Source organism: Arachis ipaensis, chromosome B5 (assembly GCF_059453495.1).
Source record: "Arachis ipaensis isolate K30076 ecotype BB chromosome B5, ASM5945349v1, whole genome shotgun sequence".
In the NCBI taxonomy this organism is placed as follows: Eukaryota; Viridiplantae; Streptophyta; class Magnoliopsida; order Fabales; family Fabaceae; genus Arachis; species Arachis ipaensis.
This window is the reverse complement of record NC_142440.1, coordinates 22,702,348-22,774,436: the sequence shown is the minus strand read 5'-3', so window position 1 is coordinate 22,774,436 and position 72,089 is coordinate 22,702,348. Positions and strand designations below refer to the sequence as shown.

The 72,089-nt window shown below is 32.9% G+C and overlaps 1 protein-coding gene across 1 annotated transcript; it reads left to right on the top strand.

Moving 5' to 3' along the window:
* The first annotated feature begins 38,337 nt into the window (after window positions 1–38,337).
* Window positions 38,338–52,283, top strand: LOC107640359 (protein DETOXIFICATION 29-like). The gene is made up of 7 exons (XM_021123370.2): window positions 38,338–38,692; window positions 47,670–48,211; window positions 49,081–49,167; window positions 49,349–49,405; window positions 49,517–49,874; window positions 51,676–51,762; window positions 52,066–52,283. The coding sequence occupies exons 1-7, from the start codon at window positions 38,375–38,377 to the stop codon at window positions 52,153–52,155; spliced, it is 1,539 nt and encodes a 512-aa protein (XP_020979029.2). The 5' UTR covers window positions 38,338–38,374; the 3' UTR covers window positions 52,156–52,283.
* Window positions 52,284–72,089: the final 19,806 nt, after the last annotated feature.

Here is a 72,089-nt window from a genome sequence, read left to right as displayed (position 1 = left end):
TTTCTCTTGCACCAACAATGAGGCAGAATATGAAGCGCTAATACTCGGTCTAAAGATGGCTCAAGAAATTGGTATCAAGAAACTCCATGTCAAAGGAGACTCCAACCTAATAATACAACAAATCCTAGGAGGGTACGACACGAAGAAAATAAGTTTGGCCTTATGTAGAGAACAAGTGTGGCGCATGATGAAGGTATTTGATAAGATCTCATTTGAGCATGTACCCCGAACAGAAAACAAGCATGTGGATGCTTTAGCAACATTGGGGAGTAGAGTCACTATTCAAAATGGACAACATGCTTTGGAACATTGGGTATCTGAAAGTTCTGCCAGAGAAGAAAGGGTGTCCGTGGAAGGAAAAACCAATGATTGGTGAACGCCTATACATGAACAGCTCAGAACGCTCAACATCACCAAAGAAACAAGAGGATTTTGCCTCTTCAATGGGAAAATGTTCAGAAAAAGCAGTGATGGACTCCTCATGAAATGTGTAGGAGAAGAGGAAGGGAAAGAAAAAGTAGAACAACTGCATGGAGCCACTTGCAGAGAAGAGGGTCCCGGTTTGTACCGAAGGCTCCAGAGGTGGGGTATTTATTGGCTAAAAATGAAGTTTCATTGTGATGAATTACAAGCTTCTTGCAAGGCTTGTCAAGAAACAAAAGAAAGTACGCAGATATGTAATGTTCACAATTGGTAACAACCTATCATAGAGTACCTCGATGCTGGAGTTTTGCCTTCAAAAAAATAGAAGCTGAAAGATTGAAGAAGAGATCAGAACGCTACTTCTTACAGAAAGGTGAGTTGTTCAAGAAGAGTTTTATTGGGGAGATGCTAAAATGTGTTTGAGATGAAGAAAAAGACAGAGTCTTAGAAGAAGTCCATCAAGGAGTATGTGGAAGACACCAAGGAGGAAGGGCCTTGTGGTATGAGCTAATCAAGATTGGCTATTAGTGGCCAAAAATGAAGAAAGATGCAATCAACTAGGCCAGGAGGTGTCCGCGATGCCAAAAGCATGCAAACTTGATACATGCGCCAAGTGTGCAGAAGAACAGCCTCAAAATACCATACACATTCCATACATGGGCAGTAGATGTTGTGGGACCGATCAACCCTCCATCAATGGGGAAGAAATGAATTCTAGTTGCAACAGAAAGCTTCACCAAGTGGGTGGAGGTTGTGGCTATCAGAGAAGTAAATGCTGAAGCAGTAGTGAGATTTATCAAAGAAAATATAATATGTAGGTTCAGACTACCAAGCGTTCTAGTGTCCGACAATGGAACTCACTTTGTTAACCAAAGAGTGTGGGGGTATTCTTGAACAGTATCAAATCAAACATCACAAGTCTTCCCCCTACTACCCGCAAGGCAATGGCCAGGCAGAGGCTATTAACAAGAGCCTTTTGAAAATACTCACAAAGATGGTGACCGATGCCCATAAAGATTGGAGTGAATACCTACCACTTGCTCTTTGGGCTTACAGGACAACCAGACATGGAACAATTGGAGTAACACCCTTCTCATTGGTTTACGGGGTTGAAGCTGTACTGCCAGCAGAGATTGAAGTACCCACCGCCAGGATATTGTTAGACGAAGCAAGGGATCGTGAAGCTGGGTTGCAAGAATTGGAAGAAAAAAGAGAAGTTGTGGGAAGCAAGATGGAAGAATACCACCGGAGACTAGCATTAGCTTATGACAAGCATGTTCGGCCCAGGGTGTTCCTAGAGGGTGATCTGGTATTAAAATCAGTAGACGCAGTAATGAGGAAGATGTCTTTGCCAAAATGGACTCCCAAATGGGAGGGTCCTTACATTGTTTCTGAAGTACACCCCAACGGACACTGTATCCTACTAGACCCAGATCATGGAACAACCACTGGCCCCATCAATTTCAAGTATGTCAAGAAGTACTATGCCTAATTTCAGCTTTAGTAGTTTGAATTTCAATTCCAAAAGGCTTCTTTATCAAAAGCCAATGTTTATGTTATATTATTCTACAAGCATCCTGCAATGCATGAAAAAATTGCATTAGCAATTATATACTCAAAAGTTGTGAATGATACATCTTAAGAAATCTGCAGTATAAAATATTTCAAAAAAGTGAAGTGCCCCACCCTCCAAGCTCCTAAAAAAGAGAGAGAAAGCATAAATAGGGTAAGAAAGTTCTAGATACCTTCCTTTTTTGGCCTGAAAAAAAAAAGACAAAAAAAAATAGCAGTAGATAATCCTACTCATCTTAAAATCATACCCTCCCCCTGCAAAAAAAAAGTGTATATCCAAAATAAAATGATCACACAAGCAGGTAAAGCCCCTGGAGGAGTATGCATATTATAAAAAAAGGAGGGAAAACATAACACCCAAAAAAAGGTGTACAATGAAAGTCATAAAAGCAGCAGGACAAAAGAAAAATATATTTTGTCAAAACGTTACATATTTTTACAAAATAAAGTGCTGAAAAACTATCACAGCCACAAAATATCACTGTAAGAAATCACAGAAGAAGCAGCCTCCTTATGCTTGGCCAATTGCTCTTGCTCCAGGCTAACGCTAGCTAACCTAGCCTTCATGGTGTTCAATTCAGATGTAAGCTTGTTAACCTTTTCTTGAAGAGCAGAAACATCAGAAGATAGAACATGATACTCTTTAGACAACAATTCTTCTCTAGCAAGATCAGAGACCGCAGGTGGAGGTTCCAATTTAGTAGAAAGGTTCTCAAGCCAACGACCACTAAATTTAAATAACTTAAGGTTATTTAGATGATTTTCTACCATATCCCGATGAGCACCCCACAAGTCTGTAAGGGAGTGTGAAGTAAAGAAATCCCATGTGTCTAGAAAAACTTGATACCCAAGCTTCTTGAAAAGGCAGTTTAGGTCATTTGGAAGCAGAAAGGAAGGAGCCCGGGATGCAATCTCCGATAACAAGTTCTTCGCATCGCCATCGAAATGCTCAAACTCATCACAGACAGAAATTGAAAAGCAAAACAAACAAGTAAGAAAACACCTTTTTTTTTCCATCAAGAACTTATAAAATGCTGGCACACCTGACAAATGAAAAGAAATACAATGGAACACACCAAAAGAAGCACTAGCTGAGGGTTCCTTTGTGACATGAGAAATACAATTGCTCGAAGCTTAGAAAGTGGACTCAGATGCAACATGAGAAGCTGATAAATAGGAAAAGATACAAGCATATACACAAACAACATGAACAGAATCATGTATGCAAATAAAAAAAACAAAGAAGAAGAAGTGGAGTAAAACAGTTGTACCTACACCAGGAAATACTGTTCGGATGGGAGTAACAACACGTCTAGTAGGATCCCCTTGGCAGGTAACATCTAGCTCAATGTCAACATTGCTCTTAGAACTTGCTATTGCTCGTGGGCCACCTCGAACAACATCTTGGGTAGTACCCTCGTCAAGGACGTTGCCAACAACAAATGAATCCCCACTGACCCTTTCTTGAGAGCTCTCATCGCCTACATTTACCGGATCAGAAGGTGCATTTGGAATTGTTTTCATTTTACCTAAAAGACGATGAGACCTACGCTTCACATCACTTTTAGATAAGCTAATCACAGCCTTACCGGGAAACTGTGATGACTTAACAAAGCAAGCAGCGGCAGAAGAATATTTAGCTTTTGCTGTCCAAGAAGGAGAAATTCCTGAGCCAGTGGAAATTGGTGAAGGCGTAGCATCAATGGAAGGCCCAGGTGGTTTTTCAAGAGACCTATTTGCAACCTTAACAATTGAACTCTCCACTTTACTGCGCTTGACCACTTCAGCAGTAACAACTGAATCATTAGATTTTCTCTTTGAAGAAAGGGGATGTTTGTAACACCTGACGTCCAAGTCTACAAAACACCAACACAGAAGATACAACAGTCAAACACACAAAGCCAAAAAAAGAGAGGGGGAGAGCGAGACGAAAAAGAAGTGAAAAAAAACAAAAATCAGCAAAGAGCAAATATTACTTGCAATGGTCAAAGGAGAAAGGTTGCCAGTCATGAAATATGGATCCTTGATCAAAATTGGAACAAATGATCTGACATCTGGAACGGAGGTACCTTCATATTGCCTAATATGCTTCTTCATATGTATGAGGTAATCCACATACTCCATTGTAACTCCCTCATCCCTATCAAGAGGAACAACCAAGCAAGGATTGTACTCCGGGAGTTCTTTTTGAAACAGAACCTTTTTCATTAAATTTTCCAGTGAAAAAAAAATATGCTCCACATTTTTTGGATCTTGGTCCCTGATAAACCACTATTTTATGGTTTATCTTGTGCTCAATTGAGTAGATTTTATCAATCTTTCATACACTTGTTCATACAAAATGCATGTTTTATATTCTCCTTCCTGATTTTGTGCTATGATTGAAAACATGCTTCTTTGGCCTTATATTTGCTAATATTAATCTTCTCTTATTACCAATCGATGCTTTGATATGTACGTTAAGTGATTTCAGAGATTACAGGGCAGGAATGACTCAGAGGAGAGAAAGGAAGCATACAAAAGTGGAAGGAATACAAGAAATTGAAGGAACTGCAAAGCTGTCAGCCTGACCCTCTCGCACTAAAACAGTCATAACTTGAGTTGCAGAGGTACAAATGATGCGGTTTCAGTTGCGTTGGAAAGCTAATGTCCGGGGCTTCGAAATGATATATAATTTGCTATAGTGGCTGTACAGATAGGCGACGCAAACGCATACTCCACGCGGATGCATCGCAGTGACGAAAATCAGCGTGTTTGAATTCGCAACCAGCGAATTCTGGGCTGTTTCTAGCCCAGTTCTCGGCCCAAAAACACAAATTAGAGGCTATAAAGTGAGGGAATGCATCCATTCATCAGAGAACAATTCAAGGAAGCTTTAATAATATAACATTCATAATTCATAATTTTAGGTTTTAGATGTAGTTTTTAGAGAGAGAGGTTCTCTCCTCTCTCTTAGGACTTAGGATTAGGATTTCTCTTAAAGGTTAGGTTTATTTCTTCTTCAATCACAGGTTCAATATTCCCTTAGTTTATTTTCTCTTCTACTATTATTTACTCTATTACTTTAATTGATATTTATCTTTTCGCCTCGATTTATGAATTTTTCAATGTTAGGATTTTTCTTAATTAATATAAATTGAGGTATTTTCAAATTTAATTTTACTTTATTTTATTTATGAATGCTTTTAATTTAATTTAAGATATTTTTCCCTTTTGGCTTTGGTTAAGTAATTAGCAACACCTGAGTTATCAAACTCAGCTGTTGATTGAAATTAGAATTCTCTGCTGGTTAATTTGTACTCCAATAACTCTAGTCTTTCTATAGGAGTTGACTAGGACTTGGGGATCAAAATAATTAGTTCACTTGACTTTTCTTTGTTTAGCAAGGGTTACTTAAAGTGGGAGCTGAATCCAATTCTCATCACACCTGATAAGGATAACTAGGATAGGACTTCAATTTCTCATACCTTGCGAAGAGATTTTATTAATTATTAATTTATTTTTCTTGTTATTTAAATTACTTGTTCCCTATTTCAAAAACCCAAAAATATACTATTTTACATAACCAATAATAAATCATACCTCCCTGCAATTCCTTGAGAAGACGACCCGAAGTTTGAATACTTCGGTTATAAATTTTATTGGGTTTGCTTAAGTGACAACCAAAACTTTTGTACGAAAGGATTCTCTGTTGGTTTAGAAACTATACTTACAACGCGATTATATTTTTATAAAATTTCTTTACCGATAGAAAATCTGATCGTTTAGTCCCACCCTAGTTGGCAACTTACCCTATCAGAACGGTAGATCACCGGACAGCTCAAAGCTCCACAATGGAAGTCCCTATACATAACAATCAAACCAGGAATGGGGGTAGGAGAAGTACACAGAAGCCAAAAGTCATAGGCCCCTTCCTTGCCAGTGAAAATATCATTGCGATCATGTTCAAGACAAGCAGAATATATACGATGAATAACCGATGCATTAGGCTGGTAAGAGGTTACGTACGGGCCTAAAACAAAAATTGTCCTCCAAATCAATAACATCCTCCAAAGATTTGGAAGGATGAGCTGAACCCCAAATCCAAGCACGAGGACTTGCCTTCTTATCTGGAAGAATTGTAGGGGGCTTACGGATGGGAGCAAACTGAGAGAACCGCTCAAAAAGAAAGAGTTGAAGAAATATTTCGTCAATGAAAGCCAATACTGGAAAGCGACCATGAGCAATCTTGAGTTGCTGGGAAAATTGATTAAGCCGCGTATATAAACTACCGAGATACAGAGAAGCCAATGGCAGACGTTCTCCTCCAGCAATCAAGCAAGCTAAAAGAAACACCCCATGGCTCATACACTCATTCGCCGGTCCCAAAAACACATATTACTTAACCAATAAGCGACAAAATCAGCTTCCCTAGGATCTGAAGGAACAGCAGGAGCAGGGACAAACTTACCATTGAGGAAATCACCAAAGAAATAACGAGACCAGTTAGAATAAGAATACTTAACAGTAATCTTCTTCCTGGAATCTTGCTTGTCGCCAACTACCTCTTTTCCTTTCGAGGACCCACAAGTCTTTGGATGCTCATCCTTGGAGGAAGATTTCTTAACACGCCTACTCTTGGACAACTCTTTTGCATACTAAACAGCATCACTTAAACTCGTTTGAAGATGTCTCGCAAGCTTAAGCATATCAGAATTCGGGCGAAGAAGAGTGAGATCCACACTGCCAAACACCGGCAGTTGAAGAAGAACCACAACATCTTCCAAAGTGGGTGAAAACTCACCCCAAGAAGTCAGAAAAGTATGAGTCTAAGAACACCACCTCTGCCAAAGTAAACTCATATCATATCCATTTCGTTGAACACCCAAGCCTGCCAAGAAGAAATCAATTAGTTATTCTTCAATATATCACAACAAAGTAAAGAAATGATAAGAATCAATTATGATGATGAATGGTAGAGAATAACCAACCTGCAGATGTGTGGATAGCCTCAGCAACACCAGCAAATTTTAATCTCCTCACAAAATTACCATCCTCCTCAAACAATACTGTGAATACCCACTTTTGCCAAACCTTATTCACGTGAGTAGCTGCCTCATATTTAAAAGACGTCCAAGGAAATTCTTGGCGCTTCAACTGAGAACGAAGTAAAGCAGGACCCACTTGATATGAAGGCTTCTCAACAAATTCACCCAAGACTCTACAATCTGAAGAATCAAAGCCGGGTTTCATAGTTTTATCCGTATCTAATAACGAGCCAGAGGAAGGAGGGTCCAAAAAAGGTTTCTTAATCAGAGGAGGATCCACAAAAGTAGCCCTATTATCTGATGGTTTAACCCAAGGTTGGGGGATAGATTCAGAAAACCCGATAGCATATTCTTGAGGGAACATCGTCCATATCATCCACAAAAAAGTTAGTACCCAAACTGTTACTAGAGTCCTCTGGGTCACTATCCAATATCTCAGCAAGTTTCACACGAGGCATGACAACAAAAAAGAACAATTCCTAAAGAAAAGGGGGAAAGAAGGAGAACAGCAACAACAAAATAGAGTGAATATCAAGATCACATGAATACTAACGACAAAAATACTCAAAAAATAAAGGAGAATATCGCAGGACACTCAAGAAATTCTAAAAAGTCAAAGAGCATCGCATGTCAAGAAAACAACCAATGAGTTCTCAAATGAAACAAAAAAGTAAAGGTATGAAAATTATTCATCATATTCTTTACTTGATAAGGCCATTAACTCCTCATATCTTCACAATATCGTATTTCATTTGGTAACGTATATGAAAACATTGCAAGACATTATATGTTTATAGCTTTGAAAGAATATGAATATTGAATACTAGTAAATTGCTCTAATTGAAAAAGTTTATAAACAAATTACTTATGAGTTATGACTATACTATACAAAAAAAGGAGAACGGAATAAATATTTTTAACTCATAAGTAATTTGTTATTTTTTAAAAAAATTATTTTTAAATATCTATTTTATAGTTACAAATGAACATTGCTCATAATTTTTAATTCAATTTCTTTTATTTTGTGATGCCATTGGAAACATATACAAATGAGAACATGTACAAATGAGGATATAACATCTAAAGTTGTAAAGTGAAAGACCTTTATTGGAGAATCCCTGTAGCTAATTCCAAAATTAGCAATCCAATACACATGGGGGCTGAGAGGGGTTACATGAGAGCGAAGGCAAAGAACATAATAATAAGGATTCAGAGTAACAAGAGTACAGAATGATCATCAGATTAGAGTAACAAAAGTTCAGAATAATACAAAAAATGTCAAATATACAATAGCAGATATTCAAGTGTCAGAATCTCATACAAGAAAATAGGAGTACACATTATATGACAAAAGAAAAAAGAGCAACGCTGAAGACAAAAGCAAGAAAAGAAGAAAAAGAGTCTTACCAAGTAAGAAGACAGAGTAAAAAAAATAGAGCGAAGTTGAAAGTAAAAATGTCCTTTGCCCTAAGAAAAACTCCCAATTGTTGAAAAAGATAGAGGGTTTGGACGGTGGTGGTGATAATAGTGATGATACTGGAAATACTGCTGTGTAGAAAATGCCCTAGCAGAGATGATGAGGAACACGCTCTCCCCTATTCTTCTAGGTGTTCTCTCTCCTTGTGTCTCTCTCCAAATTCAAGTACTCAAATTTAAAACGCGTCCAATTAAAAGGGTAAGAGTTTCTCCCCTTCTTATTTCCTTAATATATATATATATACACATGCATACACTACTTTTAAAAAATAAATACATACGTACATACAAATAAGTTATGAATATATTTATTTACTAATCTTATTTATTTATTTATTTATTTTATTAATATTCAAAACATTTGCACAATAAAATTCTTTTATTCATTTTTTATGAGTACATAATCATATTCAAATTATACATGCATATTTACATTTGAATATCGTAATATTTACAAATACATATATTATTATAACAAAAAAAATAAATAAAAGAGGGAAGATTTGATTCTTTAGAGTTATGATATGTTTTAAAAAATATATATATTATTTTGATATTTTGTTAACAAAAAATTTTAAAATTATTATAGCTCTGTTGAGTACAAAAAAAGTTCAATGCAGCTTGAGGGAATACTTTATACCCTCAAAAACTGCATGGGGGCTTATGATTGTGTACTAAAAATATAAACCTTTTTTGTATATAAATAATTTTTATAATAACCTAAAAACATGGTAAAAAAGAGTCAAGTTCCTCCTAAAGGTATTGGGTAAAAGGATGGAACCTAAAAGAGCACCTTGAGGAGTTGAATTTCTCTTCCGTGGGAACTATATTGGTGGAAGTGGATTGGTTGGATTTGGAGTGTAAAGGTGTCATCTAGTTAAAAGAAAACCAAACTATATGTCCCTTCACTAATGTCACATGTCATGAGCTTTAGTTTAACTTATGGAAATCAACTTCTTACATTTTTCAGTTGAAAAGACTTGAGGTGACAGGAATACCTAAAGATATTTGGGATAAAAGGAGTAAACCAAATATCACACTAAAACCATTGGACAATAGATTTCCTTTTCAAAATGGTTTTACACTATAAAAGGACCTTAAGCCACCTCTTTAAAGCACCTTGACCTTCTTTTTCACTTCTGAAGCTGAGAAGATAGAAAATCTATCTTTTTCTCTCCCCAAATTTCCTCTCATTGTTCATCATTCCATTCATCACCCTCACGAGTAAAAACTGGCATTTGGCTGTTCCACCAGAACACTCAACAACCATTAACTAACCCATGTCCACTTTAAACAAAGCTCATTCATCCTCTTGTGACATTAGTGGAGGTCTCAACACTTGTTCTCCACCTCTATTCCTCATTATTAGTTCCTGCTTATTATTTTTAAGAACAGGACAGGACAAGACACTGAGAACAGGACAGGATAAGACACTGATAGACAGAGACACAAAATTTTGTGTTCTTGTATTCTGTTTGGTGATAAACTAGAACAAATTATGAAAATTCAATTTATTCTCATTTTTTTTCATTCAAAAATTTTGAGATGAAAAAAATAACAATAAAAAATATAATTATGAAAAATTAACAATAATAATGAAAGAAAAAATAAAAAATAAGTTGTGTCCCTTGTTAGTGTCTCCGTGTCCTTCCTATCAGGATGGACACAAAATACATTAATTCAATGTCTCTGGACACATTGTCTCTGTCCATGTCTCCTCTGCCAAACACGATTTTGTGTCTCAGTGTCCCTGTCTCAATCTCCTGTCTCTGTAAACAAACGCAGCCTAATAGAAGTGTTTTCCTCACAAGTATACTTACCCTGAATCTCTCATCTTAACCATTATTTTTCACTTAATCTATTTTTCACGAAACTCACCCGAATCAATATGTAAGTCTTCCAAAATAAGAGTAAAGTATCGTTTTTGTCCCTAATGTTTGGAATAAATCTTATTTGTATCCTTAACGTTTAAATCGTCCTATTTGTATCTCTAACGTTTATAAAAATGATTCAATGTTATCCTGTCGTCAATTATACTAACAATTCAGATTGTATTTTTCAATTATTCTCACTTGAATGTATTCATTCTCAATTTGGTCTCACTTGGATGTGTTCGATTTTAATATTGTACCCACTATTTGTGTTTAGATTCAACTATATCCATAGAAAAGTGAATTATATAAATATTGCAGGTATTAGTTTCAACTTTTGATGAATTATTTTTTGAAGTGGATCATTGGTTCTGTCCCAGACATTTGTATTTTAACTTTAAAAAGAGATTTTCAAAACTCAAACTAAAGCTCATGATGTGTAATAATTGGTGGCAAGATAACATTGAATCACTTTTATAAACGTTAAAGATACAAATAGGACGATTTAAACGTTAGGAACACAAATAGGACTTACCCAAAATGTTGGGGATAAAAATGATACTTTACTCTCGAAAATAATTACCAAATAGTTATAATAGGAAATTGAACTACTGTTTTGGATAATAGTTTAATGGGTAAATTACATAGATAAATTGATTAAGAATAAAAATTACGCAGACATTTTAACTTGAATTTCGTTACATACATGTCTTGTTTGATTTTTTATGTAAATCCAATCAATTAAATTTAATTTACATTTTTTAATGTAAATCAAATCAATTGGATTCGATTTAGTATATATATGTTGTACCAGTAGTAAGTCAAATTAACTTGATTTATTTTACTACTAATACAGCATATATATGTATATGTAAATCGAATCAACTTGATTTGATTTATTATTATACAGCACATACATACTATTTGATTTGATTTACTACTAATACAGATTATTGACATTTCTTACATTTAAGTTAATCTTTATTAACTTTAAAATATAAATGTCAATAAAGAAATACCCTTATTTGAATTCAAATAAAATATCAAAAAAATTAAAACGAATAAGAATATAAATTCAAATTTTGTATTTTAGTTTAAATTCCAGAAAATCTATATTTTTACAAATTTATAAATTCAATTCGGAATAATAAACGATTTCTAAAAATTCATTAAAATAATCTTTTGACTCATTAACATCTGAAGAATTATTACCAAAACTTTTGATGTTGAAAATATTAATATAAAGTATAACCCTCCAAGATAGCATAACGGAGATAAAATTTAGATTTTTTTAGAATAAAAACTAACAGATAGTTATATAATCTAAAAAAATCAACTATATTTATATATATAATTTGTGAGATAATTAGAATATTATACTAGTTAAATTAGTTTAATAATCTCTCACGATAGTGTCTCATATTGTATAAATATTTATAAAACAATAATTTAATTAGTATAATATTTTATTTTTTTACAAATTACATATTTATATAATGTAACTAATTGAAATAATTAAAATATTATATTAATTAAATTATCATTTAATTTATGAAATTAAGTGTAGAACTTACATTTTGATGATATTATGTTCTGAAAAATTCAAGTTTGAGTTAGAAGTAACGCCATCAAAGTATTTGTTCTATACTTAATTCACAAATTAAATGATAATTTAATTATCTCATAAATTACATATTGTATAAATATAGTTAGTCTTTTTATATTGTATAACTATCTGTTATTTTTTATTTTGAAAAAAATTCAAGTTTTATCTTCTATGCCACCTTAGAGGGCTATACTTTATATAACTTTTTCAACCTTAAAAGTTTCGGTAATGATTCTTTAGATGTTAATGAGTCAAAGGACGATTTTTAACGAATTTTTAAAAATTGTTTAATTTATTGTTCCGTTTTGAATTTATAAACACTACAAGAAATTATCGCAATAGCGACCATTTCTTGTAGTTGCTAAAACCTTGGTTGCTAATTAAAAAATAGCAACCAACTTCGGCCGCTAATCGTTAGTGGACCGATTTTAGTGACCGATTTTTGAACAAGGCCTCCAAACCATCACTAAAGAGTATCAGTCACTAACATAATCGGTCGCTAAATAGTGACCAAATTTTCCGTCGCTAAATCGGTCACTGAGTAAATCGGTCGCTAAATAGTGACCAATTTTTCAGTCGCTAAATCGGTCGCCGATGAAATCGGTCGCTAATTCTTGAACTAAAATTCTAAATCGGTCGCTGTTCTTGATCTTATAATTATAGATTTTTATTAATTTCACATTTACTACTATTAAAACTTAATTTTCATAAATAATTATATTTCCACAAAATATAAAAAAATCAAACATAGATCAATTTTTCAAACAAATACTAAAAACATTCACAATGTCTACATAGAAATATAAAATTTAAAATATAAAAAATTTCTAAATACATCAAATTTATGATCCACAATCTAGACTAAAACATAGTAAAAATAATTCATGAACAATATAACTCTTCTCTATTCAATATCTACTTAGACCAATCATCTGCATCTATCTCAGCTTATACACTCCGGTATAACTCAAGCCTCTTTCAAAGGCACCACGTCTTTCCATGATCGCAGAATCCTCATTCAGCAATAATGGCAACCACTTTTGTTGTGAAACAATATATCAAGATCAAATGAATAAACCTGGATGCATTCAATTCAAACAACACATCAAAGAACATGAACAACAAAACCAAAGAATAAAGTTGATATGGTAAATGAATCGACTATGATAAAATATTCAGAATCACTTTTCTAATAATAAGTATCCTTCAGGAAGGAAGTGTCTACTTTCATACTTGATAGATAATAACCGTACAAATATAAAATAATTTCAAATGCTTTTTCAATTTTTGAGAATTCTTTTAAAAATTTTTCAACTTACATCATGCATTAGTACCCTTATCCATAAGATCAATCTTTGTCAAAATTTCATTGTCCTATCCCAAAAAAAAAATCAATAGAATAAGAATTAGATAAGCAACATAAAATTTATACAATAAGAAACACATTAAAGCCTACAAAATAAAATAAAGTACCAGTAGGATCCACTTCGCGAAATATTTTAATTGCATCAGATGTTCCAAGATCTTGATTAGCTGGACAAATAGACAAAATTATATAATTCGGCTGCAAATTAACAACAAATTCAGCACACAATATTTTCACACATGAAAAATCTTAACTAGCATGAATGAGCTCTATAAGTATAAGGGCAACAACTGGGCAGCCAAATGCAATAGCTTCCCATTCCATCATTAGGTAAAGAACCTGCAGCAAAAGTATGAAAGTTTGCAAATATGAATAAATCAAAATATTCCAATAATACACATGAAATGTTTGCAACTACATGAGAATTGAATATTAGAATCTAAGCCGGTTCTAGGCAATAGCAATATATTAATAACAACTTAGTTTCCCAAGATCTTCAAATTTATTATTAGTTTACTATAAACACTTAAAATGTCACAAAACTTGGCAGAGTGTGGGAAAAATGAATATAATACTTGAAAAGTGCTAAGCAAAATTTACTTCTAACTTGCAAGAAAATATTAAACAATCCTTGCATCCCTCTTTTAAATTTAATACGTCAAAGAACAAATTAGCTACCAAGTCCTCTTGATGGAGTGATCATTCTGAAAATTAGGGTATTTCTGCGATCACATATGAATTCAGTTCCCTAAAATTTCTCCATTAGATTGGATAACAGCATAGTATTCTGCACACCAATCCCACATAATTTACATAAAGTATGAGAGAGCATGGAATAATAACTCCTTAAACTATTCAGCATAAACCAAATACATAAAATTCCGATGCTAAGGGAAAAATTCAAACTTCCAAATTGTTTGTAATATAAAATATTCTGTTTAAAGATAATAGAAGCCCGATAATGACATAAGAATGTCATAATCTTAACATATCAAATAAATCCATGACAACCAAACAACATTGTAATACTATATTGCAAATTCCGCATGCTAAGTGAAGCTACATAAACAATACAACTCTAGTCTAAATGCTGAACTACTAGAATAATTTTAGTGCAATGTAAAAGGAAATACCTTTTTAAAATTAAATGGAACACCCCATTTCAGTAAAACAAGAGACAGTACAACAACGATAATGCACCATAGAAAGACTTTCGTCCACCACCAGAAAGCATTAATTCCTAGTTGTAACACACTATTGCACAAAGCCTTACGCCATAGTCATAAATCAGAGGTGGTGAGGTATTACGACGCCTAAAAGTAAAATACATACATATATTTGAAAGATAGTAATATAGCTAGGAGCCTATGAAAACAAGAATAACAAAACGACAAGCGCACCTCACTCGAAACGTCAAAGATATACAACGTCGATAAACAGAAACAAAAGACACACACACACACACACACACACACACACACACACACAACACACACACACACACACACACACACATGATTCAAAAGGAGATACATAGCAAATACCAGTCTTGATCTGCGAAGATAAGACCGACTAGAAAGTATATTATAGATCCAGAAGTTAAACAATATATAATCCTATTTCTCCAAAGATCAACCTCTAAGAGGGATATACATATACATATAAAAAAGTGGAGAAATAAACAACACGAAGCACAGAATAGAAAATGTAAAGGAGTCTTCGTTTTTCATAGAGAGTCCGGCTTTCCATTCTAAATCTTTTTCTCGTCATTTCCATAGTTTTAATTCCCCCACACGCAGTACCTGACAAACTTAAGCTGGTACAGCTAATACTAACGCCGATATGCATTTTCCGCAATAATTATATACCATTTATCTGGGTTTTACATCCTACCCACCTTAATAGAAATTTTTTCCTCAAAATTTCAACCACGAAAAGAAAACAGGTGAGAGGGCTCTTCTTTACCTCCACATATCGTTCCTCAACCTTTTGCTAACCTTTAAAACAACTTTTTATCCAACAACTCCCCCATCCACGAAGCGTCTTGCTCCTAACGACATTAACCAAATTGAGGTTCACTTTAAAAGTCCAAGGTATCATCTTAAATCTTCATCCATACTCAAACTTGATTAGGTTATCAAGGCGACTCATCCATCAAAACTCCATCATACCGGTACTGTAAGAACCGCAATTAATCAACCGGTTAATTAAAAAATTAATATTGCCCAAATTATATTCCAAAAAGTTAGAGAGAGAATTTATGGATTTAAAGGTGATTTTTGGACTCAGTGGGTTTTTCTGAGTCAGAAAATGTGCCTTCTGCGAAAAACCGTGAAAAATCGCGAACCGGCAGTTGAACCGGTTGAACCGGTTCAAGTCTGCCCAGTACCGCACGCGAAAAAGTGAAAGCCGTCAAAAACCTTAGAAAAATATTAGAAATGGAAAACCGGGCATTAATTTTAAAGGTTTGGCCCGAAGTTGGGCCAAACGGGCTAAAAATGCTAACGGGTTGGACCGGGCCCAAGTTGAGCCCAAGCCTAACATATAAATAGAGCCATTAATGAACCCATCTCATCACAACACACTAACAATTAGATGGGTTCACCTTTAGGAAATTAGCCAACGTCATCGGTCCTCCATTAGATTCATCAGTTTCATTTCCATTTTCATTCCCGGCATTCTGCCCCAAAATCTCAACAGTAGCTTGTATAGCAGCAGCCATATTCTCTAGAGCACTATTCACACTTATAAAATCATAATCCCCAAATGTTCATCTTTGTCATATAATCTTCTTCGTCTCCAGTCCTCCTCGCTGCTATTGTTCATAGTATCCTCTGGTGAAGCTCTGAAAAATCATTCTTTTGGGTGAGGCATGATGGGCGGCGATGATAGAAGTCAAGAAAGCTCAAGCAAGAAAAACTCCAGTGGGAGAAATTAGAGTAATAGGAAAATTTGAACTAGAGGTAAGAACGTTGTATTATGCAATTGCGGGTTAACAGTGATTAAGTACTCAACGACGTCAAAGAATCCAAGAAGACCTTTTTATGGGTGTCCTAACTATGAGGTAAAATTCTCTTATTGATGGAATTGTTAAGTTGATACGGGTTTGAAGGGATGATTTGGTGATTGTGAATTCAATATTTCTTTTTGCATTATTATAGTTTGGAGTTTACTGTAATTTCTTTTGGTGGGCTGATGGATATGAAGAACAAGGTGTAGTTCAGGTTGCACAAGAAGTTTTCAATGAGCTCAATTGGAGAATGAAATCTTTAGAGAGTAGTATTAGCACATTGAAGATGCTGTTGTTGTTGTGTGTTGTGATAATTATTGGGTTTGGTTTTGGTGTTTGGTTGTTTTGGTTGTTAGTTAAGAAATAGCTAAAGTATAAGTGTGTTCATGATCATTATATAATGATTTATGATTATAAATGAAGTTAAGTTTTTCTCAACTTTGTATCTCATTAATCTGGATGAAGGATAACCTAGTGACAAAATAAAGCTAACAAATATACACCTTTAAATAGAACAACCTATAATATATCATTATAATTATAATAACCATGATAATTATGTTGTCTTAACAAAAGCACAGAAGAGCATCAATTACGCAACAACATAATGCAAAATGTAAAATATAAACTAGGCCAAAAGTTTATAACTAGGTCCATATCACCATGAACAAATACTAACAAAATACAAGTTCAGACTTAATCCATCAAAGTAAATCAAAAGCAACAACATCATGAACAAACACTAACAAAATAAAGTAACAAATAAAGTCTTCATAACATGACATCATCAGGCTTTCTTTCTTGGGGTCTTAAATCCAGGTGTTGGAACAAACTTCAACAAAGCTTCCATCTTTTTTTATGTTCCTGCACTTGCTCCTTCCATTGTCTCCCTTGAAACCACATTAGCAGTACCAACATTTGGCTTTGGAGAACTGGCAGCATCAACAGATGACCTGACAATTGAAAGTTTGTTTTGCCTAGTTATCTTCCGCTTGGACAACTATCAAAACAACTAGAATCAACCACAATGCTAATATTTACAACATTAATAGTAATAGCTAATCATAATACTCAATTAAATTGTTTAAATTATGGCTTCTAAATAATTTTAGACAACATAAATTACCTTAGTAGCACCTTGAGCAACAATATCTTGAACAACAGTATCTTGAGCAACAGCAACACCTTCTATAGTAGTACCTTGAGCAGTAGCACCTTGGGTTTGGGGAACATCTCCAACTTGAGTAGCAACATGTCCACCTTGTGGGGCACAAGCTTCATCACTAACTTGTTCATTAATTTGATTAGTTTGTGGGGCTTCTTCACCAACTTCAGCATCATCTTGTTCTGCAGCTGCTTCTGCCTCCTCTACCTTTAGCTTTTTTGTAACTTCGCACTCCCTTGTAGTGTAACCATCATCGCCACATGTTCCACAAGTGAACTTACCATATTGCTTCTTTAATTTTGTGGACTTTTTCTCGACTGCCTTCAACAGGGGCCTCATGTGCATTCTTCTTTCATGTATAGAGCTTTGTTCTCCCACGGGGTTTCGGTCTTGCCGAGGATAAGCAGTGAAAGTACTCAGACTTGTCCCACATCTTAACTCCTCTGATTGGGTTGATATGAAACTCATATGTCTTATTGTAAGACCCCATTGTCAACCATCCATGAACATAGTTCTCAGGCCGACCATTCATATATGCAATATCCGCGATGGAATGATGACAAGGTAATCTTAAAAGCAAGATAACTAAGTGAATATGTTGTTGTATTTAGAAAACAAATAAATTCAAAAAACTACATGTATTATCTAATAGCTGCCATGACTTACAACTGCATGTGTGATTTTCCAAATCAACTACCACATTGTGTGGCTCACTGTGAACTTCAAACATGACTTATGCAGCATTATCAGACCACATAGGCGTTTGGTATCTATTGAAATTTCTCTCCTTTGCATGCCTGCTCTGTTGTATAGGAGGTGAATGCCTAACATGACTGGCTAGCTTGAGTTTATTTCTAGCCATGCTTGTCATGGCAATCCTTCTAACTTCTTCTAGTAGTGCAAAAATTTGCTTTGATCTGTATATATTGGTGGCTGAGTTGAAGACTTCACACATGTTGCATACATTATTGTTCTTTGGGTTATTTTTGTAATATACTCTGGTTCAAGATTCTCTAGGGATCTTGTCCATATACTCTCATGCCTTCACATTGATAGTCTTGAGGGTTTGCATATTTTTGTTAAACTCTTGGAACTATCTATGCTCTAACACATGCCCACAATAATGATTTGAGGTGTTTATCCTTCTATCGCTTTTGAAAGTTATGCCAACAGGTGCCCAGGCATAACTTCCTGCAGTGCCAGTGTGAGTTCCTGCAATGGTAACAATCAGAATTCACAACTGCTTAATGCTCAAAATAGACACTGACTATACACTCATTAAATCTAAAGAGTCCCTAACACAACCATAATTAAATCTAAACAGTCCAATATATCATATATCCTGCTTCTATATAGTATGTTATACGTACCTTCTATATGTCACTCATGAAACACTAGTTATGTTCCTTAAAGTATCCGATATCTTCATTTAAAAGTTTCAAGAACCACTTTCAAGATGTTGTATTCTCAACAGCAACAATAGCCCATGCTATGGGGTAGATGTGATTGCTTGCATCTTGTCCGACGGCACACATCAACCGTCCTCCATAGAAAGTCTTTAGAAAATCTGCATCTAGACCAATCAAGGGTCTACATTCATGCACTAACCCGCTCTTGCAACCATGAAGACACACATAAAAATTTTAAAAGATAGGGACTCTCTCAGGCTGTGCATTGATACCTAGTTTCACAGTAGATCCCGGATTTGACCTCAATAATTTCTCTGCATATTCCCTAAGCTTGGCATACTAGGCTGCTTCGTCACCTATTACAATCTTCCTAGCATCTCCTAAAGATCTTGTAATGTTGGTCCTAGATAATTGAACTCCAATTTTTCTCTTGAAATAATCAAATACCTCACAATGCCTAAAAGTAGGTTACTTTCTTACCTTTTTTTATTAGGATTTCAGTAACCCACTTCTTAGTTGCACACCTATTTCTTATCTTTCTCTCACAATTATAGTCATCATTAAATGTCTTAATCTTCCAACAAGCATGCCTCTTGTGATAAGAACAATAGACCAACCAAATACACTCTTCATTTTTACAAACAACTCTAGCTCTAGTAGTGTCATTCTTTGAATACATTACTCCCCTTTCCTCTTGTAGAGTATAGTTTGTAACAGCCTTCTTGAAAGCTTCCTAGTTGTAAATTTCATCCCTAATTCTAACCTGACATGGATGAACTTGACAGCATCATTGAAAATTGGATTCATAACTGAGTCTGCCTCGTCATGATCATCAGAATTTGGTGGAGTCCTCAGCTCATCTAACTTCCAAGAGTCACCCGAAAATGAACCTGCTTATCAAATTACATTAAACTAAATAAATAACTCCAAACAAATATGCTTTAGCAAAACATAGATTATACTAAACTAAACTAAATAAAATACAATAAATAAGTCTAAACAAATATACTTTAGCAAAATAGAGATTGCAAAACATAGATTACACTAAACTAAACTAAATCAAATATAATAAATAAGTCCAAACAAATATGCTTTAGCAAACCATAGATTACACTAAACTAAACTAAATCAAATATAATAAATAAGTCCAAACAAATATGCTTTAGCAAACCATAGATTACACTAAACTAAATAAAATATATTAAATAAGTCCAAACAAATATGATTTAGTAGAACATAGATTAAATTAAACTAAATAAATTACCAAGACTCTGCTTGTCGAATTCATATCCTCCATCCTTCTCAAAGTTTGATTCATTAGTTGTGGGGATTAAGTCTTCTTCATGTACAACTTTTTTTTCTTGTCTAAAATGCTGGCAACTTACTTGTTTCTTTTTTTTAGAAGTCTATACCTCAAATTCAGTGCTGAATTCTGAAAATTCAGGTGGCAGATGTGGCTTGTAAAGACTATGTTCTGCAGATTCATATGAATCAGATGATTCACCATCAACCCCAATGATTGGCCTTTGAGGTGCCTTCTTGCCATGAGATCTTATCACAGGTTTTCTATGTAACTTTGTTGAAGTGTGAAACTTGAAGTCATGAATTTTTTTGTTGGTTTGGTGGTGGAATTTCTCTGAAAAATTTGTGTAGTTTTTATGTTGGTTTTTTTCTGAGTTGGGAGAGTGGGTGTCATCGGGTTTGGTTGAGACAATGGCTTGATGGTGATGGAATTTTCTTTGGGAGTAATGAGAATTGGCTGTGATAAGGGCATGCTGATATTAGGCTTTGGTGGTGGCTTTGGTGTGGGATGTAGTGTGGGTTGTGGTGTGGACTTTGATATGGGATGTGGTGTGGGTCCAGATGACTTGGTATTCAGTTGCACAATTGGCTCACTAGGTAGTGTTGGAGTCTCTTGCTCAGTAGGATCACACAATTAGCTAAGAATTATGTTGGTTTTCTTAACACAATTGTGTTGATCTAAGCCATCCTTATCACCTCCTCCATCAATACATTCATCATCATTAGACAGTTTCATATAATCTATAAACTCGAGGACAGAGGGACAATGTTCAAAATAGATATGGATGACATTACCATTTTGGTGGCAGAGGCTAACCATGTCTCTTAGGCTACATTTATTTTTGTAGACAGAACAGGACATGACACTGAGACAAAGACACTGAGATAGAGACACTAAAAATTGCTTTTTATGTATTGTGTTTGGATACAATCGACAAGACACTAAAATAAAGTCTAATATTATGTTTGGATAAATATGAACAAGACTAAAATATGATGTAAAATTACTATCTCTGTCTCGCACTCCTTGGCTGCCGCCCTAACCCTTTCCCAGGAACGGTGGAGGAATGAATCTTGTTCCACCTGCACGACGTTGCCTATTTCCCGCGCCGCTGCCAACTCGTCTTCTGTTTCTGCTAACCCAATCTCTCTTCTTTCTCCTCTTGGCTGTTGTTCTGAACCCTCTCTTTGTAAGTTCTATCCTGCTTGATTTTCATTAGATTTGCACAAGATGTTTTCAAACCCTTGATCTGATGAAAGAAAGACAAGTAAATCGAATTAGAATGAAAATTATTTGATAAAGTTGGCTATATACTGTTGCTAGAAGTCTATTTTTCCCTTAACCTTGAACGAGACTACTAACAGAGGGTTCTTGCTGTCTCTTTTTATATGTTTATTTCCAACAAGTCTAGAGTGTAACTTTGTCAAGTTTATATCAATCTTAAGGTTATCTATTTGGCTTCAATTTTAGTTTTGTACCTAGTATCTTTTCCTGGTTACCAATACTTTTGTGTGAAGCAATTGTGATACAACCTGAAATCTTAATTTCATCAATTGAACTGAACATCAATTGAAAAATACTATTCTTTAATCCTTATGGTGAAAATCCTTTAACATTGTGTTTTAACCTTGCATTTATGAATTCTAGCATATATCTTACTGTGCTTGTTTGGTGTAATAAGTATGCACCTGAAATCAAATACTAATTATTTATTGCTTGTAGGTGCTCACTGCCTAAACTTCAATTTTTGAACCTTGAAGCTGCTCCAATGATGGATTTGCGCATCACCCCAACTGAGGAAGATTGCTTGGTTGAGATGCTTTTCCTGTAAGGTGTGCCACGCGACACAATATTGGAAAACAAAATGAAAAGTTCGGTAAATGATTTAACAATGAGTTTAATTCAACAATTGAATTGCTTAAATGTGAATTTATAAATACTAAGAAAGATTTTAATTAACATAAGCTACTTATGTTAGGTTTTACTCAAATGCTGAAAACATATTTAATTATTTATTTTGCTTTTAAGCAGAAGTTAAGGCAAATATATTCTATGCAAAACCTTAATATTCAATAAACATAATAAGCCTTAGAGTCTCTTTACTTTCAAAAGATCATTTTCTCATTGTTTTCTGTTTTCAACAAACTTGTTTTAATTGTTTCCTTTAGAAAATCTGGAAAACCAAAAATGGATTGAAACCGTGTGATATTTTTGTAATTAAATTTGAAAAAGGAGAAATAAAAATAGAGAATAATTTCTTAAATCAAACAAGCCATTTTTATATTTTAATTGGACATGCATCTTTGCACTGCTACATTCCATTAGTCACTCATCCCATTTTAATTTTCTGGATACTTCACTGTATTCTTCACAGTTTGAGGGTTCTGAAGTTGTGAAAGAGAAAAATAACCACTTTTCATATGTCAATGGATGAAATTGGTGCACAGTGTGGGATCTGAGTCATATATTTAATTTGGGATATAATCTCTTTGTTTTTGTGAATTGACCAACAATTTATTTTATTTGCTATTAAGAGTCTTCTACAGATAAACTGATCTGTCTTCCAAGAAAATGAAAAGATAATTCATGTAACTTTTCTTTTTTAATTCATGCTTTTATTGCTATGAATTTGCAGCACTTACGATAAATCATATTACATGAGGAGGTGCTGATGCTGAATCATTTTTAGAAGTTGATGTTAAATTGAATCTCATACTTGAAGTTGTTCTTAATTTCTTATCATCATCATAGATTTAAATTTTTGATATACTATTGTATCCATTCCATATTCATTTCAGTTTCCTCTGTTCTTGTGGATAAGCTTTGATTTTTGTTCAAAAATCATGAACTTCCTTGCTTTGATGCAAACTATGAGTAATTTATGTAATAGCCTAATTTATTTGATATTTACCATTGTGGAGTCTGTCTGGTTTTAACTTGTTCAGCTTGTGTAGTTGTATGTTTGTATGTTATAATGTCAACATTCTGCAATTAAAATTATTACAATAGTAACTATATTTTGATACCTATTCTTGTGCTCATTTGTGTTTTGCAGATTTATACAAAACTATTCACCATGATGCCTGTATCAGCAGATGCTTCAAGATTATGATTCTTGGATTCAAAAGCAATTGAAAAATACTACTTAAAATCTAGATTCTAGCCAAAAAATTATTTGTACTTTGTTTTAGCATGGTAACAGAAGGTTCATTTTATTCAGGCTTGTAAAGAATGACAACCACATGCAATCAAATACATGGAATCTTCTCACAAGAAATATTAAATAGTTGGAGGAGTATATATAGAAATATTAAATTGTTGGAGGAATATATATATATATAATAAAGTAACTTAACTTTTTTAGAGAAGAGATAACAAGAAAATATTCATGTTTTAGGAAATTAGTACCGAATTGGTGCAATTAGTAACAAATTTAACTAGTAAAAATCAAGACAAAAAATGCAGGATCAAGGTATGTTAATTGATCGATGGTTAACTATGATGTTAAGAGAGAATTGAGGAAAAGAATCATGTTTTCCAAGGATCAAACTGAATACATGATTAAAAACTTGATCAAAATAAAATTAAGTTGATATCATAAAATTTAGATATCAATAAAAGTAGAAAAACCAATACCAGTAGTTAGTCAATACCAAACCATACACTACAAAGATAGATGAAGCCAAAACTAACCACCAACCAAAGCTGATCATTAAAGGGGTGTTACAGGCAACTATCTACTTGCTAGAGAACTATGCAGTAGTCGCCAATGGTTGCCTGGAGAGAACATGAACAACTTGTGCTTAAACCAAATTCTGCATCAAGTATGCACTAATTTATGTCAAAATTTTGCACTAACATAGAATTAGATTTATGCTCTAACTAAACCAATTTCTAATCCCAAATTTTGCCTTAACATAAAATTAGATTTCTACACTAACAAACCAATCTCTACATCAAAATTCTGCACTATAAAGTCAATGCAAAATTGAAACAAAATCCCAAATTCTGCACTAACATGAACTCAAATTCTGCATCAGAAATATGCACTAATAAAAACTCAATGCAAAATTCAAATTAGAACCACATAACTAAATGTATCACATGTCACATCCTAACACACAAATTACACATAAAACATAATACTAATTTCAGTAATTTATTTCTTGAAAAGAGATTAACTCTAACTCTATCTATCCAATATAGCTCTGGCAAATCCAACTTTCTGATTACGTCCCAATGACCAAAAGGTTTTCTCCAGCTGAGGATTTGTGGAGAACTTGAGTGCAATAGAAATAATTTCGTCATCTGTGAAGCCAAGCTCGCTAAGCATGTCACTAACCTTTTTTTCTTCATGAGTGTTTATCATAGCCTGAGCAAATGCATCCAAATGCTTTTTCTGTTGATCAAACACATATTTTAAGGTCTCAGTTAGCTCTTTCATCATGTTGGTGTCCTTCATCGCCTTAGATGAGTGTGGCTTCTTTCCTTGTTTCCTCTCAGAAGATGAAGCCACATAATTAGATTGTTAGGGAAGAGATTCACTGAAATCATGATTTTAGTTAAACATAAAAAATTCTTCGTCATCCATTTCTTCATCTCCATCTTTTTGTACTTCTTCTTCAGTGTCATTGCCACTTACAGCATCCACTCCACTTGTTCTTTCTTTACAAAATATTTTCTCTAAACGCGGTTACAGGGGAAAGGGCTTCCCTGGAGTATACAATCTTTGTCCTTGTTTCTAGGGAAAGAAATTACAAAAATATCATAGAAGGACGAAAATAGATGTTTGAACAGAATATAAATAATTCAGTAAATTCAAACTAGTAAACCAACTTTCAAATATGCAGCTAGGATCTCTTTGTTGTCCATAACCACACATTGCTTTACATCATCCCATCCAAAATCGCTACAGGATGCAATGTCACTTGCAAATTGATACTTCTCTTTTATCCTTTTAACTTTATTCTTGCAATGAATTATTTGAAAGCTACCACCTAAAAATTTCTCATTCATTTTTGTAGCAAGCTTCTCAAAAGATCCAGGTCTAAACTGACCCGCATCAGCTCTTTTTCCTTCAATGACAAGCTCCTCCATAAAACTGACAAATGTCTCTGTCTCTTTGTCAGTCCAGACATGTTTGTCCATTTGTCCCTATAATCTAGATTAACTCAATCAAAATTCAAATAAACATTACATATACATGATGTCATCATTGTAATAACTTATAAAATATAATACATTTAATAAAGTGATATATGTAGTTCACATAATTAAAGTTTTACAATTAGCTCTTACAACAAATGTCCAACCAAACAAATTGAAAGATTCTAATAAAACACACATAAAACAAATAAATTAACTAATTGATTCGGCAATTCATCCACTCATACATTCCGTTTGCTAAATTGTCTCGCCAAATAGTCCACTCATTGCTACCCTCTACACTTTCAATCATGCCATCATCGCCATCTTCGTTACCACCATGCTCCTCTCGAATAAGCACTTGCTCCTCTTCAAGTAGTGTGTCCTCTTCATGGTCGAATTCCATATTAAGCCGAATAAAATTTTGTAGTAGACAACAAGCAATAATTATTCTATTTTGTGTCTTAATTTTGTAGAAATAAGGACTCCTTAAAATCGCGCACCTCATCTTCAATAAACCAAAATAGCACTCAATAATGTTCCTAGCCGAAGAGTGCTTCTTGTTAAAATATTCTCAAAAATTTTTAGGACCATTTCTACCATGATCCCATTCATGTACGTGGTATTGAGTATGCCTATATGGTGCTAGAAATCCCTTGCAATTAATATAACACGCATCCACTAAATAATAATTCCCTATAAATCAAAAGAAATACATTATGAGGACTAAGGAATTTGAATGAACTAAAAACATTGAAATGTTTTTGTTACCTAAAAATTAAGAATTACATACCAATTGGTATCTTGAGGTTATTACGACGTGAAATGGCATCTCTAAGGATTCTTGAATCTAAAGCGGATCCTTTCCATCCATTAAGTATGTACATAAAATTCATATCTCGATTGTATACGCCTAGGACATTAGTTGATATCTTACTTTTTCTTATTCGGTATCTTGATTTATCTTTTTCAGGGATAGTCACATCTATATATGTTCCAACTAATGCTCCTAGATATCCCTAAACTAAAAAAATTGAAGTGTCAAGACTAATTCTATACAAAATTTTAGATTATACTAAACCACTACCTCAATTATTCACTACATTTACCTTGAACCATTTTCATCTAGGATCTATGCAGTCATCTGGAATAGGAACAGCTTTTGCAAATAATAGACTTTGGACACGTATGACCGAGGATAACACCTTGTTGAAATACTTATTTATTGTTTCTCCTGACCTATAAAATCTAACTTGAAGCGTACGATTCTTTTTATGACAAGCTAGTATTATTAAAAATGTAATCATTTGCTCAGGTATACTTACACGACATTCATCTCTTAATCCACCTTAAACTTTTAGTAACTCACACAATCTTCCTAATGCATCTACGTTCATCCTTAATTCCCAAATACAATTTCTATCGCCTCCTCCTATTATGCGGTTTAATACATTCTGTCTTAAGGGATTAGTATTAATTTTTCTATTCCTAATCAACAAATGTCCTCTTCTCCTATTTCTCAAATACAAAAATACAAACATCAAAACTAATATCATAACTACTTCAAGCTCAGCTTGAATCATAAAAAAAAAGAAATCGCCTAAATTTCTCAGAGCGGTCTAATGGTTCCATTCTTCCCTAATCAACACATAAAAAATAACTTATATAATTAACACATACTAAAAATTATCAGCAACAATAAGAACAGCAGCTACAAGAGCAACAACAACATAACTCACTAATTATTTTAATTTTTAGTTCAAACTAATAACAAGAGACAAAATCAATACAATTTTTCCATTCATTCTTTCATTATAAACAAAATACATCAACATATTAAAATTCAAAACAATTTTTTCATTCATCTATTCACACTATCATTGTAAATATTTAAGATTCTGTCAAAGAAAAGAATGTAGCTCTTCTTCTTATATGATTTTCAGATTGAAAAATCATAAAAAATTAAAAACAAAAAAAATGAAGACAAAGCAGAACCAAATTCTTTTGAAACCAATAAAAAATAAAAAAAAAGAGAAAAAGATACAAAATCATAAGAGAGAAGAAGATAAAAAAACCAAGAAAAGAATCAGAAAGAGAAAAGAAGATACAAAATCAAAAAAAAGAAGAAAGAGAGATAGAAATAGAGAGCAAGAAAAAGATATTACTGCGAAGGAAGTGAAAGAAGAGGAAGAACGGAACGAAGTAGAAGACGATGATAGAAAGAGCAAGAAGAAGGTAAAGAATAGAAAGAGAGAGCAAGAAGAAGAGAGAGTACCTGAAAACGACAGTGCAAAAAAGCTTAGGTTAGAGTTTTTAACAAGATAATAAAAATGGGTAATATTGAAATAATGAAAAATATCTATGGACAAAAAGGGAAAAAGTTTTCGTTAAAAATCCCGTGTCCACCTTCCTATTTCCGTGTCCATTAGTGTCCTTCATTTAGAAGTGGACACAAATATGAAAAAAAAAAGTGTCCCAGAGATATTGTGTCCAGTGTCTATGTCTTTCTGTCTAAACACGTTTTACATATGTATTGTTCATGTCTCTATGTCTTGTCTACAGAAACAAATGCAGTCTTAGATCCTGGTCCAACTTCAACCTCCTCAAACTGTACTCTAAACTTTCTTTAGGGTCCAAGTACTAGCAAACATTAGCTTTATCATAGCCTAACTCCTTGTAGTAACTAGTTATGACAAAAATATCCAAGTAATCTGCATCAACTCTAAGCCATTCATCGGTGCACTTGATATGTACACAACTCTATCATCAGAAGCTTGGGTCTCAAACCTCCCTCCATGGCAAAAAATGAGTCTCAGTCGATCACTCATCTGAAAAAACACAACAAAATATACCAGAGTTCACTATTACAGAAATCCCTAATTTTCAGAAAATGTTAAACATTCACATATAAAAAAAATGCATATTTACAGCCATACTAACAAACTGTTAACTACACTAACACATGCATTTAACTTTGCGAACCAGAATATCATCACAAAAATTAGTACTATGGTAAAAAAATGAAATCTTAAACCCTAAAACACAACTCCAAAAAAAATAAATGACAAAAAATATTCAAAAAAGTTAAATGCAAGTATCAGAATCACAGTCTACCATGGTGATCACCCAACTAACACCAACATAGTGCAAAAAATAAAAAAAAAAATAAAAAATCTAAATCCTTAAATTTCACCGTGGCAAATGGTTGAGTTTGATGATGTTGAAAGAGATGAAGAGCTTCGCCGATCAAATGAGGGGACAGTGGACGAGTGCTGGCAAGCCACGACGATGCTGACTTAAGGAAGACGATGAAGCGATGAAGGTGACGAGAACGTATTTTGAATTTTTGGTGGGAAAGTAACTTTTGTTAATGGGAGACTATTTGGGAGTTTTTTAATCGGGAAAGATAGATTATAGGGTGCAAATGACGTCGTTTTGCTGCAATTAGAGGTTCATCAATAAACGACATTGTTTAATTAAGTGCCAACTTGCCACTTAAATGTTCACATCAGTGCTGTTAAAACGTCTAGTAACTTTTGGACTAACGGAGATTCATGATTTTGAAAAGTAAGGGATTTATTTGGTCATTTTAAAAAGTAGGGGACTAATCTAAAGCGAGTTAGAAATTTCAAGGACCATTTTGGGCATTACCTCAAAATAAAATTAATAAAAAAACACTCTCTCCTTCTTATCAATCTTCTGCTTCTCATCACCCTTCTTCTCTCATCACCACAAAATTCTTTCTTCTTCTCTCTTCCCCTCTTATATCATCCTTTGTCATTGCAACATCTCCCTCCTCCTCCCACATCTCACTGCTAGCCATCACTATTATGCTACCGCCTTTGACAACTCCTCTTAAAACAGCAGCAGCTTCGGTGGCGTCTCAAGCCCCCATTTGCCTCCTCTCTTCTCTCTTTTCCTCCATGCCTCTGTATTTTACCTTCAAAAATTTTGAATGCTTTTGTTGTTGTTATTGTTATTGACAATGACAATGAAATAGATTGTTGCTGTTAACGATAAAAAGAGGTTGGGGATTGGCAAGTGGTTTACGAGACAGATTCTATAGACGCCTTTTTTCTTAGTTGATCGTTGGTGAATTTCAAAAGGTCATGTGAAAAAAACTTTACTTCAGTGGACTTTCAACCTGAAGAAAAATGGAAATTGGCTAGTGAGATTTGTTCTAATTTAGAGGGATGCAAACTATGTTGTGGATTGACGAGCCAAAATGGATGCTCGTAGTAACAGGGTTGCTGGAGGTTGGATTTAACATTCTCGTGCTTCATCTTTTACATAGTGATTTGAATTAGGATTTTTTTTTTGTTCCTATGCCTCTCTTCTTTTCTTCTCTTTCTTTTTCTTTGGTTTTGTTTTTAAAAGAAAAAGATTATTGTTGGTGGTGGTGAAAGAAACTGTGGAGTGATTATCCATGGGAGGAAAAACAATGGTGGCTAAACACTCGAGTCAGGATTGGTTGATGTGGAAATGGTGAGAGACGAAAATTAAAAAAAAACTTGTAGCTGTCATTTTACTACGGATAAAATCATTAAAAAATAATATTTTTATTACAATCTTCTGTCTAAAAGAATTATTTTGCCATCTTGTCTTTACAATTTCTCAAAATTATTCATTTGGTATATTCTCACTACTTACATTTGTAATAGGTAAGAAAGGATCTACAATTCTACATTAACTAAATTTGTCTGTATTGATTACCTTTTTCATAGTATTTACAAAGTTATCGCAAGTATAAATTTTTTCCATATCCACTTTCTTTCCTACCATATTTCACCGACAAAATATATTAAATACCTATATATTTCATCCTCAGATAAAAATTTAAATTTCTTGTGATATATAAAGCAATCTAACTATCACAAAATATCAGAATTTTTTTATTTGTTTCCGAATTCTTCCATTACTTTTTACAATCAAATTACTTTCTTATAACATTGTTAGTAAAAAATTTTCTAATGACTTAAGAAAGGGGTTGAATAAAAAAAACACAAGTTAATTAAGTACTTTTTGTTGATTATGCAAAACACAATAAAACATGAGATTTTTTTCACTTTATTTTATCACTAATATGCAGAAGAGAAAAATTGTAAGAATAATGACACTACAATATATTTTGGTTTAGCCATTAAGTACAATATGACTTACATCTAGTCTTTTTCATAAATCATGATAGAATTTTTACTATAATCACTTTGATTACAATCACCAATACAAGAATCAAATCAATCTTCTCACACCTAAGCCACACCTAACTTAGAACACCTTTAAGTACTTATCCAACTAACCCAACTTAGAGAAAGGGGAACAATGTGAACTCTATCCTAGTATATACGTTCAAAAAACACTCAAACAAAATCAAGTATGAATTTTCTATATTCTAGTTCTATTTTGTTTTTTAACTTATTGTTGTTTTGCACAATCTTAGATTTCTGGTTTGGTTGTCCTTTATTGCTTTTTAATTAAAACCTATAATGCTTACAATAGAAAGTTAGTTATAATAGAAAATTTTGAATATGTTTGTCATCATAAGAATTAATATGTAATTCTTGACTTAACACTAGTTGGCATATATTCAGCTTTTGTAGTAGATAATACTACAATAGATTGTAACTTAGATAATTAGTTTACTACACCTTTAATTTTACAAATGTAAACACATTGTACACTACAAAAAAAAGTGTATCTTTCGTCGCTAAAAATCGACAGTTCTCTCTTTCGTCCATATTTTTTGACAGCTTGCTGTCAATATTATTAAAAAAAGATAATTGAAAATAAAATATTAAAATCGAGAATCAGGTCGTCGATTTTTTTGATGATGTATTAGCCTTTCTCCTATTATCGTCACATTGTCGACGAACCATGGCTGAAAAATACTTTTATTTTAAAATCAACGAACATAACATCTATGTTACTATTTAAAATATCGACAATATTTTGCCGTCAATAAATTTGAACGGTCTAAATCGCTTTCTAAAATCAAATAAAAAGTGTAGATTTAATGTATAAAATAGACACTTAGGGTGTTATTTTTTTCAAATTAAAATCGACAAATATGCCGTCGATTTTTATCAATAAAATAAATTTTTCCCACTCAATTCCCGCGTCTCCCTCATTTCTCTAAATTCACCATTTCAATTTTTACCAACCCTTATTTTACCACTGTATTCACCTCGCACACTTCAACCCTCCTTCTCCACTGGCGTCATGCCGCCATCGCTCCTCTTGCTCGCGCTGCCGTCGCTCCGCTACTTCCGTGCCGTTGTCGCTCCTCACGCTCACGCCGCTGTCATTCCACTACTGCCGTCACTCTATCTCTCTGCGCCATTGTTGTTGCTGCTCAATCAAAATCAGTTACTCACTTACTCTCTCTCTCTCTCTTTCGTTCTTTATTGCTTTTTTCATCAATTATTTGAATCAAAAATTTGCTCAGCATTATTACAAAATAGGTCTTCAAAGATTAATTTGGAACTAATCATTAATCTAATTTGGATCCTGAAGCACCTTAAAAAGCACAGATGAACCTAGTATCTAATTTCTTCAATCCCAAATTTCTTAGATTCACTTCAATTATTCTGTAGCATAAACTCAAATTTTTTTATTCACTACTTTTCTTAATTATTCTATTTATATTAAGCGACTTTAATATGTTTCTTTTGTTTTAGATTGAATCTTAACTCTATAGTTACTCTATAATTTATTTTCTTTTTGGTGATGCAAGACCAAGTTAAACCAAGCCATTTTGATGCCATTTTGCTACAAGAAAGCTCTTCTTTTTTGTGATTTATAGCCTACCTCAAAATATTCCAATAAGCAAGGCACCGAGTACTCATTATGCTTTATTTCTTATTGTTATTTCTGTTAGATTTTGTTAATCAACAAAATTGTATAAGAGTAGATATGGAAGCTGGTAAGAGTCATTTTGCTCTAAATGTCCTATTATGTCAATGATCACATTTGGCTGAACATGTACTAGACTGCAACTAGATGTACTACATACATTAGTTATTGACTTATATTACTAATATTACGTGTAACATTAGTAATTGACTCATATTGATAATATAAAATTGAATATTACATCATTAGTTATTATCAGTTGAAACTACTTTCATTCCTCAGTTTCGTTGCAATTTCACTTAATATAAAGCCATTAGATGATACCAATTAGAGTCTCTTGTTGAAAATAGGCTATGAATTGCTTTGTAAATACTTGTAACCATCAAATTTGATCAACTTGGTTCTGTTATGCTTGATGAAGTTAGAAAATATTGTTATAAGTTAAATATGTTGTCTTTAGAGTGGACAGTTTCCTTGCTCCTGTTTTATTCAATAGATATCTATTTTTGTTGATTCCATTATAAGATAGTTCAGTACCTCTGATTAACATTACTATGCAGGTGCTATTGTAATGCAAGAGATATTGAGCGTGCTCGTTAAACTTTAGAGGATTACAAAAATTCAGGAAAACCTTCAGCTGGAGATCTTTTTGTGGTGAGTTTGGTTATGTGCAGTTTTTGTGATTTTCAATACCTAATATCGTAATTCAAAGAATGTTGGTGTTTCTTTGCACAATCTCAAGGACCTTATGAATATGGATAAATGACCTTTATTACAGTGCAGTGGGCATGTCTGAATTTTAAACATGGAGATTGTTCTCCTTAATTTCTATTGACCTTCCTCTATCTGTCTGGTATCAATTAATTGTCCACTTTATTAATTTTGTCTCTAGATACATTGGTTTTACAATGTATCAAATTTCGATAGTGCATACATAATGGATACCAGAAGGAGAAACTTTCAACATCTATTAATAACTCATGTGGCCGGCAATTTGTTGTCTAATTGCCATATAGTAGTTTCAATGTTTGGTGTTGTAGTCATGGTATTTTCCTTATTCAGCATCTGACATTTATTGAATACCAATTTGGTTACAATGCAAACTAATATGGCTACAGACACTTGCAAAAGGGGCAATGTTTAGGTACATTGAGAAAGGGATGCAAATTGCTCAAGATGTACTGGTAGTTGTCATAGCTACTTTATCAACTTGGTTACATAGTGGATTTTCTGATTTGTTCAACAACTTTAGAATATACGCCTATAAATGCAGGTAGTGATGAACCAAAGAAACTTTTTGTTAATTCCTAAAATGGGACGTGATTTGCTTCTAGCTGATGGTGAAAAGGTATGCAAACTTTTCTATTTATATCCTCTTTGTATATGTTTCATATAAGATAAATTATATTTCTTGCCCTGGGTTTAAAATGTATATTCTGGTGTTTATTTCTCAAATGGTAGACTGGTGGATACACTACTGCTAATTTCATATGGAGCTTGATGCGAGCTCGTAATGTTACTCCTATGCTGCCTGCAGTAGAGGCATATTACAAGGGCCTAAAAGTAACTCATAGATGGATCAGTTTAATCATCAACTCAGCAACTTGATTGAGTATGTGAGGGTCATGGGTCCTACTAGTTCTGAATCACATGTCCTCCTACCTCCTTTTTTTACTTTTCCAAGCTCCCAGAAAAGTACAGCTCCAGGTAGAAAACTTCCACCTATCCTGCAGCTACCAAGACAGCCACAGGGTTCTCAGATGGAGGATAATTCTAATAATCTCAATGACTCATATGATGACTATTTGGACGAGTACGAGTAGGGTTATTACTTTTCTTTGAATATTTTGTATCATTAATGGATTGCAATTTAGAAGAATATAAGTCTTAGTTTAGGTATTTATGTTGTCTTGAATCTTTATATTAGAGGATTATTTATTATTTTGATAAATTTTTAAACTCATTTAGTATATATTTTATTTTTATATTTAAAAGTTTTGTTGTCTCGTTATCTAATATTTAGTATAAATTTTATTTCTATATTTAAAAGTTTATTTGCATTAATTGTCTACTATTTTTCAAATAAAAAAATATGGCTATTAATTGACGACATGCTTGTCGGTATCTTAATAATTAAATTGACGGCTACTTTGTCAATTTTATTAAATAAATAAGAATCTTAAACTCATATTATAGACAGAAATGGTGTCAATTTTATTGAAAACTTATCGACGGTCCGACAAGCCATCGATTTTATTAGAATTTTGAAAATCGAGACATTAAAAAGTGACAACTTATGCCACTGATTTTGCCGTCAATTTTTAATATTATCGACAGCAAGACTGTCAATTTGGCCATCGATTTTAACGGTGTTCCTTGTAGTGACAGATTGTTTGTGTTTGTTGCATTTTTATAGAGTTAATAATCAAATCGTCCCTAAAAGATAACTCGTTCTCCATTTTCGTCTCCGAAAGATAAAATTAATCAAATTCGTCCCAAAAAAATAACCAACTTGGTCGCGTTAGTCCTTCCGTCATCTCGCTGAGGTGCTGACGTTCGCTGACATGGCCTGTTAAACTGCCAGCGTGGTACTCGCTTAGTGTATCCTCTTGTTGCTGATAAGATAATTTTATTAGATCAATTCAAATCAGTCCCTAAGTCCATGAACCCTAATCCCAAATTCAATGGTTGCCTTGTACTCTCGTCCCTCTTTCTCTCACTTCCATCTCCCCTCTTCCTCTCACTTCCATCACTACCTTTGGAGCAATTAATTCAAATTATAGCTATATTAAATCTTCTTCTCAGGCCATTGAAGCAACTCAAAAGCTTCCTCAAGACTCTACCACAACATAGACTTTAGTGAATCTCTCATCTGGGTAGTTTGTTATGAAAGTTAAAGACGATGTTACCAGGAAATCATTGACAGGGAAGCTCCAAGATAAAATAGAAGGAAAATTAATCTTCTAATAAGGTGATTTTGACCCAAAGCTCCAGAAAAGAACCTGCTTTTCATCTGTGCAAGGGGCGAAGAGACGCCATAGCAGTATCGGTTTTGGAAGCTCTAGCCTCAAGCATTTTCCACTTCATTACTGAAAACAAATAGGAGTAGCATCATGGAGTCCATGAATTCGGAGATAAATCTGCATTGGGGGAATAACTGGAGCAACAGAGACATGAAGGAATATCAAGTCGGAGATGATGCAACGCGATGAAGCAGTAACGTCAAGGAAGAAAAAGGAAGCACGGCCACAATCGAGTGGATTGTCGTACGTGGTGGTGAAATGGGACTGGATCAGAAGCGTGAGTACTGTGACAGAATCTGTAGCAAGGAACGGCGTTGATGATAGACTTTGTTCTACTTTGGGCGATGGCTACGATGCAGACGACGTCGATGCGCAGGCGATGGCGGCGTTGAAGGTGTAGGCAGTGACGCGGATGGCAACAAGGACAACCTGGGAATATGGAATCTGCTATGGAGGTGAGGTTCGATTCCTTTGGATTTGGGATTAAGGTTCATGGACTTAGGGACTGATTTGAATTGGTCTAATAAACTTATCTTATTAGCAACAAGAGGGTACACTAAACGAGTGCCAATGTTGGTAGTTAATAGGCCATGTTAGCGAGCGTTAGCCACCTCAACGCAGGAGATGACGGAAGGACTAATGCGACCAAGTTAATTATCTTTTGGGGACGAAAATGAAGATCGAGATATCTTTCAGGAATGATTTTGACTATTAACTCTATTTTTATACGAAGAATAAGATGATTAAATTGGTCAAGGATAATAATAATAAATATAATTACAAATTATGTGGTACTTGTTTATATTATTTAATGTAATGCAAAAAATTTGAAATATATGTTGAGATGAATTTAAAAAATTTAGAGTTTTTTATTGATAGGAAAAATTCTGGCAAAATTTTTTAAAAAATGAAGTACGACACAATAAAAATTAAAAATTAAAAATCAATTTTTTTTTTTGACAAATGTAAAGTGTATGATTGAGTTGCACATAAATATGAGTTTTAATATCTATCATCGTTTATGGATGATCTTAACAAATTAAAAAATACTTATAAAACAATGAATGATAATTTAGAGAAAAATTAGGTATCTGTGTATTAGATGTAAATATACACATTTTAAAATCACTAATGGTATTAAATATGGTCTCATAATAACTGAGTTTGTGTTTAATTATTGAGTATGAGTTCTTGTTTATGTATACATACCTACCATTCGATTTGAGTGACTGGTGTGTTCTCTGTTGCTTTTGCTCAAACTGGCAGTTCAGTGTTTGAACAGTTGTTATGAATCTTGCCTTTGATATGTTATTATCATCACACTATATGAGGAACAAAGCTTAATCGATAAATAAATAATAACAGGAATATTATTTGAACATTTATTTTCAAGATATCTTTGAGCATCTAAAAGCCATGAGTTTGTGTATAAAAATGAAGTTATGTGTACCTATCTGGCTATCTTCCAATAATTATTATTAAGGTAGCATTTGTTTTGAGGTATTGACATTGAGATTTGAAAATTGGTCTTTAATATTATTTTTGTTAGTTTAGAGATTGGTACTAAAATTTCAATTTTTGTCTCTAAAATTTCAGTATTTCAATACTTTTAAAAAGTGGGCCACAGAAAACTAAAATTTTTAGAGATGTGAACTAAAATTTTAATAATATTTTATACCTAAAATACTGTAATTTTAATTAATTAGTTTTAATTTTATCCTTTGTATAAATTAAATTAGAACTTTATTCTTATTTTAGTCTCTGTCTCCCAATTTATATCAAACATAATACTAAAATTTATTTTAATCTTTATCTTTCAGTTTCTATCTCTCAGTCTCTCCGTCTCTATTTCTCTCATAGCCTTTATCTTTGGCTTTTTTCTTTATCACTTATTTTTTTACAGTAGTGTCTTTCTCGTATTTCTTTTTTTATTAATTTTATATATAATTATCAATTTTTTATAGTTGGTCTAAACTTTAGATGTAATAAGTAAGTATACAAATTATTGGTAAAAGATCACATGTGCATCAATTTAATTTTCAAAAGATTAGTTACACACTTTAAATTATTGGTCCCTAAAAAATATAATAATGAAAAAAATTGGTATTTTTGTTAATTTGATTATGTGTCATAAAATATTCATATGGAGGCTAAATTAGACTCCTCATACTTGTACCATTCAGGAATTAATTTGAATTGTTTGATATTTCGAGAACTACGTTAGGTATATATGATCTCTCAAGAATTGAATTAACTACTAACTAAAACGAAATTAATTTGTATTAGATAGTTTGGTTGGTTTTATTAAAACTATTTAAAAAAAGATATTCTCATTAAAAAATATAAAAAATGAATTTTTAGTTAACCAATACGAATCAAGTTAAATATTTAAGATTATAATTTAAAATTAAAAATTAAAAATTTTTAATTTTTAATAAAAAAAATTTTAAATAATTGACGGATATTTTTAGAGTAAAGTATATTTTTTATCCTTAAAATTTGACAAAAGTTTCAAAAATACCTTTAAGTTTTATTTTGTTTCAATTTTATCCCAAAAATTTTCAATTTGTATCAAATATATCCCTGACGGCTAATTTTTCAAAAAATTTAAGACCGATTCAACAACAATTTTATAAGAACAACCCCCCAATACAAGCAAATCAAACATAATTTTCATGCATTATTGTTAGATTGGTCTTAAATTTTTTGAAAATTTAGTCGTCGAGGATATATTTGATGCAAATCGAAAATTTCTGTGACAAAATTGAAACAAAATAAAACTTGAGGATATTTTTGAAATTTTTGTCAAACTTTAGAGACAAAAGTATACTTTACTTTATTTTTTATTTTACTCTTTTAATTTTCTCTCCGAAAATAAATCACTACTTTTCATCATTGTTGCTACCTTCTTTCACCTGTCCGAATCAGATCATCTACGACAATGGTCTTGTCCAAATAAATTATTAAAAAAAGCAAAATAATTAGAAAACAATTAGAGCCATGAAAAATAAAAAATATCACATACATACTCCAGCACATACATACGCATACTACGTTGTATATATGCATGTAAGTGTAAATGTGTAATAGCAGCGGCTATATACGATACTCATATTATTATTGGTGATGGAGAATTTTGAAAATGTACAGAGCGAGCCGCTGCTTGGATCGGGAAACCAGATCGGAATCCGCGACACGGCGGCCGTTTTCACAACAAAATCCGATGACATCCCTCCAATAAACGGAATCAGAGATTTCTTGAGAGAGTTCTCCATTGAGATCAAGAAGCTGTGGTACCTGGCTGGCCCCGCCATCTTCACTTCCCTTAGCCAGTATTCGCTTGGCGCCATCACTCTACTCCTCGCCGGACACATCAGCACCATTGCCCTTGCTGCCGTCTCCGTCGAGAACTCCGTCATTGCAGGCTTCTGCTTTGGCGTCATGGTACGTAGTAACTATTAGTAGCTCACTAGCTAGCTCCCTCGTCCAACCAATATATGTGTGTATGTATAGTTATGTTGAATAGAAGTATAGAACATTAATAACAAATTCCTTTTGTAGGTGATTGAAAATTATTACTTGTTTTGACACAATGACTAATTTATAGCTATCGGTACAATATAAAAAGTAGCCAAATATAAAATTAGCAAGTGGATTATATATTTATATTATATATCATAGTAAGCATTTATTTTTTAGTAAGTTTTTGTGGCCAAAGTTATAGTGGCTAAAAGTAGCCAAATTTTGACTGACTAATCAAGATATGACATGTAGAGAGTTGGTATAAGTTGTTAGTTAAAGTGATAGACTCTTATTGTTAGTGATTACTGCACGACAAAAAAAAGTAAATAAATTGAACCAAAATGATGTGTATATCATGTGGGCCTTTTATTTAAAAAAAAAAAAATTGTTAGTGTTTTTTGAGTGGATAATTCCAAAATTTCAATGATTAGATCTCAGTATGAAAATCTATTATAATATTGGATCAATAAGAGGTCATGAACTATTAATGATAAAAGTAATAAAAAAAAACAAGAACTAAATTATGTGATATTTATGTGGATTCCTATTACTAATATATTTACGGCATGAATGATATGAGAGTATAAATTTATAAATTGTTAAAATTTTATAAAAAAATATTATTATTTTGAATAAAAGTAACTATTAAACAGTATTGTTGATATTATCATAATTATTATTATTATTATTATTATTATTATTATTATTATTATTATTAATAAAAGAGAACTTTTTGGAGATTAGTAATTTTTAGTAGTTTTATTCATCTTTTGGTGAATATAAATACTAAATTATGTTTAATAGATAAATTTTATTAATTTATGTGTTTAAATTTTAAAAATTTTGAGTGCAAATGGTAATAATTTATGTGTGCAAAATTTTGATAAACATAGGTGCAAATTACATGTTTATTATGTACAAAATCTCTATAAATATGGGTAAAAATTATTACCGACTAAGTGCTAACAAAAAATAATAATACTTATTATTAGTCATGTAGCATTGTTCCTGTTAAAAATCTTCATAATAGTTTTATTAATAAAATTTACTTTTTTACTTTGTGAATTCACTAAAACTAGCATCCGTAAATCTTGAATTCATAATGTCATATCTTTGATAATTTACTTAAATAAATTAGTTAAAAATTAATCATGCCAAATTGTCTTAAAACTGCATTCAATGTTAATTTTTTTTATCCTCTCAATATTTATATAAAGCGTGGTCGTTGTATAAAATTTTAAAGAAACAAATATAAAACTTGCAAAACCTCCATGACTTGTGAAGTAAATTTGTTAGTTTTTATCAACGTTTATGCTTTTTTAAAATATTAATTTGTTATTTTTTATTTAAGTAAAAATTCTTTGTTTTCTAATTTTTATATCCATGATTTTATTTGTTAATTCTATGATATAAGTTTTAAAAGTAAAGAAAAAATGAACATTAACAAGCACAAACCTTAATAATATAAAACAAAAAGAGTCACTCATATTTTTTTAGAATATTCATGTAAAATTATGATAAAAAATATTTTAATCATAATAGTGTATAAAATATTTTTGTATTTATATTACTAAGGACGGATTTAGGATTTTTAATATGGAGAGATTGAATTGTGGAGAAATTTTTTTAACTTTTTTTTAGATTTTTTGTTACATAAAAATAATTTAGGAATAATATATAGTTATTGAATTGGTTTTATTCAAAAATCTTATAAAACCAATTCTAACTATATATTATTCCTGAATTGCTTTTATGTAATGAGAAAATCTAAAAAAAAAATTAAAAAATTTTGTCTATAATTCGATCTCTTCATATTAAAAATTTTAGATCTCTCTGATAATATAAATACAAAAATATTTTATACACTATTATAATTAAAATATCTTTTACCGTTATTTTATATGAATATCCTAAAAAATTACGAATGACTCTTTTTATTTTATATTTTTACGTTTTGCGCTTATCAATGTCCATTTCTTCTTTACTTTTAAAACTTATATCATGGAATTAACGAATAATATGTATAATTATGGATATAAAAATTAGAAAATAAAGAATTTTTATTTAAATAAAAAATAATCAATTAATATCTTAAAAAAGCATAAACATTGATAAAAGTTAACAAATTTACTTCACAAGTCATGGAGGTTTTGCAATTTTTATATTTGTTTCTTTAAAATTTTATACAACGGCCACACTTTATATAAATATTGAGAGGGCAAAAAAAATTAACATTGAATTCAGTTTTAAGACAATCTGGTATGATTAATTTTTAACTAGTTTATTTAAGTAAATTATCAAAGATATGACATTATGAATTAAAGATTTACAGATGTCAGTTTTAGTGAATTCACAAAATAAAAAAGTAAATCTTATTAATAAAACTATTACGAAGATTTTTAATAAGAACAATGCTACATGACTAATAACAAGTATTATCATTTTTTGTTGGCACTTAGTCGGTAATAATTTGTACCCAAATTTATAGATATTTTGTACATAATAAATATGTAATTTGCACCTATATTTATCAAAATTTTGCACACATAAATCATTACCATTTGCACTCAAAATTTTTAAAGTTTGAACACATAAATTAAATAAAATTTATCTGTTAAACATAATTTAGTATTTATATTCACCAAAAGATAAGCAAAACTGCTAAAAATTACTAATCTCCAAAATTTTTCTTTTAATAATAATAATAATAATAATAATAACTATAATAATATCAAAAATACTGTTTAATAGTTATTTTTATTTAAAATAATAATATTTTTTTATAAAATTTTAACACTTTATAAATTTATACTCTCATATAATTCATGCCACAAATACATTAGTAATAGAAATCCACATAAATATCACATGATTTAATTCTTGTTTTTTTTCTTCTTTTGATTACTCTCATCATTAATAGTTCATGACCTTTTATTGATGCAAATATTATAATAAATTTTCATACTAAGGCCTAACCATTGAAGTTTTGGAATTATCCACTCAAAAAATACTAACAGTTATTTACTCTTTTACCGTGCAGTAATCACTAACAATAAGAGCTTATCACTCTAACTAACAATTTGTACCAACTCTCCACATGTCATATGTTCATTGATCAGTTAAAATTTGGCCACTCATAGCCATTATAACCTTCGCCACCAAAGACCTACCTATAATTATTTTTATTAAAAAATTAAATATTTTTTATGGATATGACCAAAATATCTTTTAAGTTTTTACAATAAAAAAAAAGTACTGCTACACATACAAGTCTTTTTTGTCATACAAGTCACTTACATAACGCATTCGTGAAATCACGTTGTTCCTCTTTGTATTCCGCGTTCCTTCTCCTCCTCTTCCTTATTCTTCTTCTTCTTCTTCTTCTTTTTCTTTACGTTTTTCCTCCTTTTTCTTTGCGTGTTTTATTTTCATCATCTTTTTTTTATTACTGCTGTTGTTACTGTATTTTTTTTCCTCCTCCTCTTTCTATTGATTTTGCAATAGTATATATTTTTCTTCTTTGTTTAATTTTTTCCTCCCAAAAAAATTATGAGAATATGAAATAAGAAGATGAAGAAGAAGAAGCAGCAGAAGATGAGAAGCAGGAAGAGAAAGGGTTTTGAATTATGCAGAACTTATCAACACACATACATAAAAAATTCTTAAATAATACACTCAAATATTTTCGTGTTACACCCAAATTTACTGCAAGAAAAATATTTCTTCTAATGCTGCATTTTTTTTGTTCTTTTTTTCCTTATTTCTTTCTTTTTTTTAGTTGAATGAATATAAGTTTATCCTCTTCCAAGTAATTTTGTAGTATTATGTGTTTCTTCTTTTTTGTTTGATTTTTTTTTTATTTTTATTTTTGTTAAAAAAGTAAAACAAAAAGAAACTTGAGAAGGTAAAATAAAAAAGAAAAGATAATGAAAAAAAAGAAGAAGATGATGGTGACGGCGGTGATGAAAAAAAGAAGAAGCAGTATAATATAAGGAGGAGGAAGAGGGAGAATTTTGAATTATGCAGAACTTATCAGCATACATACACCGAAAATTCTTAAACAATACACTCAAATATCTTAGTGTTACACCTAAATATCTTCGTGTTACACCTAAATTTTCTGCAAATACAGAAAAATATTTTCTCTAATGTTGCATTTTTTTTCTTCTTCTTTTTTTTCTTATTTCTTTTTTTCTTTTAGTTGAATGAATGTAAATTCATCCCCTTCCAAATAATTTTACAACATTATGTGTTTCTTCTTCTTTATTTGTTTTTTTTGTTTTTATTCTTATTAAAAGAGTAAAATAAGAAAAAACTTGAGAAGATAAAATAAGAAAAAAATATGAATAAAAAAAAGAAAATGATGATGATGATAATTAAAAAGAAGAAGAAGAAGCAAGAAGATGAGGAGGAGAGAGAAGAAGAATTTTGAATTATGCATAACTTATCAGCACATATACACCGAAAATTCTTAAACAATACATTTAAATATCTTCGTGTTACACCCAAATTCACTGTAAATACAGAAAAATATTTTCTTTAATGCAAAACTTTTACATTACATTCAATTCAAACCATCAACGATGAAACATTATTCACCTACCGAATCATAAACTACTAACAAAAAAATTCACTAGAATCGAACCACACCTCAGCCACTTGATTGGATTTAAAATAATAAATAATTTCGTTCTGATTCAATTTACAATCTGCACTTGAATTATTCATTATCTTTAACAACGAGATGACTAATGATGGAGGAGAATGAGGAAAAGGAATGAGGAGAGGAATTCCAATGAAAAAAGAAAGGAGGAAGAAAAAAAGGAAGTAGTGTTGGTGACGACGATAACAAAAGAGAAAAATAATAAAAAAGAAGGAGAATGTGCGTATGAAGAAAAATGTGCAGGCATAAATATAAATGACTTGTATAGACTTGTAAAAAAAAATGACTTGTACTTGAAGAATAATTATAAAAAAAATTAAATTTTAAACCATCTTAAATTAATAAAATTAAAAATAAGTAAAATCTGAACTTTCTGTCTTTGGACTCCGACTCCATTTCTTCTCAAGAGAATTGAATCAAAATCATCTTCTCCTCCTTCCCAGGAAAAGAGAAAGAGAATTCCTTTACAATATCAAAGAAAGTCAAATTAGAAGAATTTTGGAATCAGGATTTTATTATTACATTATTATAAGAATCCTCGTTGCTGCCTGAAGACGGTGGCGGTGTCACACAACATGGAGAACAACATGCTGCCATCAACACCTAACAAGTTGAAACCAAAAAAGTACCAACCCTGCAACTGCAACCACTATATGATTGTCTTAGGCTATCAACACTCACCTTTTGATTCTCCATATTCCTCACCGTCATCCTCTTCTTCTTCATCCTTTCCCCGCCGTCAACCGCCGGATATCATGGGGCAGCTACCACTTGGAGAATTCGTGAAGTCATCCCGCAGGAACTCTGACTCCGGACTCACCGTCCTAGTCACCGACGCCGCCGACTTCATAGGTTGCCGTGTGTCTCTTATCCTCAGGCGGCACGACGACGGCATTCTTGACCTTGACAGTTTCAATCGGGATTTGTTTTCTCATATGAACACAGATTTATTTTCTTATATGAATAATATAAATAATTAGGGATTTGTTTTTGTTTCTTTGGTTTTAAACTTTTAATTTATTCATTTTAAGGTTTTTTTTTTTTTTTTTTTTTACCAAAGATAGAAGACTCGAACCCACGACCTCTTAATTGAGTATGGGGAGACTATGCTATTTGAGCTATTACTTATTGGCTTATCCATTTTAAGGTTAATAGATTAAGATTATTTAATCTTAATTTTTTATTGTTAAAAAAATTTTAATCAAAATAATAAAAAAATTATTTAATCTTTAAAAAAATAATTATAAGAATATATTAATCTTTTTATAATTATTTATAAGAATATTTTAATATTTATAATAATTTACTAATTGTTTAGAATACAAATAAAAAAATAAATTATTATTATGAAAATATAATCAACTTAGCAATTTTATATTCGTTTACATTTTTATATCATATTTGTATGTATAAATTAATTAACGTACCTGACACCTTGAAAATTAAATTATGTTGTTTCCTTCATTGCAATAGTTAAATGAGTCAATGTGTATATTTAATTTTGGGCTAGAATCAGTTAAGAATTATATATTACAAAAAATTTGATTCTATATTAATAGTTAATGTAAAAATTCACATATAATTATTTTTATATAAAATTAATAGATAAAAATTATTATTTAATAATTTAATATTTGAATTGATAAATTTATATAAAAAAAATGCATATGAATTTTTATCAATACTTAATCATATACTATTATATGAATTGAAATGTTTGACTTAATTATTAATTGCTAATTTTAAAATTATACTAACACAAACAGAGTTAAACTCTAAAATGGTCCCTAAAATTGACGTCGTGCACTAAAATCGTTATTGAGATTCCAATTGCACCAATTACGTTCCTGAGATTGAAAAAAGTGCACCATATTAGTCCCTGACCCATTTTCCCTTAACGACATGATGACATGGCTGGATGACGTGGACGGTAAGTGACACGTGTCACTTCATGATTTGACCACATGTAATGATATGATGATGTGGTGACCAGTGACACGTGGCATGCTGATGTGGATAGTTGTGCCACGTGTCACAATATTATTTGGCCACGTATCTGTTTGTGTCACGTGTCGCAACAGTATTCGTCCACGTGTCATCCATTATGTCATCGTTGTAGATGCACCAAATTAGTCCCTCACTTTGCATTAAGTGACTCATTTTAGTCCCTAAAATTGAATGTCGTGCACCAAACTAGTCCTTTCACCAATTTTTTCTCATTTTTTTAAATTTAAAATTTTCAATATCTTAGATGCACTAATTTCAATTCTATTTTTTCATATATTTAAATACAAGTGTTTTCATAAAAATTTTAAAATTTTAGTTTTAATTATATAATTTTTTTCATAATTTAACATTGGTAAATTTTATAATATATAAGTATGTTATTATAAAAAAATAATAATATGATTGATTGGACACATTTTTTTTCATAAAAAAACACGTGCTTTTAACAAGAAATCAATAATTAAAATATACATTTTTTTTATTCTTATGAAATACACATTTTCGTTATGTGTAAATTAGCTAGATTGAAGGTACTTCAAGCACTCTCACTATTATCTCCGACTTCTGCAGTCTAAACGAAAGAGGTCAGAGATGGTAATGAGGGAAACTTGAAATGCCTTAACGTCAACTCCAAGACGTCGATTAGGGGTATCCGCAAGAGAAAAAAATATTTTATAAAAGTACTGAAAGAGGTCGGAGATAGTAGTGAAGGTGCTTGAAATGCCTTCACGTCAACTCCAAGTCAGCGGTTAGGGTATTCGCAAGAAAAAAAATATTTTATAAAAGCACTTTTATTTGAATAACATGTGAAAAAATAGAATTGAAATTAATGCATTCAAAAATATTGAGAATTTTGAATTTATAGAAAAAAATGAGAAAAAATTGGTGAAGGGACCAGTTTGGTGCACGACATTCAATTTCAGGGACTAAAATGAGTCATTTAATGCAAAATGAGGGACTAATTTGGTGCATTTACAACGACAACATAATGGATGACACGTGGACGAATACTGTTGTGACACGTGGCACAAACAAACACGTGGCCAAATAACATTGTGACACGTGGCACAACTATCCACATCAGCATGCCACGTGTCACTGGTCACCACATCATCATATCATTACACGTGGCCAAATCATGGAGTGACACGTGTCACTTACCGTCTACGTCATCCAGCCATGTCATCACGTCGTTAAGGAAAAATGGGTCAGGGACTAGTATGGTGCACTTTTCTCAATCTCAGAGACGTAATTGGTGCAATTGAAATCTCATAGACGATTTTAGTGCACGATGTCAATCTCATGGAACATCTTGAGGTTTAACTCAACACAAACATTTGAAATGTAACTATGTAAAAAAATTATAATCACTCCAAATATATCATTAAACTCATGTTTAAAGAAGTTGTATAAAACATTTAACAAGTTTTTACACAATGATGCATATTATTTTTCGGTACAACTAAAAGAATTAATTTTTTTTTTCAAAAATAAGTAAATAAAAAAGTCAAACACAACTTTTTTCCGCAACTATATGAAAAGATATGATAAAAAGAAAAGAGAGAATGATAAAATTGACTAAATGTGAATTAATACAAAAAAAAGACGATTATTCAGTATTATTATTAAGTTAAACGTTTTTAGTAATATTTTTATTTCCATCTCCTCTTTTATTTTTGATTTTATCCCTGTAGAACACGTGATTCACAAAAGGTCCAGAAGTAATATCTTGACATTTATTTTCTAAAATTCAATCCTAATTATCCTAAAAAAACAAATAATAATATAAGACAAATAAAATAAATAAAAAAACTTATGTAAATATTCAAAAAAATTCTTATTTAAAAAATTATATTAGAGATATAATAATTTATATATATAATTTTATCAATTTAATTTTTTTTAAAAAAAATTATCTGACACTCTTTTAAAAAAATTAAACTAGTAAAATTTTATTGAAATAAATTCTAAAAATAATCTAAATGTAAAATTCTAATAGTATAAAAATATTTTATATATTTCTCATGATGGAGTAATGGAGCGTTAATCTGTTTTTTTTTTTTAATTAGAAACAAGACTCCACATAAATATTCTAAATAGAACAATTCACTGAAAAAAAAAAGTATTTATAAACCATTAAAATTAGTCTAATAATAAGAAATTAGAGTAACCTATCGAGACAAATCTTACTTACAATAGTGAATAACAAGTGTTTATTTGTGAACGCAGCTTGGGATGGGAAGTGCGTTGGAGACATTGTGTGGGCAAGCCGTTGGAGCGGGTAAACTAGACATGTTGGGTGTGTACATGCAAAGATCATGGGTCATCCTCAACACAACTGCCCTCCTCCTTTGCCTTTTATACATTTTTGCGCGCCAACTCCTAAAAGCCATCGGAGAAACAACCGCAATTGCCGAGGCGGCCGGCGTTTTCGCCGTCTGGATGATCCCGCAGCTGTTCGCCTACTCCATGAATTTTCCAATTCAGAAGTTCTTGCAAGCACAAAGCAAGATTATGGTCATGGCTTGGATTTCCGCCGCGGCGCTCGTAGCGCACGCGGGGCTAAGCTGGGTCTTGATGCTTAAAGTGGGGTGGGGCCTTGTTGGTGCGGCGGTGGTTTTGAATGTGACGTGGTGGTTCATAGTTGTGGATCAGTTGGCATATATATTTGGTGGTAGTTGCGGTGAAGCGTGGAGTGGCTTCTCCTTGCAAGCATTTCATAATCTTTGGGGTTTTCTTCGTCTCTCATTTGCCTCTGCTGTCATGCTTTGGTGGGTTCTTTCGCCTCACAATAATTATGGATTCTAAAAACAAAAAAGTAAACTACAAAAAATATATCCAAATTATTTTGGAGCTCATAAAAATATTCCAAATTTTATTATCGTACAATAATATTTTTAAATTATTTAAAAACGCGATAAAAATTTCTAACATTAAATATATATTTTTAAAAATTTTTAAAAATTAAATTTTGATATATTTTTTATAAGTATGGTTAAAAAAATAAAATATTTTTATCCTTAAAATTTAGTATTTTTTTACTAAATATATAATCTTTTTTGTGATTTTTTGTCAATAACCGCTAATATTTTTAAAAAATAAAAAATAAAAAATTAAATTTTTATTCGACTTTTTGTGTGTATTTTCTAAATATTTATCTAAATATTTTTATAAAATTTTGGATCAAATACGTATACGATTTATCAAATACAAAAATGGTTTGTCACTTGTATAAAAAAAAATTTTAGGCATTTTTTTTTGCATTTTTAAGTAATTTGAAAAAATTTTTGTTGATAACAAATTTTAGAAGAATTTTCGTCAGCATAAAAATAATTCGGATGCATTTTTGTTAGTTTAACCTTAAAAAATTGAAAAAAATAGTTAAAAAATTTGGTGGATTACTCACACAAAAATATTTAAAATATAATAATTTTTACATAAATATATTATTTAAAACATATAATATAATTAAATGATTTTACATATTTGATTAAGCAGTTTGATATAAATACAACATATATTCATTTTAGTTATTATTTTTGAAGATTATTTTATTTATTTTTATGTAAATAATCTATAAAAATGTATTTTAATTATTTTAGTTATATATCCTTTTTTTTTTCTTTACAATCTTGTGTAGCCTGGAAGTTTGGTACTTTATGGCCCTAATTCTGATGGCTGGTTATCTCAAGAACCCAGAAGTTGCGGTGGATGCAATGTCCATTTGGTAAGTTGTGATGAAGACCCTCATATCATTTCGATCATTCGGCGAGGCATTATTTACCTTGTTGTAATTAAGAATTTTCTGTTGATTATTTTAGATGATGTAGAAATTGTGCATTAAAGGAAAATATACATTTACAAAGATTTGTTTACTATCTCACTTATTCGATGAATTTAATTTGCAGCATGAACATATTGGGATTGACAGTGATGTTAGCATTCGGAATGAATGCAGCAGTAAGGTTGTATATATATATATGCAAATTAAACAACAATTAATTAATTAATAAATAACACAAATAAAAATGACAAGATTTAATAAAGTTAATTAATTAATTAATATATGCGTGCAGTGTGAGAGTGTCAAATGAATTGGGGGCAGGTCATCCAAGAACAGCGAAATTCGCTGTAGCTGTGGCTGTGATTAGTTCATTTGCGATTGCTTTAGTGCTCTCCATGATTCTCGTCATATTCAGGAAGCAATACCCTTCACTGTTTTCAACGGACGAAGATGTGAAAGAGCTTGTGATAGAGCTGACACCCATGTTGGCGTTGTGCATTATAATCAACAACGTGCAACCAGTTCTTTCAGGTGTGGCTGTTGGGGCAGGCTGGCAAGCTATCGTTGCTTGTGTCAACATTGCTTGCTACTACATTTTTGGTATTCCTCTTGGACTTCTTTTGGGCTTCATGCTTGACTTGGGTGTCCTTGTGAGCATTCTCTTCCTTTTTCTCCTAATTTTTCCAATCATACTACTATATTACTAAGTATATATTAAAATCAGCTACTATAATTAATAATTAATTATTAATATATATATATATATATATATATATATATATATATATATATATAAAATGATTTTTAGAAGAGTAATCTTAATTTTAGTCAATATTATAGTAGATTGTCAAACAAGTATGATATAAAGCTTCACTAATTTTTTTTTTAAAATTTGAATTTTAGAAATTTCTTTTAATTGAGATACAGATGTTTTTATTTTTAATAACTTTAATTTTTTTTTCTTATAGTTAGCTACAATATTAGTTGTGCAATATTATGTCCTAATTTTTTTTCTTTTTAAAATATCGTTTAATATATCTTGGATAACACTTTTTCTTGGTTTTCTCTTATTTATAATTTCAAAAAAATAAACCATTAAAATAGTACTTAAAAATTTATATTAGTAAAAAAAAAAACAATATATATATACACGTTTTTTTATAAGTGGCAAAGGAATTTGTATTTGCGAAATAATTTATGTATTTGATCTAAATTTTTGTGAGAATATTTGAATAATTATTTAGAATGTGTATGTAAAAAATTAGAATAAATTCTATCTCTAGACCTCTTTTTTCATTTCTTTAAAAGAATTGGTTATTTAAAAAAAAAATCATCTAAGTATAAAATCACAAAATTTTTAAAATAAAAATGCCTCTTTTTAATCATACTCGTAAAATACCACATCCAAATTTAATTTGATTATTTTTATTACGTTTTTAAGTTTTTAAAGACTTATTTGTTGTTTTACTTTTCAGATTTATTTTTGTCAAAAAAATATGATATTTCATTTACCATTTGGTAATTTAATTTATCCTTTTTAAACAATAACGTTACTGAACTAAACCTAGATATAATAAATAATATTTTATTCATGAAAATCATGTTTATAAAATAGGTCAATAACAATGTAGTTGACTTAAAATTTAAACATATTACCTTGATAAAGTTTGGACTATACATTTTAGGAGTGAATTTTCTCATTCTTGAATTCGATAATTTCATTTCCTATGATATATTATTTTCAAATTACCTTCAATTCTATGGCTATTTATCACCACAACGGAAAAAAAAATAAGAATGAAAGATAACTTAAAAAAATCACATATAGAAGTGGCATTTAGCAAATTCAGCAGTGATAAATATATCATTCTTTATATTATATTTTATAATAACATTATTCAGTAGTTATTGTCAAAAGACAAATTTATTGGTGTCTAAAAACAAGATTAGTAAATAGAAATATTTTTTAAACATAATTTTTATCTTACTCATTTGACATATCACATAATCTGATGATAGTGCACATCAACGTAATTATATTTAGTGTAATATAAGTTTAGTATTGTAAAGGAAGTTAAGTTAGTCAGTTTGACAGTTAATTCTGCTACATAGGAAGTGTAGTTTGGGTGACAGTGAACAGATTAAGGCACAATTTCATTCTTATGCAATTACGTGTTCTGCAAGTCTTTAGTTTTCTTTCATTCTCTGTTTTCAATTCTCTCCCAGTTCTCTTTCAATTCATTGTTCCGCACTTTGCTTCTGCTGTGTGCATCAGATTCTTGCCTTGAGCTAGAATCTTGACAAGTAGAACCTTGCTAGCTACCAGATCTCAAAATAATGTTGGTGGTGGATAAATGCATGGGTATACAGTATAGAATTTGATTATAAATGTATTGAAAAATAATACTATTCTTGTAAATATTTTTTAATGTTTGATGGCCCATTTTTCAGGGAATTTGGTCTGGAATGTTGTCTGGGATAGTCCTACAAACTTGTGTGCTATTCTTCATGATCTACAAAACGAATTGGAATAAAGAGGTAACAATTCTATGAAAGTAATATTATACATATAATCGTATGTGGAAGCTAGTACAAGGAAATTTATTTAATGATGATGTGATTTGTGAAAAGTGGTTATAAATGTGGTAAAGATGTTTTTGTTTAGGTATCTTCTATGATATGTAATTTTTTAACTATTTAATTTGATGTAAAAATAAAAGGTAAAATCTATTATTTTTCTCATTTTTTAGGCAAATTAGACACCAATATCTTAAGCACCATAGAATATCTTTTTGGATGTTTATGATAGACTGACTAATTTTCTTTTTGCTCAAACGACAGGCTTCTCTTGCTGAAAATAGGATAAAGAAGTGGGGAGGTTATAAAGATACAAAAGTGAATCAGATTGTGGAGGATATTCAAGAAGCATGAAAGCATTCCTAATTCCAACTAGCACTTTACATATACCACATGTTTAATTTGTTTTCAGTTCACGTGTTAATTTCATTTACAAAAATCAAAATTTTCCCTGGATATAGGCTCATTAAAAAATAATACTACTACTAATAATAAAAAGATTAATGAGAATAAAAAGAAAAATTAATAATAGTTGTATACCTTAGATGTTTGCACAATTATTGAAACATCCGATAAACTTACAGTGAAGATAAATTAAAATTTGTGAAGGTCATATTTTAATCATCGGAGATAAATAGAAATGAGGGATTTAGAGGGTTAACAAAAACCCTTTAAACCCTTAAAGATTATGTATAAAAGTAAATATTATGTATAAAAGTAAATAATAATAAATACTAATATAGTAAATTATTATAATAAAAAAGTAATTTAAATTTAAATCTTATAACATCTCCAATTTTTGAGAACTTGAAAATGATAAATCTAAAAGATTTTGGAGGATTAAGTGTGTGTTTAGATCGAAGTTTGTAAATAAGAGTTTACATAAAATTGATTTTGATTAAAAGTGAATTAGTGTTTATGTTTGACAATTTTTATACAAAATAGATTGTAGTAAATTAAATGTTAGTTGGATTATATTATTTAAGATTATTTTTAAATAAAAAATTACTAAAACTGACATGAATTTAAATAATAATTTTATATTATCTTATTTATTTTAGATATTTAAATAAATTTTGATACTCTCATTAGCTTTTAGTACTCTTTCTATTATAATTTTTCATTACTTATGATTCTAATATTACTTTTAGAAAAAAATTTATTTAATTTGGTCTCTTTAATGAGATTAATAAAATTAGGTTTAATTACTCTGTTGGTCTCTATAATTTCGCGAAATTTTTAATTGGATCCCTATACTTTTTTCCTTTTAATTGAGTTCCTACACCAATTTTTTTCAAATAATTTTTTTGATTAATAATCTAATGAAAAAGAAATGAATGTGATGGTTTTCAGTGGCTAAGAGAAGGGGGTTGAATCTTAGCCCCTTTTTCACTCAATAATACTTGCTGGTCTTTGAAACAACTTCTGGAGACTTTTTGCCTTTTTGTCTCGTAATCAGCCACGAGACTTTTTCTTTTGTCTCGTACCCAACCACAAGACTTTTCTTTTTGTCTCGTCGATCAACACGAGATATTTACAGTTTTATCTCCTGGGCAGCAGAAATAGAAATGGAGTAGAAGAGAGAGAGAATTACACCAAGATATATCATGGTTCAGCTGCTAAGTGCAAGGCAGCCTACATCCAATCTCCATCACAACAATGATGGAATTTCACTATAATCATTCTTGATTACAAATACCAATTCTCCCTAGGAACTACCCTTCCTATCCGGGACAAATCCAGAATCTAAAACCCAATCCTGAACTTGACTTGGTTACTGCCAAGCTTTCAATTGCTAAGTGCTGACCCAACTTGCAAGGGATTCCCACAGAATCATGATACACAACACAAATGTACAAAAGACCTCTAAGGACATCTATGGCTTTTTCTTTTAATTTTTCACTCTCTGTCTTTTTCTACTCTATGACTTTTTCATTACAAACCTCACTCTTTGTCTTTTTTCATGAGACTCAAGACAGACAAAATTAAACAGAAAAATTACAAAATGAAAAACATTGAAGGAGAAGAACTTCTATTAGCTTAGATTGCTATGAGAACTCTGTGCCTTGCACTCTCACTTCTTGCTCCTTGAATCAAGCCCTGACTGTTCACCCTTACTTATAGGGAGAAGCCTCCAAGGTTGAAACCAAACAAACTAAGCTAATCTTCTTCTTCTTCAAAAATAGAACCGGTTCGGCCAGAGAAAGAGAAGAGATAACTCATGCAAAATCCAACATGCAATTACCTCTAGTCCTTCCTTAGTCACCAACAATCATCAATCTGAGCCCTCCATCCTTACCTTGCTCTCCAAGATAGATTTCTGGCCCTTGATGCATCATGATGATGATAGCTTTATTTGCTCCAATCTCTGCCTCTTCCATCACGTAGCCACTGTAGCTACCTCCTGTGGTGGTTGAGCAACATCAGAGTCAAGCCATCCTCTCCAATGATCTTCTTCTCTGACCGAAATCTTCTCTTCCATTTTTGGGTAGGGAGAGGCCAAGATCTCTTCACCAAATCTTACCACAAGTGATGAGAATCTTAGCCACAACATACTTTTAGTTTACTTTTTCTTGCCATCATTGTGATGGTCTTGTAGCGTGCTTCTTCTTCTCTTCGGTGACTAGCTTTAGCTTCCATGGTTTGCTGTGTAATGACCGAAAAGAGAAGAGAGTTGAGAGAGAAGATAGAGTTTGAAAGAAAAGCAATTAAATGAAATAGAACAAATTAATTAAAGTGAGTTGCTTTTACTTCCCTCTATGCTGAGTAGCGTGTTGCATTAATGCAATCAATCATGTCAATCACACTTTCTCTCTCATGGTTTCCAATGTGAGTTAAATTCAAATTAATTGAATTTGAGATCCATCACTTGATGAAAGGTGGGATCCGTTGGAAGCAAAGAAGCAAAACAATTTGCTTTCTTTCTCAATTAGATTCGGACCAAGCATTGGATCACTAGGCAAAGATTATAATTGGGCTTGTAACAACAAAATTCAATCTGGCCCAATTTCCTTTTGATTTCGGACCAACCTTGGTGTTCTTGTAGCAAGTATTTCAATTGGGCTTGTATCACAAATTCTGGCCCAAATAATCAAAACAATAATTCAGCTAAAAATAATTTTGTATCAATGCTGAATATAATTGGGCTTGCAATATTTTCTTTTATTTTTGGCCCAAACATAACCTGCATAGCAAAAATTAATTAATCAACATATATGAATTATTATTTTTGCATTTAATCAAATTAATAATGTTTAGTCCTCACAAATGTTAACTTAGAATTTTCCAAACTCATCAATCTCCCCCTTGATGGTAAACGTTATTAAAATTGAAATGGAAAGAAATTAAAGATTAGAGTATAGCATACTCCCTTTGAAGATTAGTATTCTTTCCCTTTTCCAATTGTCACAAGGCTCCCCCTTAATGTATGCTATTTTACTAAGGAAAGCTTTATACCTGTAACTTTAGAAATCAAGCTTAGGCAACTATGTTATTCAACATATTAATTTTGAAATGTTGAATGTTTGATTTATGAGCAAAATTGGATGACAAACAAAACTCTTTTGTTATCATAAAAGTGATTTTTCTGCTCAAACTCATACAAAACAATTAGGTACAAACAAAAATTGATGTTTTCTGAAACTGCTTTTTAAGCTATCTTGAAAATATTTTCCAATCAAATCAGAGCAAATTGAACATAGCAAGAAAAATATTTCTAATTAAGCCTGATCATCTCAAATCATATCAACTATTCAGATTTTTTTTTATGTCACAGCTTAAAGGAACTGCCAAAAATAAAGCCAAAACAGCAAACATTCAAATATTTAACCAAGATAAATCAAATAAATTACAATCATCAAGCGGCAGCAATCAAGATAGAAGCATATCATTACAACAAGATATTGAAATAAGGGTGATCATGAACCCTGAAAAGAATTTCATCCCCTGTTTTGTAAATTTCAATTTTTCCAGATTTTCTCCCCCTTTTGGCATCAAGGGGCACCTGCAAAAAATTTCATGTGAGACAAAATATCCAAAATATACCCAAAATATTAAAAGTGTATCACAGGGTCATAGGTTCAGCAGTATCCAAATAGACAAGTACATTATCCAATTGAGTCTAAACATGCCAATATCAAATACTAAAAAAAGCAGATTAATCATTAGATAAGTGGAATTCAGATTCCTCAGCCTCATCTCCACTAGCAGCACCCAACTCCTCCTCAAAACTCTATAACATCAAACTCACCCTATCCTTGCATCGCATCCAAGCCCTATCATTTTCATAGGCTAGCTTGCGGGCCGCCTTATGGGATTGTACCATGAGTTCTGACATGTTTGAGAATTCGGTGAGGATTTCTTTTATTGATTCTGTTGCCTTGGAGGACTCAGGCCGACTCTCAAAGTCACTATCCGAAGCTACAGATTTCTTCCCTTTGGTTCCCTTCACAGCTCCTCCTCCTTTGATCATAGATACCTTATTTTTTACAGCTTCATTTAGGAGATCAATTTTAAAAAATTCAAAGATACTTATTAAAAATATGCCATAAGGCAGATTCGTCTTTTTGGTGCTCTTAACTGATTTCCACATGTGTCTGATCATAAGGTAACCAAATGATATAGGAGTAGATGTAACAAGAGCAAATAGTATGAGAGAGTCAGAAAAGGTTACTCTGTTATGGGAGCCACTTTGAGGGGATAGGATGTGGGTGATGATCCTGTGAAGCAGGGAGTTAGTAGGGCCGAGTGCCTTGTGGGTAGGAATAGTGCCGTCCAAGCCAGATAGGTTTTCACAAATATGTTGCAGGACGATTTTGTACGTGACCCCAACCTGGGAGTCCCACTTCTCAGCCATATAGGCTCTTGGTCCTGCATCCGTATAGCCCAGGGCAGTTCCAATTGCCTCAGTGTTCAGAGTTATGTAAACCTTCTTGACATAGGAGTGGATGGTGCCATCAATCAGTCGCATGTTGGCATAGAACTCACGTACCAAACCGGGGTAAACCGGTTTCTGGATGTGGAGCAGTGGTGTCCATTGGAGAAGTTCAAACAGAGAAGAAACATTGATCCCTTTGTTGGTGAGTGAGTCGAGATTGACGAGATAGGTGGCACAGAGATGGCGTTTTTCCAGAACCTCTTTATGGAATTCATAGGAGGCACAAGAGTTGAACCTTGCCGGATCAAAATGAGAATGTGGTTTGTTGAACTTGTTTTTGAAATCTAATGACTCCAGATTTGTTGGCTCCCTAGTGTCATGCAACGCGAATCCTTTTGTCTTCTGGGTACTCCTTCCGGGTGTGGCCTTCTTTGGTGGTGATTGCAGCGGTGATGGAATGGGTGAAGTGTGTGATTCTTCTTCTTCCATCACTGGAACCTTCTCCTTCTTTTTCCTTGAAGATGTCTTCGTGGCTATTGCTTTCTTCCTCATGGTGTCTGTGTGTTTGGATGGTGGTGAGGGAGAAGACGAAGAGGTAGAATGGATATGTATGTGGGTGTGAGTTTGAGGTGTGGAGGGTTTTTGAGAGAAGAGAATTCTTTCACTTTTTCTAGGGGCAGTTTTCTTTTTCATGATAAACAAAATAGAGAAGTGGAAGAGGGAGGGTTGAAGAAGACCGAATTGAGTGAGGGAGTGGGGAGGTTAGAGATGCATTAAATGTGGAGTGGAGAGAGAATTGAAGGGAGTTTAATGACCATTAGTGGGCGGTTATTAACCAAAGGAGTTTCCCTTTTATTTGAAATAAACTAAAAAATGGTTTCCTAGAATCAAGGGATTAGATGAAGAGAAAGATTTGATTTGACACCATCCTCTTTCAACAAGATTTGATGAGACAACAAAAGGAGATTGTGATTTACATAGAGAGAAACTAACAAAACGGTCAGAGTGGGGTGAAAGAAATTTGGTGGGGCCCATAAGAATTAATTTCTGCGCAGTCTCCTCCTTGATCACAGCCCTTCCAACACACCCTGATTTTTATCTCCTGCTTTTCTACGAGACAAAATTGAGCAGAATAAAAAATGTCACAAATTATTAATAAAACTTAAATCAATCATTCCCAAACTTTTTCTCAAAGTGCAGAATCTGTCTTCACAAAGGGGTTTTGTAAAAATGTCAGCAAGTTGGTCTTCAGATTTTACGAATTGAATATCAATAGTACCCTTTCGCACATGTTCTCTAATGAAATGATATTTGATTTCAATGTGCTTGGTTCTTGAGTGCAAAACAGGATTTTTTGAGATGTTTATAGCACTCATATTATCACAAAATAAGGGTATACTATTGATTTTTAATTTGTAATCTTCTAACTGCATTTTTAACCAAATTAATTATGAACAACATGCAGATGCAGAAATATATTCAGTTTCAGCTGTGGATAGAGCCAATGTGGCTTGCTTTTTGCTTGATCACATGTTGAGTGAGCTTCCAAGGAAGCAACACATGCCGGAGGTGCTCCTTCTATCCACTTATCTTCTGCATAATCTGCATCACAAAACCCTACTGCAGAAAAGTAATTAGATTTAGGATACCACAAGCCATAATCACTAGTTCCCTTAATGTATCTAATCATGCGCTTAACGGCTGAAAGATGAGATTCTTTTGGGTGAGATTGAAACCTTGAGCATACGCACACATCTTTGCCATCATTATCCTTTTCAAGTTTTGTGTTTGGATGCATAGGTGTTCCCATTGGTTTGGAACTTTCTAGGCCAAATTTTTTGATAAGTTCTTTTGCATACTTTCCTTGGTGAATAAAGGTACCACTAGGAGTTTGTTTAATTTGGAGGCCAAGAAAGAAAGTTAGCTCTCCCATTAAACTCATCTCAAACTCACTAGTCATGAGTTTTCCAAACTCTTCACACAAGGACTCATTGGCCGATCCAAACACAATATCATCCACATAAACTTGAACTAGGAGAATATCATCATTAGATGCTTTAATGAATAAAGTTGTGTCGGCGGTTCCCCTTTGAAAGTGATTTTCCAATAGGAAGGCACTAAACCTTTCATACCAAGCTCTTGGAGCTTGCCTAAGGCTATAAAGGGCCTTTGAGAGTTTCAAAACATGATTTGGAAAATCTTTATGTTCAAACCCGGGGAGTTGAGCCACATACACTTCTCTATCAATAAAGCCATTAAGAAAAGCACATTTCACATCCATTTGAAACATTTTAAAACCTTTATGGGCAGCATAGGCAAGAAGCAACCTAATTGCTTCCATTCTTGCTACCGGAGCAAAAGACTCATCAAAATATATACCCTCTTCTTGATCGTAACCTTGGGCCACTAATCTAGCCTTGTTACGAACAACTTTTCAATCCTCACCTAATTTATTTTTGAACACCCACTTAGTACTCGTAACTTTCTTACCATCCGGATGAGGTACTAGTGTCCAAACCTTATTCTTGTCGAATTGAGCAAGCTTTTCTTGCATGGCTTTGACCCATGATGGATCTTCAAGAGCTTATTTGATATTGTTGGGATCCATTTGTGACAAGAGAGCAAAATTGCTTGGTTCGGATTGTCTTTTGGATGAGGATCTTGTTGATACACCTTGTGAGGGATCACCAATGATAAAGTCATGAGGATAACCCCTCATGGACTTCCATTCTCTAGGCTTTCGGAGTGGTGTTGAGCTTTGATGAGTTTCTGTGGGTTGTTCTGTTCCAGTTTCTCCTACTGGCTCAGGAGACAAAATGGAAATGTCTCCTCCATTCTGACGAGACAAAACTGGACTGGCAGATTCTTCATTTTGAGTAGACTTGGGATTTTCTTTACTTGTTCCAGCTTCTTCACAATCTGAATCATTATCTATCACAGTACTGAGAATTAAATTAGAATCACAAAAAGTAACATGTATGGATTCCTCTATGGTCCTATGTTCTTTGAGATAAATCTTATAGGCCTTGCTAGTGGTGGAATATCCAACAAACATCCCTTCATAGGATTTTGGATTAAATTTGCCAAGATTTTCTTTATTCTTAAGTACAAAGCATTTACATCTAAAAATATGGAAATACTTAAGATTTGGAGGGGTTCCTTTCCATAGCTCATAGGGAGTTTTCTTTAACCCTTTTCTAATAATGGTCCTATTCAAAATGTAACAAGCTGTATTTACAGCTTTAGCCCATAGAAATTTTAGAATATCATTCTCACAAAGCATGGCCCTAGTCATCTCTTGAAGGCTTCTATTCCTTCTTTCAACCACCCTATTTTGTTGAGGGGTTCTAGGGCATGAAAAGTTATGAGCAATTCTAAAGTCATCACAGAATTTTTCAAAGTCTTGGTTTTCAAATTCTCTTCCGTGATCACTTCTCAAATGGGCAATTTTTAAATCTTTTTCATTCTGAATTTTCTTACAAAGGGTTGAGAAAGCATGAAAAGCATCATTTTTATGAGTAAGAAAAAGTACCCAACCAAATCTAGAGTAATCATCTACCACCACTAGACCATAATGTTTACCTCCTAAACTTTGAGTTCTTGTTGGACCAAAAAGATCAATGTGTAACATCTCTAATGGCCTTTTGGTTGAAATTCTATCTTTTGGCTTAAAAGAGGATTTTACTTGTTTGTCTAATTGACAAGCATCACAAGTAAGATCCTTATCAAATTTGATATTTGGAATTCCTCTAACCATATTTTTCTTAACTAGCTTAGAAATTTGGTACATGCTAGCATGGCCTAACTTTCTATGCCATAGCCATTTTTCAGATTCAAAAGAAGCAAAACATGTTACATTTTGTTCTTTCAAGTCCTCAAGAGTCAATCCATACACATTATTGCACCTTTTAGCATCAAATAAAATATCCCCAGATTTTTCACAAACAACCAAACACTCAAACTTTCTAAAAATAACTTCAAATCCTAGATCACACAATTGGCTTACACTAAGTAGATTATGCTTCAAACCATTTACAAGCAGAACATCATTTATACAAGATGAAAAGTTTTTACCAACTTTTCCGACAGCCACTATTTTTCCTTTAGCATCATCACCAAAAGTGACAAATCCTCCATCATATTCATCAAGCTTTATGAAGAAGGTTGTCTTTCCGGTCATATGCCTAGAGCATCCGCTGTCCATATACCACATATTCTCCTTCCATTTGGATGCTAGGCACACCTACAAAACAAGCTCAAGTGACCTTAGGTATCCAAATTTTCTTGGATCCTTTCACGTTAAACCATCTCTTATGTCCTAAACCATTATAATAAAAAACAACTTTGTAAACTTTATCACCAATCACCCTCTCACAAAAAAAACATTAAATGCGAAAGTGTCCATTTCGGTTACATGGTCTATAAAACCTTGGAGTTGCTGTTTTGTTAAAGCTTGTTGGGTTTTGAAACCTTGTATCATTGGAAGATGAGGCAATATTTTCAAAATAAGGTTTCTCAACAGATTTATAGAACCCCAAGCCAGCTTTATCATAAAGAGGTTTTTGACTAGCCAAGATTTGATTTAGATTTTCAGAACTTTGAGTGAACTTGGCTAAGTCATCTTTAAGTCTTTTGACCTCTTTAAGCAACTCTTCATTTTCTTTAAAACAGTTTACATATGAAACAACTGAATGGTCACTTTCACAGCTCCTAAGTTGGGCTTTTAACTGCTTATTTTCTTCAACAAGTTCACAAGCGGTTTCGGCCTCCTTTACTTTTTTCTTTGAGAAAACTGTTTTCTGCTTTAAGGATGGTGATTTATTGTTCAAGATCTTGGTTATCAAGCAAAAAGCATCTTATCTTTTCAGAAAGGTGGTCTATCATAAGATGAAGATCTTCAGTGTTTGGATTATGAAAGACTACCTGTTCAATGTGATCTGCCATGAGACATGGTTGAGACTTTGTTTTAGATTCTTCATCGTCTTCAGAGTCATTTTCCAGGTCCTCCTATGACGCCATCAGTCCCTTTTTCTTTCCTTTCTTCAACTTTTCTTCCTTCTTCAACTTAGGGCAGTTAGATTTGAAATGCCCTGTTTCCTTACAGTTGTAGCATGTCACCTTGCTGAGATCTCTCTTCTGTTTTCTTGAACTGCCTCCTTTGCCTCTCTCCTTGAGCTTCACCATTTTTCTGAATTTTTTGGCAAACAACACAAATTCATTTTCAGATGAGTTATCACTGGATTCATCATCCAGAGGGTTAGTAACAGATGAGAAAGCTATTCCTTTCTTTTTTGAATCTTTTTTCAAATAGGTGTTTTCAAAAGCAAGTAAATTTTCTCTCAAGTCATCATATGTCATGGAGTCAAGACCACTACTCTCAGAAATTATTAATGCTTTTGTTTTCCACTCTTTTGTGAGACATCTCAACACTCTTCTCACAAGCACAGATTCAGGATACTTGATTCCCATAGCATCCAAGCCGACAATGATGATGTTGAAGCGCTTAAACAATTCATCAATATATTCTCCTTCCTTCATTGAGAACATTTCATATTCTCTGTTCAACATGTCTATCCTTGTCTTCTTTACTATGGTGATTCTTTCATGAGTGATTTGAAGTTTGTCCCAGATTTTCTTTGCCGTTGTGCATCGTGATACCCGTCGGTACTCCTCAAAGCTGATAGCATAGTTGAGCAAGTTGATAGCCTTGGCATTGAGCTCCACCTTCTTTCTGTCTTATTCGGTCCAGCTGGCTTCTGGTTTAAGTGAAATTACTCCTTCAGCACTTGTAGTGGTTGAAAACTGAGGACCCTCAAGGATGATCTTCCATAGTCTGTAATCCACTGCTTGCACAAAGATCTTCATTCTCTCCTTTCAATAGGTGTAGTTTTTCCCATTGAAAAGAGGAGGTCTGTTGCTTGACTGTCCTTCGGTCAGGTTGTAGGACACCAAATTTGAGCCACTGTTTTCTGCCATCTGGATCTTTTCTCCAAGCTGCAAAGCTTGATCTCTTTGAGATGAAGCTCTGATACCAATTGATAGTTTTCAGTGGCTAAGAGAAGGGGGGTTAAATCTTAGCCCCTTTTTCACTCAATAATACTTGCTGGTCTTTGAAACAACTTCTGGAGACTTTTTGCCTTTTTGTCTCGTAATCAGCCACGAGACTTTTTCTTTTGTCTCGTACCCAACCACGAGACTTTTCTTTTTGTCTCGTTGATCAGCACGAGATATTTTTCAGTTTTATCTCCTAGGCAGCAGAAATAGAAATGGAGTAGAAGAGAGAGAAAATTACACCAAGATATATCATGGTTCAGCTGCTAAGTGCAAGGCAGCCTACATCCAGTCTCCATCACAACAATGATGGAATTTCACTATAATCATTCTTGATTACAAACACCAATTCTCCCTAAAAACTACCCTTCCTATCCGGGACAAATCCAGAATCTAAAACCCAATCCTGAACTTGACTTGGTTACTGCCAAGCTTTCAATTGCTAAGTGCTGAACCAACTTGCAAGGGATTCCCACAGAATCATGATACACAACACAAATGTACAAAGGACCTCTAAGGACATCTATGGCTTTTTTTTTTAATTTTACACTCTCTGTCTTTTTCCGCTCTATGGCTTTTTCATTACAAACCTCACTGTTTGTCTTTTTGCATGAGACTCAAGACAGAAAAAATTAAACAGAAAAATTACAAAATGAAAAACATTGAAGGAGTAGAACTTCTGTTAGCTTAGATTGCTATGAGAACTCTGTGTCTTGCACTCTCACTTCTTGCTCCTTGAATCAAGCCCTGACTGTTTACCCTTACTTATAGGGAGAAGCCTCCAAGGTTGAAACCAAACAAACTAAGCTAATCTTCTTCTTCTTCAAAAATAGAACCGGTTCGGCCAGAGAAAGAGAAGAGATAACTCATGCAAAACCCAACATGCAATTACCTCTAGTCCTTCCTTAGTCACCAACAATCATCAATCCGAGCCCTCCATCCTTGCCTTGCTCTCTAAGATAGATTTCTGACCCTTGATGCATCATGATGATGATAGCTTCATCTGCTCCAATCTCTGCCTCTTCCATCACGTAGCCACTGTAGCTACCTCCTGTGGTGGTTGAGCAACATCAGAGTCAAGCCATCCTCTCCAAGGATCTTCTTCTCTGACCGAAATCTTCTCTTCCATTTTTGGATAGGGAGAGGCCAAGATTTCTTCACCAAATCTTACCACAAGTGATGAGAATTTTAGCCACAGCATACTTTTAGTTTACTTTTTCTTGCCATCATTGTGATGGTCTTATAGCGTGCTTCTTCTTCTCTTCGGTGGCTAGCTTTAGCTTCCATGGTTTGCTGTGTAATGACCGAAAAGAGAAGAGAGTTGAGAGAGAAGATAGAGTTTGAAAGAAAAGCAATTAAATGAAATAGAACAAATTAATTAAAGTGAGTTGCTTTTACTTCCCTCTATGTTGAGTAGCGTGTTGCATTAATGCAATCAATCATGTCAATCACACTTTCTCTCTCATGGTTCCCAATGTGAGTTAAATTCCAATTAATTGAATTTGAGATCCATCACTTGATGAAAGGTGGGATCCGTTGGAAGCAAAGAAGCAAAACAATTTGCTTTCTTTCTCAATTAGATTCGGACCAAGCATTGGATCACTAGGCAAAGATTATAATTGGGCTTATAACAACAAAATTCAATCTAGCCCAATTTTCTTTTGATTTCGGACTAACCTTGGTGTTCTTGTAGCAAGTATTTTAATTAGACTTGTATCACAAATTCTGGCCCAAATGATCAAAACAATAATTCAGCTAAAAATAATTTTGTATCAATGCTGAATATAATTGGGCTTGCAATATTTTCTTTTATTTTTGGCCCAAACATAACCTGCATAGCAAAAATTAATTAATCAACATATATGAATTATTATTTTTGTATTTAATCAAATTAATAATGTTTAGTCATCACAAATGTTAACTTAGAATTTTCCAAACTCATCATAATGCAAAAGCTAGAAGTATTACGAATGTCACACTTAATAATTTAACACCTTTACTATCAAAATATCACGCTTCTAACTGCGCCACTCTGATAGTAGGAAGTATTATGACGACTTCATATACTTAATAATAAAATAAGAGCATTTGGCTTGAAATCATATTGCTGTTTTCTTAAAAAAAAGTACGGAAATACTTTTTAAAGAAAACAAACAAGTTTATACATATATACAAAACTTCTTACTCAAGCAACTTACAAATATTATATACATACATGTCATTACAGTCACGATTCCTATCCCTTGTATAAGAATATAACTATAAAGGCGAGGGAAATCCATAACGTGTATACAAACAGAAACAATATATCTAAGTACTTAACAAAAATTCCGTAAGCTTCTTCGTCTGCCCTGAAAAGATAAAGTTGTAGGGGTGAGAACCTAACTACATGGTCTCACCACGGATTTTCAGAATTGTCATAAGAGGATATTTTAAAAGAAAACCATTTTTCAAACACAGTAATCATCGTTGTTTTATGAATCTTTTGAAAACCAACTGTTTAACATCCGAAAATCCAAAACCTTTTTAAAAGAAAACAGTTAATTATCTAAAATAAAAAACCTTTCTTTTCTTATAAGAAAAATCTTAAAAGTTTTCTAGAGTGTATGAATGATCAACCTGTTCCAAACATAGGTTCATTAAGTCTATGCTGAAATAGCTTGATTTTTCATACTTAACTAAACCTTAATCAGAAACCAATCTTGCAATCAATCAATACTGTCTTCAATTCAGCACCAATACTCAACCTCAAAAGTACCACTAGAAAAAATACAGACAAAACAGACAAGAAAATCACAGGTATAAATAGCAGTTACAACAAGTATCTCAGATAGCAGTTAATGACAGTTAAGCAGTTAGGCAAACCAAAACACTTAAGCACACCCAAACAAAGCAAACAAATGTAATATGATGCATGCCTGTCCTACTGGCTGTGAGCTCACGTGTCAGTTACTTTGCTAGAACCCGACACATCCGGTAGCTAATCCAGATATCGTCTTCTTGAAAATCAGTAGGCGGTACACCACCACAATCCCTACCTGGTGAGCAGTATACCACCACGATCCCCACCATCACAAGCGGTACACTACCACGATTCTCGCAAGATTTTCAATTGAAAACACACACCTGTGGGCGGTAAATAACCATGATCCCCACAAACACTTTACAACCCGTGGGCAGTAAATAACCACGATCCCCACGTCCATCGCAACACTGGATAAGCGGTACACCATCACAATCCTTGCCAGGTCAAAACTCACATTCATAACCACAATCTTTTAAAATCTTGACCCGGAGCAAGTGTGACTAAGTCATAACCCTTGCGTACTGCCCAGATATTTCAAATTCCAAATTTCTTTTTCTTTTAAAACCAATACTACCTCTTTGTGTCATTCTCCAAAACCTTCAAAATAATTTCACTTAAAACCAATTCTTCTTTCAAAAGACAAAGGAAAATCATTTATTAGTTAAACTCCTCGGCAAGGCCTCTAGACTTTAAGGGGTCGACAACAAATCTCATTTCCTTAAATTCATTAAAAATTCTTAAAATCATAGCTTCTCAATTTGGATCGATCAAAATAAAATTTAAACCAAAACCCAATTATTTAAACCAAAACCAAATTATGTAATCTAAAAGTTCCGAATCCATTTCAAAACCAAATCATTTAAACTCAAACATAATTCATTCTTTTCTTAAATAAATCAGAATCAAATAAAACAATTCTTCAATCTAAATTAACCAAAATAAAACTTCTCAAAATTCTCATAAAAATTTCGGCAACACCTCTCCTAAAACTCAGACTTTGCCAACCTTCTCGAGTCTCATCCAAACCATTTCTCAAACTCTTTTCAAATCATCTCCAATAAATAAAAAATATTTCTAATATCAAAATATTTATAAAATCAAACTAATTAAAAATCAAACCGCTTCCAAAATAAAACCATTTTCATATCTCAAATCATATCCAAATCTCAGAATTATTTTCAATAAATCAACAAACCAATTCCAATATTCTCAAATCATCCTATCATAATCCAAAATCCAAATTCAAAAAATCAGTCCAACAACCACCAACTCAACAAACTAAAACAATAAATCAGAATAACCAGCTTCCTCAATAATGCAATAAATCAATAAGATAAATAATCACATCCATCCAAGCAGTTCAATTTAATTTATAGGACTCACATAATCATAAAAAATATAATTTTCATACTATTATCGACTTATAACAACTCTTAAAAGTAAAATGAGTTTAAAAAATGCCCGTACCTCAACTCGTTGAAACTCTTAAAACCAAATGCGTCAAAGCCCTTTTTTCTTTCATTTCATAGTGGCGACAACACTTTCAAACGTTCCTGCGGCAGCAGCAGCCATCAAACACCACATGCAGTCACAGTAACTAGACTTGGACTTACGAACAACTAAGAAAATGGAGCAGCGGCAGCTCCAGTGACGATGCAATGGCTAGATGTCGCATGCAACCACCATGAATCTTAGCATGCAAGAACCGAAGCTCGACCCAAGTAGACAGGGGTTCCAGTGGCAGTTTCTGGTGATCAAAACGGCGGCAACAACAGCGGATACCTCGACGGTGACAAGGAGGCATGGTGGCAAGGTGGCACCGCTGCTTCCTCTTCTCCCTCACTAACTCGTCTCTCTCCCTCTCCTCTGTTCGGGATTCACGGCGGTGACGACGTACGGCTCGACGACAGTGATGGCTCTAAGGTGAGGACGAGGCATGGCTCAACCGCAGAATGGCGACGACGGCGTAACTTCTCCAGCTCGCGTCTTCGGCAGCAGATCTCTCTCGTCATGCGGTGCTCTCTTTCGATGCCTCCTCCATCCTTGGACAACGACGGTGATGTAACGACGGCAGAGGTGGGCTGGATGGTAGCTGGGTGCGACGGTGACTTCCCTTTCTTTCTCTCCTCTTCATCTCTGTGCGTGTGTTATGGTGTTGATGTGTGCATTTTGAGGAAGAAAGGGAAAGAGAGGGTGGCGCTGAATTAGGGTTAGAGGGTGAGTGAGTGTTGTATGTTAAGATTTAGGTAGTTTAGGTAAGTTTAATAAAATTAGGGACAATAGAGTAATTGAAAACTAATTTTAATCCAATAATAATAATATCTATAAAAATATCATTTCATTATCAACTTAAAATTTATTTTCAAATAAATACTCTAATTCAATAATTAGAAATAATTAAAATAATTTTCTTTTATTTATAAAATAAAGCTCAAAAATCTAAATATTCAAATTAAAGTATATAAAATTCTAGTTATTTTTCAATTATTAAAACCTTAAATCAATAATAAAAAACTATTCAATTAATATAAAAATTTCTAAAAATATATTCTCAAATAAATAAAATATCATAAATAATTCATTATTTAATTTTCAAAAATCTGGGGCCTTACATATCTCACCAAAATGCCCAAAGAGACATGTTTAACGCCGTTATGGGAGGCAGCTACTGACGGAGGAAAACGTTGACGCCGTTAAACACAACACGTTCCTATCGTTTTTCACAAAACGTTGTTGCCATTTTTCACAAAACGTTAGTGGCATTTTTGTGTGCATGTTCGACACGTGGCACGAGTCTCTCTCTTTCCACTGTGAGAGCCTTAACCCTAGCCAGAGACCATCTTCTCTTCCTCATTTCTTCTTCTTTTTGTTCCCAGGCTGATAGGCTCCACAACTTTCTTCCAACATTTTTAACTTCTTAAGCCACTAAAATAAGCAAAATGACAGATTGCATATTCAACAAAACCAAGTACATATAGGTAAAAAGTGTTTTATTTGATATTTATTACTATTTTTTTAACTAGAAGTCTGAAAATAGTATAAAGAAAAATAGTTTGTAATATAGACACATTATTGATTAGGTTTAAGGTCCATAGTCATCTTAGTGGATGAATAATTTATTCTCTACCCAAAAACCTCTACCGGTGTCAATGCCTCAAGTTGTTTATGGACGATTATCTTTGGACATATTTGTTTGTGAGCATGTTTCTTGTGATTGTGGGTGTGCTATATGATTGCTTGATTTTTGTGTCCATTATTTGTTAAGTCTAAATGTATTATGTTGCCTGTTGCTATCGGCTATAGTATTAAAATGAAGTTAACTTCTAACCCCGACCCTACTAAGAACTCATCAGTTCTTATCCCCTATTTCCACTCCTTTCAGCTACAGGTGCGAAGGTTTAGTGCGGAGCTACAGGAGCATAGCAGATTATATTCGCAAGTTGAGTTATTAGAATTTATTTTTCCCTCATCGTTTATTGTTTTTAGTTTTTAGAGGGGATAGGACTTGTATTTGAGAATCTTGAAATAAGTCTATGTATATAATACTATGTCAATATATATATATATATATATATATATATATATATATATATATATATATATATATATATATATATATATCTTTGTGATTAAGTGATTAAAAGTAAAAACTTTCTGTTTTCTTAATTAAAGTTTCGGTTCGTATTTACGAAGGTTCAATATTAAATAAACATAGCATATAATTAAAGAAGTAGAGGTAAGTAGTGCTCATACTTTTAGTGCGATCATGAGGTGCTAAAAGTTAGGGTGTTACATTATGGTATCAGAGCAGTTCGTTCCTGTTAGAGCATTGGGAATGGACTGACTATGCTTCACTGCATACTCTGAGTGTTTGTCATGCAATAGGACTTGTCCTAATGACAAGAGTTTGAGTTTCAGATGCATGACTATCTATTGATTAACGCTGTTAGTCGACCATTGTATTCCTCACGGTATTAGTTCTGGCCAACTTAATACTAATAATTCATGTATATGTGATGAGCGGATAATTTATACGCTTTTTGACATTGTTTTTAGTATGTTTTTAGTAGGATCTAGTTACTTTTAGGGATGTTTTCATTAGTTTTTATGTTAAATTCACATTTCTGGACTTTACTATGAGTTTGTGTGTTTTTCTATGATTTCAGGTATTTTCTGGCTGAAATTGAGGGACTTGAGCAGAAATCAGATTCAGAGGTTGAAGAAGGACTGCTGATGCTGTTGGATTCTGACCTCCCTGCACTCAAAATGGATTTTCTGGAGCTACAGAACTCAAAATGGCGCGCTTCCAATTGCGTTGGAAAGTAGACATCCAGGGCTTTCCAGCAATATATAATAATTCCATACTTTGGCCAAGAATTGACGACGTAAACTGGCGTTCAACGCCAGCTTTCTACCCAAATCTGGCGTCCAGCGCCAGAAAAGGAGCCAAAACCAGAGTTGAACGCCCAAACTAGCACAAAAGCTGGCGTTCAACTCCAAGAAGGACCTCTACACGTGCAACACTCAGGCTCAGCCCAAACACACACCAAGTGGGCCCAGGAAGTGGATTTATACATCAATTACTTACTCATGTAAACCCTAGTAGCTAGTTTATTATAAATAGGACCTTTTACTATTGTATTAGGCATCTTTGGATTACCTTATGATCCTTTGATCACGTTTTGGGGGCTGGCCATCTCGGCCATGCCTGGACCTTCACTTATATATTTTTAACGGTAGAGTTTCTACACTCCATAGATTAAGATATGGAGCTCTGCTGTTCCTCAAAGATTAATGCAAAGTACTACTGTTTTCTATTCAATTCTTCTTATTTCGCTTCTAAGATATCCATTTGCACCTAAGAACGTGATGAAGGTGATGATTATGTGTGACGCTCATCATCCTTCTCCCTTATGAACGCGTGCCTGACAAACACTTCTGTTCTACATGAATTAAGCTAGAATGAGTATCTCTTAGATCTCCTAACCAGAATCTTCGTGGTGTAAGCTAGAATGATGGCGGCATTCAAGAGAATCCGGAAGGTCTAAACCTTGTCTGTGGTATTCTGAGTAGGATTCAATGATTGAATGATTGTGACGAGCTCCGAACTCGCGATTGCAGGGCGTTAGTGACAGACGCAAAAGGATAGTAAATCCTATTCCGGCATGATCGAGAACCGACAGATGAATAGCCGTGCCGTGACAGGGTGCGTGAGCATATTATTCACTGAGAGGATAAGATGAAGCCATTGACAAGGGTGATGCCTCCAGACGATTAGCCGTGCCGTGACAGGGCATTGGATCATTTTCCCGAGAGATGACCGAAAGTAGCCATTGACAGTGGTGATGTATCACATAAAGCCAGCCATGGAAAGGAGTAAGACTGATTGGATGAAGATAGCAGGAAAGTAGAGGTTCAGAGGAACGAAAAGCATCTCCATTCGCTTATCTGAAATTCCTACCAATGATTTACATAAGTGCCTCTATCCCTATTCTATTATTTATCATTCGAAAACTCCATAATTATTTTATATCTGCCTGACTGAGATTTACAAGGTGACCATAGCTTGCTTCATACCAACAATCTCCATGGGATTCGACCCTTACTCACGTAAGGTATTACTTGGACGACCCAGTGCACTTGCTGGTTAGTTGTATCGAAGTTGTGACATATTATGAATGTGTAATCACGATTACGCGTACCAAGTTGCTCACGTGCCAGGAATAGTTTGAGCCTGGACATCACAATTTCGTGCACCAAGTTTTTGGCGCCGTTGCCGGGGATTGTTCGAGTTTGGACAACTGACGGTTCATCTTGTTGCTCAGATTAGGTAATTTTCTTTTTATTTTATTTTCAAAAATTTTTCAAAAATATTTCTAAAATTTTCTCATCTGTTTTCGAAAATAATAAAAATGTTTTCAAAAAAAATTTTTTATTCAAAATTTTTAAGAATGAATTCTAGTGTTTCATGAAGCATGTAAAGCCTAGCTGGCTGTAAAGCCATGTCTAAATTTATTTGGACTGAGGCTTGCAATTTGTTATCAAGAGCAATATACTCTCGTGTTAAATGCTGAAGCTTGGCTGGCCATTGGCCATGTCTAGTGTTTTGGACCATAGTTGTAAGAACCGGACCGGACCGACCGGTTCGACTGGAAAACCGGTGAACCGGTGATCCAGTCGGTTCGGTCTTAGCTTTGGACCGAAGAAGGAAGCAAACCGTTTAAAACCAGACGGTTCGTCACAAACCGGAGCAAACCGGCCAAAACCGGCCGGTTCGATGCAATTCGTGAACCGGCCGGTCCAATATTCAAATGTATTCAAAAATGCATGCAATGGGTTTCGAACCCTTGTCCCCTAGCTAAATAAGGATAAGGAATGCCACCTGGCTGGTGTGTTCATTTGGAAATTTATGTGCTAATTATTTTATATATTATATATATACACAACTGAATTATTTTATATTTATTTAATTTAATTTTAGTTTTATACTCAATTTTTTTTAATTCTTTAGAATTTAAATTTATAGAATTATTAAAATAAGTATCAAATATTTTA

Bases quoted from the DNA above. Each gene is read 5' to 3' on its own strand.
- LOC107640359 (XM_021123370.2), top strand. From the start codon at position 38,375: ATGGAGAATTTTGAAAATGTACAGAGCGAGCCGCTGCTTGGATCGGGA. The intron at 48,212-49,080 runs GTGGGTTCTTTC...AATCTTGTGTAG, and splicing joins GCCTCTGCTGTCATGCTTTG to CCTGGAAGTTTGGTACTTTA. The intron at 49,406-49,516 runs GTTGTATATATA...ATATGCGTGCAG, and splicing joins GGAATGAATGCAGCAGTAAG to TGTGAGAGTGTCAAATGAAT.